We start from the raw sequence: 72089 nt of genomic DNA on the forward strand, positions 1-72089 counted from the left end.
TGAAATTGGTTGGTTTCCATGAGAGCTGTCAAATTTCTATAAAGCCATAAGTTCATCAGTGTGTACAAGACTTCCTATATCGAACTACTAGCTTCAGAAACCGAGGCAGTGTTGAAGCCATAGGCATTCTGGTACATCCCCGGCTTTATTGCTCCTGTAACTAGCTCTTGCCATAGCCCAGGTATAGTAGCTAAGCTATTAAAACTATTACATTTGGTATATTACTGTAAAAACTAGTTGTGCTTATTTTTACTATTAAAAAATATTAGCCTAATGGTATATTAGGTAAGCTCTTAAAAATATTAGCTAAGGTATATTACTATATCAATTACTTTTGCTTATTTTTACTTTTAAAATATATTACCTAAGGTATATTAGGTAAGCTATCTTTTAATAGTAAAAATTACTTTTGGTTATTTTTACTATTAAAAACTATCAATCAAGGTATATTAGCTAAGCTATTAAAAATATTAGCTAAGCTATCTTTTACCATAAAAATTACTTTTGGTTATTTTTACTATTAAAAACTATTAGCCCAGTCGTATATTAGCTAAGCTAAGATATATTACCTAAGCTATTAAAAATATCTTGCTAAGGTATATTACTATAAAAATAGGATTTTGGTTATTTTTACTATTAAAAAATATTAGCCTAATGGTATATTAGCTAAGCTATTAAAAATATTAGCTAAGGTATATTACTATAACAATCAGTTTTGGTTTTTTCTACTATTAAAAAATATTAGCTAAGGTATATTACCTAAGCTAGGGTATATTACATTTCTAAACTCTTAAAAATATTAGCTAAACTAGACAAATTTATTAGCAACAGGTATATTAGCTAGGCAATAGGTATATTACTGCATGAAATTTGTTGATGTTATAGCTAACTTTGGAGTCATCCGTTCAATAGATTAGCTAAAGTTTCGTTTGGACAGGTGGTGTACTAGGTTTCATCGACAGCCAAAATACAAATATGGATAACAGTTGGAATAATTGGGGATCGTCTTCGAATAATGCTGATGATGATGACGACGACTGGCAACTCATCCAATGGGCGACGGTTATTCTATTCAACCCTGTGGCTGAACGTCTAGCAGGATATATATTGCCTCTACCGTGCAGAAATAGCATGCTATCTGGCCGGGCGTATGTGGCCGAAGTGATTAATGGTCATCCTGCAAGAGTACTTGAGAACTGTAGAATAACGGTGGATAGCTTCATGCGCTTATGTGACATTCTTGTGAGTGGAGGATATGTACCGCAAAATCCCCAGAAAAGAGTCCTCATAGAGGAAGCAGTGTGCATGACATTAGTTATGTTAAGCCACAATCATCGAATGCGGTGCCTGGCTGAACGATTCCAACATTCCCCGGAGACCATCTGCCGGAACATTCATGAGGTGTTACGGGGGCTTTGTGAGTTGGGAAAAATTCTCATTCGTCCAAGAGGACATAACGAAGTGCATCCTAAGATTTACACTGATCGGAGATTTGCCCAGTGGTTTACGGTAAAATAGTATAAAGTATTGCTTACCCTTTGGTTCCAACACGCTGTGCATTAATATCCAATTATCGTGTCAAATTTCATTATGCATTTACCAACTAACTAGCTTATCAAATGTTCAAGAATGCTATAGGTGCATTAGATGGTACACATGTTCCAGCACATCCGCCACCTGGACAGCAAACGGCGTACACGAATAGGCATGGACAAGCAACTCAAAATGTACTAGCCATTTGTGATTTTGATATGCGCTTTTCATATATTTATGCTGGTTGGGAAGGAAGCGCCCATGATGCACGTGTCTTGGACGGAGCACTAACAGGACCTACACATTTTCCGATGCCCCCTCCAGGTGCATGACAATATTTTTATAAATTTTTGTCCAATTATGTGCTTGCCACTGTATGTGAGTGAATGACTAAAGAAATCGTAGTGTGTACTTACTTATTTTTTACCTTTATTCCACTTTATTTTGTAGGAAAATACTACCTTGTGGACTCGGCATATAGAAATGTTCCTGGATTTCTTGCACCTTATCGTGGAACACCTCGACAACCTGCACAGGGTCGGCGTGGGTGTTCCTCCCCGAAGCAACTTTTCAATACTCGTCACTCATCACTTAGAAATGTAATTGAGAGATGCTTTGGGGTGCTTAAAAGGAGATTCACCATCCTACGCGGTCCTGTACCTAATTTTTATATGAGTACACAAATAAATGTGGTGATAGCTTGCTGCACTCTACACAATTTCATACGGGACGAATTACCAGATGATGACATATTCAATGATCATGAGCAAGAGATGGATATCGAAGGAGAAGGTGGGGTCCCGCCAATGCCAGAAATTCAACCCCTAAGTGCCTCGCAAGAAGAGGTCAATGAATGGCATGAAATGAGAGATGCAATGGCAAATGGAATGTGGAATGCGTATCGGAGTGCGAGGCGAAGGTGAGGGATTAGAAGCGAATGACTACTGTGTGTTACTACTAGTGTGATGCGAATAAGGTTAATCCAAGTACTACTGCATCATTTTAAATTCCGCAAAATTTGCTTGTTTGTGTCATGTCTGTATGTTTCCTAATTCCTTTATGCTTGCTTCACAAGTGTGAGACCACGTCTCTGTATTGAAAGTACTGTAATCTATATTTAATTTGGTATATCATAATTTTATGAAGAACTATTTCGTCGCCGCAAAATAAAATCACATAATATCAACTTTCATTCAAAGAGGTTGCAATTTGAGGTGAATAATGTGATATAACCAAAAAAGCGGTGTTTAGAAAAAATTTAATACTTGCAGAATAGAATATATATTATCCAAACGCGAATCCTATATTGTATTCTCATTAAATCGACTATCCATACGGGATTGAGTTATTCTTATTCGGTCAGACTATTTGACCGAATAATCACAAATTATTCAATGGAATACTCATAATCCATACACAACCATAGTTAATTTGGGAAAGTATCTAAATACACAAGTGCAATAATTATAATTGTGTGTATTCATATAATAAATTAGGTGTAATTCAAGTGTATTAACGAGTGTTGATGGCTCCTGTTAGCTTAATCCTTTTTTTAAAAAAAATTTGAGAAGTACGTGTCTACCTAAAACAAATGCACCAAAATCTTTGTATTTGGCACACTCTTTAGGTAAGAGGTTTAGTGAAGTTAAAGAAAACAAAAAAAGAGGTTTAATGAAGTTAATTGCAATTCAATTAAGAGCACATAATGTGATTATATCGAGTTTTTGAAACATCCAACTTCTTCCACAAATCTAATACACATTTTGCTTAATGCATCTAGAGTTCTCAAAATAACATTCATTGAAGTCAAAGAAAAATACAGATCCATTTTGTCAATTAAGAAACAAAGAAAGTATACATATGTTTGCTAACTAACAATTTAGGCTCCATTTAGATTTAAAGTGTTTTTGAAAAATTATTTTTGTTTTTCAAATCTATAGAAATGAACTCTAAAAACAACTCCAAAAACACAACATCTCAAATATACTTAAAAATAACCAAAAAAAAAATCCCACCTTTCTTCTTCCACACACTACGCACCACTACCCATTACCCTCCACCACCACCCTCCCTCCTCCACCACTGCCACCACCCTCCCCTTTAGATTTCAGGTCAAAATACTATTGAGATTGCATGACGCATTAGGAAGGAAAGTATATTATATCACACATACATTTTTAATCACTAATATCATTCAGACTTCAGATGGACACAATTGGGATGTGTATGTTGATTTTTACACATTTTCTATGTACAAGCTAATACTTCTTGAAGTCTTTCAATACCAAAAAAATCAGAACAATTGGTTTGATATGATAATACTGCTCATGAAATCCTCTCACTAGCAAATCAACCGATTTTTCTTGTTGTCATAAGGAATTATAATATGTGATAAAAGAGTTAATAGAAACATAAGAGAGAAAAAGGATCCCGACATTATTACTTTAACATTAGTATTCATCTTTCGATTGGGATGAGACGAATATAAAATTGAAATCCACCATAGTTTAATTAACCACAAATATAAATAAATAAATAAATGACAACATACGAAAATGGAAAGAAAGAATCAATAAATGAGATTAAAAGTAATTGGTAAGTATATGAACAAAGGTTCCCAAGAGAACTAAAAACAAAATGATGTCAACATGAAGAAGATATTGTTCCTTGAGTTGACCGAGATGGTAGAATTGGTGTCATGCCTTCCTGCTAGTTCGGGTTCGAATCTCTCTTGGGACATTCGCGCGTTGCATAGTTTAGTGCGTCTTAACTCTCCGTTTGGTTCGTGTGCTATTGCATGGGGTGGATTTATCTAGTGCGCATTCTTGAATAGCAACTGCGGGTTGCTTATCAACAAAAAATAAAAAATAAAAAATGAAGAGTATATCCATGAATACTTCATGATGACATCCGACATCATCTTTTCTTATCACTGGAATTGATAAAGAAATGTGTGTGCGCTAATCCATACAGATTGACACATAAAACAGAATACTTTTGTTTAACTTTTTTTTTGATTGTTTCAAGACCTCAACATTGTAATTTAAGTTGGATTTTTAGTGATACGAAGATAATTCTAATTAAACAAAAGATAAATCCAATTGTTATCAATACACTTTTATGCATATTGGTTACCTACAATTTTCTGTCTTGTACGCGTTTTGAAACTTTTATTGGCCCAACTTCAACTTACATTATTTTCTGAATGCTCCTCCAGATTGCCAAGTATATTTTAGAAGAAAATACTGGCAAAAGTACAATTTGGGCCATAACAAATTTTAGAATATTTTAATGCAAAATAAATAAGCACTTTTTAGTTCTTTGTTTTTTGACTGAGAATAATTAACGAAAATCTTTAGCAAAATTGTCATATTGTCTTTTGGTTGTATCTTCAAATTTCTTTAGGCAACTCAATTGGATACTGTCTAGTCTTTTCCTGAAACAACGACCAATTCGAATAATATTTCTATCGATTTCTTTACACTTCATAATTACGTTCTGCTCTTTATTTCGACTATATTTGATTGTGGGATTAATGCCAAATTTTCACCCCTTACATATTCAACAATTTTCACTTTACACCCTGCCCTCTTATTTTTGAATATTTTATTTTCCGCACTCTTAATTTTGAATACTTTACACCTTAAAATCATTAGAATATGCCATAGTACACTCTAAATTCTGTTATGGGCACATTGCACCCATCATCAAAATATTTTTCCTGTACTTTCATTCATAATATTCAAGATTATAGTAATTTGGGATAAATTAGAGCACTGTGCTGTAATGTGTTGAAAATCACTACAAAAAAAGTATTTTTTATGACAAAGTTTTTGTGATTAGTCCTTTATCCTATTCAGATATAAGAAGCAGTTTGTGGGGGAAGAGGTTAAGTACTGATAAATTTCTTCTACCTCATGGAAGGGTAAATTAGTGATTTAGGATTGGTTGCTTAAATAAATTGGTTTAGCATATTGTAAAACGGTTTAACGCATGGGAAAATGGGGGAAGGGGGAATTGTGTTGGATGGTAAGGTAGGAGGGATTGTTATTAAGAGATTCTGAATTCAAAATTTCTCACTTACAAATTTTTAAAAAAATATAATGCATGGAAAAATGGTAAATTACTTTCTCAGCCTTTTGGTAAGTTTTTATAATTATATTTTATCATTTAACTGACTTTATACTCTTGGACTTTTGTTTGAAGAAGTTGCCTTTACTACAACCTCATCAATAAATCATTTACTGGAAGTGTGACACAATCGATAGGGTGGGAGTTAGTGGAGGAGTTCAATCTCTCAGCCATTACCAGAGTAACCTCCATTGGTGAAATAATTCTCTTCTGCCCTATATGTTGTTGAAATAATTCTCTTGTACCTCTTACAAGTATGTTGTTTGCTTCGCATTGGATAAGAAATTGGGAAGGATCGTAAGTAGGAGATATCAGATTTAAAACTTTTTATTTAAAAAAAATTAAAAGAAAATGTAATGCATAGGAAAATGGTAAATTGATTTCGCAGTCTTTGGGTTACATTTTTATTCTTCAAGTGGACTTTATGCTCTCCGGCTTTTGGGCTCTTTATGCTGTTAGGCTTTTTGGCTTTTGTTTAAATAAGTTGCCTCCACTAGGGGTGGACATGAGTAGGGTACCCGCCCCTAACAAGATATGGCTGATCCGATCCTAAAATATCGGATCAGCTATTTTGTGACCTTAACCCGCTCCTAATATTGAGCGGGTATTCGAAAAAAAAGGGCGGGTCATAGGGTACCCGCCCCTAAATAAAAAAAACTATTTCCAATAAAAATATTTTTCACTTAATATCAACATGTTTTTCAATCAAAAAAAGCATGCTTTCCAATTAACATTGATAGAGATATTATAATCAAAATCCATACATCACCATTCTCACACATTTCATCCAATAATCAAACTGATTTCATAAATTTAGTACATATTATAATTATAATATCTAATAGATAAAACGAAATGTTATGATAATTTTGAGTACATCACCATTCTCACGCATTTCATCCTTCTACAACATAACAAACACAAGGATAATAAGTATATGACAACTTTTCCAAGTATAACAAACACAAGGATAAAACGAAGTTTTATGATAATTTTGAGTACATCACCATTCTCACGCATTTCATTATTTTACAACATAACAAACACAAGGATAATAAGTATATGACAACTTTTCCAACTTCCTTAAGGATATTATGGTACAAGAGTGCATCCAAAATGAGTCAATTGTGGAATCAAGTTCGAAAAAGAATTGAACAGAGCTAATAATTTTTGAAGAAAGTATAACCAAAATAATCTTGAAAAATTTTCCCCAATTGTCTTACATCTTTGGAATAGACCTTGTTGCATTAAAGGTGATGAAAAAGAAAAATAAATTTCTTGCACTAAAATAAAGGAGACAAATTTAAGAGACACAATTGCAATAAAATAAATAAATAAATGAAAGACACAAATGTTTTAATTATCTAGCTAACAGAAAATTGGAGCTCCAAACACAAATTTTTGATTGAATTGATGAAAAATTTGCAGGAAAGATCGATGGAAGTAGAATAAAAATGAAAAATGATGAAAAGGATGAACAATTTTTATGATAGAGTTTCACAAATTTTTCTTTGTTTTATTCATTTGGTTCAGGTTTCACCAAAAATATTCATTTTTTTTTGACAAGATGAGGAGAGACGAATCATATGAGATTAAAATATGAGGTTGTGAACCAATTTACTTACACTTAGGATTAAAAATTATAAAATTATATAATGAACCCTTATTTTTTTAATATTTATATAATATACCCTGCGGGTCGGGTACCCGCGGATTTTTATTTTGTTGATCCGTATCCGTATCCGTTTTTGCGGGTACTCGACCCGCATCTGCCCCGCTAAGAAAAATCGGATCGAATATCCTATTTTCCGATCGGATCGAATTGGTTAGTCGGGTTTCGGATCGGATCGGATTTTTTGCCCACCCCTAGCCTCCACTACAAACACATGAATGAACCATTTAACGGAATTAAGTCACAATTGATAGGGTGGGAGTAACTGGAGGAGTTCAATTTCTCAGCCAGAGTAAGCTCCATTGGAGAAATAATTTCTCTTCTGCCCCCTTACAGGTATGTTGTTGCTTCCCATTGTTGTAATTTCTTTTTTTTTAATCGTTTACTGATTTACAGATGATCAAGCAAGTGTACCCTTGTGCCTCAGTTTTTTTTTAAGAAATTGAGATTTAAAAGGCTTCTGGGTATCTGTGTAATTTAGACTTTGTCATTAAATTCTAATGGCAAGCCCTCTATTTATGATTGAGTTTATTGTGGGTTATTGAGAAAAGAAGAATCATGAATCTATATAGTGTATATATATATATGTATATAAGAGTAGATATTTTAATCTTTGTCACTTCTATGTACATGTCTAATTAAAAACAATTAACAGATTATACATCACTTGAGTTTTATCCATATTAAATTCTATTTGGATTATATTATATGTTTAAAAATTATATCTAATTTTAAAATAACTTTAAAAAATAACAAATCTTATCTTAATGATATTTTTTAAAAAAAAACTAATCTTATCTTAATGATTCTGCTTTCTATTAAATTATTACATATAGAACTATAGTAAAACCTTTTTCAAGTTACAATTATTAAAATCTTACATATTCCAAATTACTTCTTTAATCACAATTATTGAAATGTTACGTATCCGAAATTACTTTCTTTCACCACCATATTGTTGATTAGTATTGAAATTGTTCATCATTTCTTCCCTGAATTGAATTAACATAGTGTAAAAAAGAGAATTAACTGTTACACTGATAGATTTATTACCAATATTGTTGAAAACTGAATATTTATTGCTGAAAAAAATGAATTGCTAGATTTTTTTTCTACTTAATTAAATATGAATATATAGTTCTAGATATATGGTCATTACAAAAACTTAAATTATCTGAAAAAATATTTGTAAAAAATAAATATCTACCAAATTTTTGATATGGGGTACATGATTTGATATATACAATTATATTATAATGAAAGTATATAAACAAATTTTTAAAAATTAGTAAATAATTAAACGTTTAAAATACATTAATTTTTTAAAGTTAATATAGATGAATATGTATGATTGTTGTTAATTTTTGTATTTAAATTATTTATATTTGTATAAATTCACAATAAATAAATAAAAAGACGTGCTAAAGTACGGACAAAAATCTAGTTAGTAGGAAAACATAGCATTAGTGGAAACATGGCTTCACAGCGTGCATCCTGTAAGCCAGTTTGTCAATTCGATGCTAATTGGAATTCGTTCATCGCTCACGCTATTGCAGAATTCTTGTTTCGAAGGTTTGTGGTAACAACGACTTTTGTTTGAGTGTAATTCTCAAGATTGTAGTTTCCATATTACTATTCCAGTGCAAAGTCAAGATTTTACGTAATTCATTGATAAGACAATTTTCATTTGAAATCCTTGCTCTACCCCTCCGGGAGTCAGCATTTTGACGGTGGCGGGAGTCAAAAATAGCCATGGGGAAGAGAACGGAGCCGCCTACCTTTTGTCTGACATGTACTACAAGTCAACTTCCATTCGGTTCAAACACCTCAACAATGACAACATTCAATGGTCGTTGGAAACAAAAGCATAATTTTAAGGTTAAAGTTGCGCTTGATAAAACTGAAGTTGAAATTTAAATTTATTAATTTATTAAATTATTAAATATTAAATTTAATATATTTAAATAAATATTACATTCGATGATAAGTGAATAAGTTATCACTTAATTTTGGAAACAAGTTTTGTCTAAAATATTTAGTGCTATTTAATTAATTCGGATGTTCAATTTTTTGTTATCAAACGGTTTGAATATGTTAAGACCTGAACCCATTAACTTTAAATGCTGAATTGGATTATCAAACATGGCCTAAATTGCAATTTTTCTCCATAAACCACAAACAGTTACACTTTGCCTCCCCTAATTAATTTTTTAGGCAGTTTACCCGCTCTTTCGTGTTTTGAAACAAATCCCTTATTTTAGCTATATTTTAATTTCCTTCCTCATTTCCCTCCTCTCTAACACTGGTTATGAGATTCTGTATGATTATGAAGCATGTAATCCATCCAAACCAAAAGCAACGGCATTTTTTCCTAATTAAAAGCCCCACCTCATATTTTGCTCATCTCCTTGATAGGGACTGCATTGATTGATTTACTGTAGTGACAAGGTGAACAGCAAGTTTGATTGTTAACTTTTAACTTTTAAGACTAGCTTAGTGAATTCCCTCACTTCGGCAAAGAAGAAGAAGAAGGATTCTCAATTGAACTGCCAAAAACATTTGAATAGATAATTTTTTCAAAAAAAATTTTCGCTCATATCATAAACGCATTTCCCAATTCATCTTTTTATATTCTCAACCATTTTTTTATCTCACATATATCACATCATAAAAGTGCTACAGTAATTATTCCAAATAATTATTTGAAATAATACTCTATCCAAACAAAGCCAATTAGGGGAGGCAAAGTGTAATTGTTTTTGCAGTTTATGGAGAAAATTTTCAGTTTAACCTATAAAATTATTCTTTTGTTTCCAGCTGCGATTGACTTTTGTCATTGTCGAGGTATTTGAACCAAACCGAACTTGACTAGTAGCACATGTTAGACAAAGGTAGGTTGCTCCATTCTCATCACGATGACTAATTTGCTTACCGCCACTGGCAAATACTGACTCCCGGACAGGCAGAGTAAAGATTTCAAATGAAAATTGTCCTATCAGTGAATTAGTTAAAATCTTGACCTTAATCTGGAATAGTAGTATGGATACTATAATCTTGAGAATTACAGTCATCCAAAAGTCGTTGATACAATCTTCTTTAATAGTTGCAGTTACAATTGCAAAAGCTTTTCACCAATATTTGCTCATTTTTTATTCTGATTCCTGAAACCTCGGTAGTGCTTTCTCCATTCTTCACCTTCGATTTCAACAATGGATACAAACTCAACTGAGATACTCCATGACTTCTCTCCCATGATCCGAGTATACAGGGATGGCCGAGTTGAAAGATTAGTAGGCAAAGATATTGTAGCTGCATCAGTGGATCCAGAAACCAGAGTTGAATCTAAAGATGTCCAAATATCACCAGAACTAGACATATCTGCTAGGCTTTACCTGCCCAAAAACGCCCAACAGGATATAAAACTTCCTCTTCTGCTCTACTTCCACGGTGGAGGTTTTTTGGTCGAATCTGCCTTCTCTCTTGCATATCACACGCACCTTAACACAGTTGTTGCAGAAGCTGGTGTTGTAGCAGTTTCAATTAACTATCGGCTCGCACCCTCTACCTACAGCTTATGAAGATTGTTGGATTGCAGTCAAATGGGTTGCCTCTCATTCGAATGGCAAGGGTCCTGAGATATGCCTCAGGGATTATGCTGACTTTGATAGGGTGTTTTTTGGCGGGGACAGTGCTGGGACTTAGCACATAACATGGCGTTAAGGGTTGGACTGGAGAAACTGGACGGCTTTAATCTGGATGGGATTTTTCTCAATTGTCCTTATTTTTGGGGGAAAGAGCCAATCGGTATTGAGCTAACGAAATTACAGGCAAAGGCCTATGTTGAGGGCATCTGGCATTATGTTCACCCAAAATCTGCAGGGGTTGATGATCCATTGCTGAATCCTGGGATGGAACCAAACCTTCCGAGGCTAGGCTGCAAAAGGGTGCTGATTTATGTTGCTGGAAAGGATATTCTGAAAGATAGGGGGTGGCTTTATAAAGAGGCTTTGGAGAAGAGTGAGTGGGGTGGAGATGTGGAGGTTGTGGAGGTTGCAGGGGAAGATCATGTCTTCAATTTGTTTTTTCCCAAGGGGGAGAATGCTTTGTTGTTGTTGTTGAAAAAGTTGGCTAATTTCATCAACAAGAATGGTGTGTAGATGCATATTTAAGTGGATAATCACTTTGATTACTGTCATTCTCTGCATCGTTTGTGTACTTGTTTGAAATTCATTTAGTCTTGTTAATGAAAAGCTCATATACAAGTGTTTGTTTCAAAATATATGAATAGCATCCATAATTTCCTTCTCCATTTCTGACCATACGTTAGATATTTTGTCGAATAATCATTTGTAATGGTGAGAAATAAATGATGTGATATACAAAAATGATTCCACAGAGGAAATGTATTCACGCATGCAAATCATTATCAGTCCATGTTTTTATTGATAAGTAGCTTCTAAACTATTGAGACTTCAACTTCTCATTGCTTTTCTTTAGACATTAGTGGCTTACCTGTTGCAGGTACGAATGTTTCTGCATTGCTACTGGCTTACGAATATGAATGAGGTAAGGAGGGGACTAATGAGGAAGATGGACTGAATAAATTCTGCTCAATCAGCAGCGACCACTCTGGCCTGTGTGTTAACCAACAAAAAAAAAATGCAAAAAAGCATTTCAGCCGAAAACCTACAGACCCTTACTAGCTAAGGACAATATAATGTAAATATGTAAACAGGCGTACTCTAAAACAGTTTTATTTTATAGCAGCGATTTGTATAATCTAGTGGATATGATGCTCCTTAATAAGGTGTGTCTTCTAGTGAAAATATGTCCAAGATGGTTAGATGGGTAGGAAACTTAAGTAGAATTGTTCAAACTTTTCTGGAACTGTTCAGATTGGGTGTTTTTCTGGCTGGTCTCCCCTTTGTTTTGTCTGATGATAGTGATGCTAGGGACATTTCAGTATAATCTTGTAGACAGGTTAAAAACTGCATAATTGTTAGAAACATCATTACAAAGTGCTTCCATTATAATATTGACTTGAATTTTTTTTATTCTGAGATAAATCATCATTCGCGGATAACTGAATTGAGTATCCTACATGACACAACCTTAGAGGTTGTGTCACCCCCACAGTTACTAATGGTTGATAGCTATATGCTATGGTCATTACTATTCCTTAGAAAATAAATCTGAGTATAAACAGTGTATAGGGAACCTGACAAATCTTCCATTGCTTCAGTTACTACTCCCTAGAGGTTATTTCTTTACAGGGTTCAATTGAAGTAATGGATTTTGAATATAATGGTAAGAGTTTGAACAATTGCTTATGAGGTAAGAAGCATTTACTTAATGTAATTTTGACTTCAGTATTCCCGGAGATTAATTATGATATAGTCTACTTGTCATTCTTTTTATTTGAGCTTTCCAAGTTTATGTTGTTTATATTTCTTCTTGGGGGTTTATGTTTTTTAAGGATTTGAATCCTTTGATATCAATCAAGTCAGAACTTAACTAGGAGTATAGTGTAATCGTGAGGCTGGTAATAGTATGTGTGCTTTCTATTTGCTCGGTTTCCTTATAAAATGCAATTAAACATTATCTTTTTTCTAGGTTGTAAATTTTTATTTTGAGTACCTAGTATCTTATGTAAGTTGAAATTAAATCATTTTGCTCTAGATTGTGTAATGCTTTTGGGTAGTGGTTGCTGGAGGAAATTGATGATGATACGAGCTTGCATGTCAGCTATCTATATCTTTTGGGATTTCTTGAATATCTGGTAGGTTTACTCCAAATCCAAATTGTATACAACTGATTTTATAGGAAAAAGGTGTGAGGCAAAATACTGGGATCATCATATACATGTGAGTGTGAGCTTGTAAGAGAAAATATTGGGATCATCATATACATGCAAGTTTGACTAAAATGTGCACCTATATTTTTGCCTCTCCTTCGTCCTAGAAATTTTCAGATATTTTGCTACTAGGTAAATATGCATATGGGTGAAATAATTGTTTTGGCTGTTGAAATTATCATCTTCAGTTCTTCATGTACTTCTTTCCAAACTTACATTTTTCTTTGCTTTTACATGTGTGTTGGCAGAAAGCTATTTCTTCGCAAGGTGTTATGATCAATAAAAACACGTAAGTGTGAGCTAGTATGTGTTTATGGACTATCACAGTTTCATTTGAATGGGAGTATGGTTAGTTGTGATTTGTGAGTTAAGTTTTTTCCTATCAGATTTGTAGGTTAGATTTATTTTTCTTTTGATTTGACTGCTGTGAATGGTTTGGCTGTTACAATGTTGCACTACATGAATGTAAGCTGAAACTAGGAAGTTTTCATTTACCATTGAGTCTAGAAACTTTATTGTTCACAAATGCTAAGGTGGTGCACGAAATAGCACAATCCTGAATGAATCTGTACCATGCGTGCTTTAAAGTCACTCAGCCAAAAACTAGGTACTTATTTTCTATGTTGAATGGTTTCAAATTTCAATAGTTAAGCTATGTGTACATATGTTAGTTTTAAAGTTTGAGTTCTTTTGGTATTGGTTACTTGGCATTCTTACCTTATTCATTCTTTCTAATGCATTGATACCTTTTGTGCACTTACAGGTTATATGCTGATCATGGAGGTTTCAATTATGCAGCAGATCTCGTTGGAAATACATTTGAGCATATTGTACAAGAATTTCAAATGAAATTGTACTGAAACCTATGTCTTTGACGATTTTTACATGTTAATAATGATGTGGACAATTTTATTAGAATCATGTTTCTTTTAGCTTTTTAGCAGCCATCTTGAAGGAGGATGATTATTTCTTAGAAGGAATTGGGAGTGACTGCAATGAAATGAAACAAGCATGAATGAAAGCACTTATGCTTTGTATCAACTTCTTGTCACCCGTGACAATGGCTTCACCTCAAAAACTCCGTTACTGTGATTTTTTTTTTTATTAGTGTAAATGAAAAGTTTTGAATTCAAAATCTCTCACTTACATTTCTTTATTTGAAACCACTTAATCCATCCTTTCCCTCCGTTGTGACTCTTGTTGAAAAGCAATTTTTGGGATGCATTGTTGTTACTAGTTTTGTTCTTCTGTGATGATTGGGCCTGTTGTCACAAATACTTTGGTGACGACGTTTGGGTTTTCACCACAAAAAGGGTTTAGCTATAGGCTATTTGGGAAAAGACTTTGGTGATGAAGTTATCATCACAAAAATATTTTATGACGAAAATCAGAATTTTTCTGATGAACTTTGCTCTATGTGTATTGTGGATTTAGTAACTTTAGGTATACTCCAATCTCAACTTCTTAGAAAATATTAATCATGAGCACATTAATAGAAGTAGTACAAATTCTTGCTTACTTTAATCTCTTATTGATAGGTTACTAATTTGTTGACATTTTTTTTGCTCAAGATAGTCCATCATTTCTCCGGTAGCTTTTTGGGTGTAGGGGTACTTTTGTCTCCACAAGCAAAAGATTAACACCATTTAGTAACTATTAAGTCAAAGGAGGTGATTGTTATTTTTCAAACCTAAGTGGGTCTACTTGTAGTTTAGTCAAACCACAAGGGAGGAAGATGTAATTAATTCTTATTTTTATAATAATTTGTAGGTGCAAAAAGTCCACCTTGAGTTAATTCTCATCTCATTTTTTAGATATAGTATACCCCTTTTTGTTGTATCAAAGGATTTTTTTGGATAAATACACTCTTTAATGATTAAAAAAAACTCTAATTGGAGTGTTACTTATTTAGATATTGGAATTTGCAAGATTTATACTGAAATACCTTATGGTCCGTTAAAATGCAATATTGTCTCGTATAACCTAGAAGAGTAGTTACTTGTTTATGTCTATATAAATTAGAAAAAGGGATTTTAGCATGGTCAAGTCATAAAACATTTGACTCCCCATTCTTTATATATATATATATATATATATATATAGAATGTTAAATTTTTTTAAATTGTTAAATATACTTTCATGCTTTTTGAATTTAAAAAGTAAGATATGGCTCCATTAATATAAGAATTTGTTTTGAAATTTATTCATGGGAGAATAAATAAAGAGGTAACATTACCAATGTTACTAACAATAAGAATAACAATAACAATAGTTTACCTTTTAACTCAATAATCCTAACAAAAAGGGAAAATTATATTAAAAAAACAAAAGAGAAATAATATTCATTGGTCATGGATTTAAAAAAAAATAAAAAATGGTAGCATTCGTTAAACCTAAATTATGAAATCAAATTAAAAACAATGTCCTACTAGCCGTTCAATGTGGGAATTTTTATTTAAAATCTTTATTTTGATAAAAAATATTAAAAACAACACTAGTCCTACTAAAAATAAAATATAGTTTTAGGGAAAGATGTAGAACATTTCACTCTAAACTTACATTACTTAATTTGTATATATTTGATCTAAATTTGACCTAATTAAATTTGAATAAGAGTAAAAAACTGAACCAATAACAATGACTTCGGGTATTATTGATTATTTTGTGTATTGTTATTGTTTTCTTCATATGTAAATATGTAACACTTCTATGTTATTTTTATATTCCATTTTTTTGTGATTATTAGGGTTATTATAAGATATTATTAGTTTTTCATTTGCATTTCTAAATGCGAATACTTGCAACCATTGTAATCAATTTTTGGTTTTCATGTTAAATGAGGTAAAGTTAAATACATTCTAAAAATATTAAACCAAATTGCAGTTTTTTTTTTCCTTCAAATTTTGTCTTTTCAATTTGGAGGATGAATATGGATTCAACAATAAACTTTTTCCTAAGAAAAGTTGACGGCATTCAATCCAAATTTATATTAAAATTAACTAAACATGATATCTTTTGTTAGCTATTGATAAATAGGTTTGTGATTTCTCTACAATATAAAACATTATAAATTAAATTATTTTATCCAAATTGTAATTAGATATTGACCTATAACTACAATTAGATATTGACATATAATACACTATAATATCACAGTTTTATATTTTTGTATTGAATTATGCAAGCATTACCTTTCAAAAAAAATTTATGCAACCATATTTTAGTTCAATTTTGATTGTGCCTTACTATATCTGGGCAAAAATTGCAATAGTGTAACATTGACAATATGTTATGTTTTGAATAAATAATGGAGAAATTAGGACTCTTTGACCAATAGAGATGGGAAATACTGGCCACAATTTCTACTATTTAAAAAAGAAAATCCCAACACACATATGGCAAATTATATACATATGTATATACGCAATTCTCATAAGCATATAAGAGAAAACTATAGATTTTTTATAACATAATATAGCTCAAAAAACTGTGATATTACTTTTATTCTAGTTGACTGGATAGAAGAAAAGGGGAGGAGTAGAGGAAAGGGAAATGGAGGAGGTTGGGCATAGAGAAGAGAGGTTGGGCAGCTATCCAAGGGTTTGGGAGAATAGTGAGGGGGAGACTTTAACATTTGAGACGAAAAAACAGTCTGTTGGTCTACATATATTTTTGGTTATATATTATCCTAATCTAAATTACTATTGTGAATTCTTTTTTCTTTATCTCCAAGATCTATTTTGGTTTCTATATCTATCATTTGTGTTATAACCTAGACAAATGCCTGGATTTTACATTTTATTATCTCTATCTCTATACATTTATAAATTCTTTATCCAGTTTTCTCCTTAATACTCCCTTTTCTCTAGAAATATGCAATCTAGTATATATATGCACACATCAATTTACAATCTAAAGGCCTAACAACTATGTGAAATAATAAAAATTAAAAATGAAACAACATTTTATATCATTATGATTGAAAACAACTTATCCAATTGTTAGGTTAAAAATTTCAAATAAATTTAGTAAATGAAACAACAAGTGTACAATTTTTTTATTTTGCTATGGTAAGTAAATATGCAATTCCCATCCAAAATGAAAATATAAAAATACAGTCAATCAATGGTCTAAATTTGGTTGCACAGAAAAAAGATTGAATCTTTTATTACTTTTATCAATTCATTTTTTTAGATTTTCTATTTATTTTAATTCCTAAAATATAATGGGCTGATTTCAAAAACTTGATTGTATACTCCCTCCGTCTCACTTTGATAGTCCTGATTTTTTTTTCACACAGTTTAAGAAAAAGTAGTTAACTTTGTTGGAACAATCAATTTAGGTAGCTATTTTCCTAAAATATCCTCACATTAATTAGAGTACAAATTTATAGGAACTTGAATTGATGGGAAAAAAAGAACCAACTCTCATTAAATAAGGTAGGTTTATAGTAACAACAACTTACATTGAATAAGGGTATTTTAGGAAAATTAAAATACAACTACATTCTTCAATTGGAAAGTAGACTACAATTTGGGACAGACGAAAAAGGAAAACAGGATTATCAAAGTGGGACGGAGGGAGTACTATATTTTCATCATTTCAGAATTTAAATTATTCAAATCTTAACACCATGATGATACACACGACTGCTTAAGTACTATGCATGCTTCTATTTGTCATTTTACTCTATATCATGCTTAAGAAGTTTACTCACCTTTATTCACCAATATTCTACTACTTAAGTTGCATATATTTAAAGCATTACATCCTGGTTTACAAATATGATGTTAGGTTGAAATTTGTAAAATCATGTAATACTTAATATTTTTAGGCCAAATAAACAAACAAAGACTTTTAAATTTAAAAATTAAAATTATATAAAATAGAGCCTTGATAATTATTTTTTATTCTTCTTGAAAGAATCTGATATTGTGTGGATTTTATGCCAAAAATAATGGATATGATGATTGAGAAATGAATTTAACATTTGGCAAGTACTTTTTGAATTTTTAAATGTTGGGCATGATGGTTGCAAAATGAATAGGCATTTAGCAAATATAATTAGGTTTTAGATCTATTACAATTTAACATGACATGTTTTATGTGTTATACTACATTTTTTTGTAATGCACGTTTGTTCTAGGTAGACGGTAGCTAAAAATTATTTTTTTTCCTTACATGATTAATTTATGGCTTCATAAGTCAAGTATACTAATTCATCCATGAAACTAAAATTTTATTAAATTAAATATTTTCATTAAAACTTCAAAAAAATGCAAACTGAATTTGTTCACATTCAAATTTAGAAAAGTAAATAATAAACAATATCCTAGAATTATGTAAAATTAATAGTTCAAAATTGTAAAAGCTCTATCACATATTGCGAGATATAAAATTTTACCAAATCTGTCTTTCCAGTTTTTAGACATAATATGGCAAAAATAGCAGCAGAACTTATTTGCAAAGCCCATGAATTTCACACAAATTTTTGAAAGGAGTGCTCACAATTCTTGAGTGGATATGAGTTTCTAAACTCCCAATGCTTTTCATCTACTCTTATTTACTCCATTCCTTATACAAGGATATACACCTTGAATATTCGACCATGTTCACCTATATATTTCTACGGACCCGTGGCCCAAATTGCCCTCAAAACTTGCTAACCAAAATCAATTACCTAGGCGTCAACCGATGCAAATTACATCCTGGCTACCTAGGATATATGGATACATGTATTTTACATTGTCATGCAAATTGACTAAGGATCAGTTAGAAAAAGCTACATAGATGAGAATTTGTTTTCTCAACACCTACCAACTCTTTCATAATAGCCACCTCCACTCCAATTTGACTAAAAGTTTTGTAACTACTTCAGAAACAAATTCAAATTTATCCCTTCATTAGTTAATACTAATAACTTGCAATAAATCAATACTTATCACTTCACTAATTATTTTAGCTTTTAATTTACATAAGAGATGTCTCGATACGTGGAACATTTCCTTTCCTTTTAATTTTCTTAGTAATCAATTCCTACTCTTAGTACTCAATATATCCTTATTATTGCATAATCAATTGCTTCTAACTCAAACAATTTCATTAATAAATAAATCATTATCATTAGCATACTTTAAATATATTCTTACTGGTCATTGAATAATACCAATCTAAATCTTACATTTTTTTCATATAGCTTATCAAAAACAAAGTCTTATAACCACTACATAATAAATTCAAGCTTATCTCCATCTCAAGAGATGTCTGGATACCTTTTGATTTTCTTAGTAATCAATTCCTACTCTTAGTCTTCAATATCTCCTTATTATTGTTATTATCAAAAAAAAAAAAAATCTCCTTATTATTGCACAATCAATTGCTTCTAACTCAATGAATTTCATTTATAAATAAATCATGACCATTAGCATAATTCAAATGTATTCTTCCTTGTCATTAAATCATACCAATCTAAATCTTACCTTTTTTTTTTTCACATAACCACCACATAATAAATTCAGACTTATCTCTTCTTAATAATTGCATAGTCATCACTTTAGTTAATTCATAGTTATCATTTCTTATATTTATTTCTTACTAATAGATTTAACTAATAATATTCTTTAAAGTTCCTAACGATTCACAGTTTTATAGAAATAGCTCATAGATTTGCAATTTAAAATTTTTCTCCCAAATAAAATTTATCTCTAAAATATGGTAAATTTGAACTAATGCGTCTTATTAGTTCAAAAAATTGCGGGGTGTCACAGTTATCCTCACACCACAATTGTTTCCCATTAAGAATAAGAAAATTTTGGGCAGAGGAACCAGCGACAAATGAGTCCAAGAAGAGTTCATTGACAATAATAACACTTCAGAAAAACCAAAATACACATAAAAAACTATCAATCCAGCCACAAATTAGTTCAAGTAATTGAACCTGCCACAATTGTTTCCAAGGATCATTAAGCTTTAGAAAATTCGAATAGAGTTTCGCCAACAAGCAACTAGCCACAATGAGTCCCAGCAGAGTTCATTGACAATAATAACACTTAAAAAAAATTAGTCCAACTAATTGAACTTGGAATATTCCACCCATTACCAATGTTTACAAAAATACCAAAAGAATAAGTGTCTATGCAGCAGAATGTATACCATCTAACTATGATATAGTTAGGCAAAACACTAATTTCAATGATTACCAACAGAATACCAGATAAGAGTAGTTACTTTGTTTGGATAATATAAGATTATCATACTTATATAAGATTAGATGTGGATAAACTAAGATTCCCGTGTAGATTTTAACATAATTACAACTGGTAATTTGATAAGGATAACTCAGTTGATCCAGTCACTCCTTCGAAATCACACTTGATATTACGTCTGATATTTCGTCTTTTTTCTCTAACGGTTGATTGTGATTTACGTATCCCACCACTCACGACTATATATAAACTCACAAGGCTGCTACATCCTTTTCACCAATACTTCTTCAATGGCAAAACTTAGCTTCATTTCCATTCTAGCTTTAGCATTATGTTGTCTGTCCTCTGCAAAAGCTAGGGAAATTCATACAACAGAATCACCCATTGATGATTCTCCATTCAATCTTACCACTAGCTACAGCTATGTTTGTCATCCATCAAGGTTTTCTGAGCTTGGTTTGGACATCAAGAAATATGCTTATTGTGATTCGTCACTTCCATACCATATTAGGGTCAAGGATTTGATTGATAGGATGACCTTGGAAGAAAAAGTGCAACAAATTGGTGACACTGCCAAGGGAGTCCCTAGAATTGGTCTGCCCAGATACGAGTGGTGGTCGGAGGCATTGCATGGTGTGTCCAACGTCGGCCAACAAGGAAGTAAAGCATCATTTTTTGATGATGTTGTTCCTGGTGCTACTAGTTTCCCCATGGTCATCCTCACCGCTGCATCTTTCAATGAGACACTATGGAAAACAATTGGTCAGGTAAATCACTTGTTCACAGAAATGCAACACACATTTTTAACTCATGAAAATCTTCACCATCAATTCGTTGTTTCTGTCCCGAAAATCTTATTGAAGACCCTAGCTATTCGTTTTAATCGTGACATTGTATTCTTGTATCGTACTATCATGTGAGTTAGCCAGGACATATGGCCAGTAGAGCAACTTTTTTGTTATTGGTAGTTGCTTGTAAAATAGCTCTTTTATTTACACGACAGAAAAAAAGGGTGAATACCCTAAGTTGAAATCTCTATTACATAAAGAAAAAATTGCATTAAAGTTATTTATTTACTTCGAGTTTTTTATTTTTATAATATTTAAAGTTATTTCTTATTTCAACTTTTGTCGACTTTTGTTTTTTAATAGTTCCAAAACCACTGTAATACATCTAAATAAAATTGGCTGTTCGGAAGCAATGTGAGGGAAAACGGAGATTTTGTCAAACTATGATTCGTATATTGTTACACTTGCATGTAGCGTCAGATATAGCAAACATGGACATGGTACAGAATTTAAAACGTTTAAAACTATAGCCCACCACAATCAGGATTTCCACTCCAGAATTTGTCATGCAAAATGTTATGGAACTAAAACACTAATGATTGAGGTTCATATATATTTGCAGGTTGTCTCTACTGAAGCAAGAGCGATGCACAACGTAGGCCATGCAGGACTATCGTTTTGGAGTCCAAATATCAATGTTGTGAGGGACCCTCGTTGGGGGAGGGCTTTGGAGACGCCTGGGGAAGATCCATTTGTCGTAGGGAGATATGCTGCTAATTATGTGAGAGGGTTGCAGGATGTTGAGGGAACTGAAAACGTCACAGACTTGAACAGTAGACCCCTAAAAGTTGCTGCCTGTTGCAAGCATTATGCAGCATATGATGTCGATAATTGGCTTGGAGTTGTCCGCGAATCCTTTGATGCTAGAGTAAGATATTTCAAGTTGACCAAGCACTAGAAATTTATAATCATTTATTCACCAAGGATTGTTCTCCCATAATGTTTGTTTTTCCAAAATGAATATGCTTGAGTCCTAATTAGATACATTTAGTTTTTTTTTGGGTTATTTTTATTCTTTTTGCTAAATATTTTATTTGTCCATTTTTCTGTGTGGTGTTGTATATTGGAATTTCCAATGTTTCTAACTCTTTATGTTCATGTAATTTTTGTAAAAGGTGAGAGAGCAAGATATGATAGAGACTTTTGTGAAACCGTTTGAGATGTGTGTTAAGGAGGGTGATGTGACAAGTGTGATGTGCTCTTACAATCGTATCAATGGCATTCCGGCCTGTGCAGACCGAAGACTTCTAAAAGACACCATTCGAGGAGAGTGGGATCTCCATGGGTAAAAAAAATAAACTCTAATTTTTTCCTAAATTATGGTTATTCGTTAATCTTGATTTGAGAATCCAAATTCAATCCCTTTTCTTTCTTATTTCAGGTACATTGTTTCTGATTGTGATTCTATTGAAGTTATGCGTGACCGTCATAAATGGCTTAATGATGATGCAGAAGATGCAGTTTCTCAAGCATTAAAAGCTGGTTAGTGTCTAATCCATAGCGCTTAATTAAAATTTTATGGATAGAGTACAAGTTAGCATAATAGTTAGTCAAGAAATATTCTGCTGAATTATATACCTATTATGCTTATGCTGACCTATTTTCTACCCTACAATTGATTCACATCTAATGGAAATTTTGTCAACTTTTAATTGACACTTTTATACTCTTTCTGTCTTCTTTTCGTTTCGGTATTATTTTCCGTCCAATTATTGATAGCATGTGCACGGATAATTTAATTGCTGTTTTACTTTTTTTCCAATTGTAATTAATGGAGAACTTAATTATGGATAACTAACAAATTTGGTTGCTCATTTAATCTAAAGGCTAGTCTTAGCTTTCTTTTTTTTTCTTTTTTTTTTTTAATCTTACATCTCATCGGTCTTCCCTTACTTTTTTCTTTCCTTTCTTTATGTATCAGGTTTGGATCTAGACTGTGGAAGCTTTTACTCAGACTATGGTGCAAACGCTGTAACCCAAGGGAAAGTGAGGGAGGCAGACATTGACGAGGCCTTAAGAAACCTCTATTTTGTTCTCATGAGACTTGGGTTCTTTGATGGTAGCCCAAAGTTTGACAATCTTAGCAAGGATCATATCTGTTCCCAAGACCATATCAATTTAGCTATTCAAGCTGCAAGAGAAGGCATTGTTCTTCTAAAGAATGATAACCAAACTTTGCCACTGGACTCGCAAAAAATTAAAACTATTGCCGTGGTTGGGCCACATGCGAATGCTACTGATGCCATGATTGGCAACTATGCAGGTACATCGACCAAAAAATTATCAAAATTATCAAGAAAGATGCAATGTGTTTAGTTTGAATGTTGAAATATTAATACCATTACTAAATGTTGTGCATATCTACATATTTTTTTAGGTGTTCCATGTAGATTCACTGCACCAATTGATGGATTCCAGCAATATGGGAAAGTCACATATGCAACAGGGTGTCAAGGTGTTGTTTGCAAAAATGATACCATGATCTACCCAGCCGTGCGTGCAGCACTAAATGCAGATGCCTCCGTAATCGTGGCAGGGTTAGATTTATCTATCGAGGCTGAGAGTCTGGATAGGGAAGATCTCCTCTTACCTGGTTACCAAACTGAACTAATAAATCAAGTTGCTACCCGCTCCAAGGGTCCAGTCATTCTTGTAATCATGTCTGCTGGTGGTGTCGACATCACATTTGCCAAGAACCACCCAAATATTAGTGCAATTCTTTGGGCTGGATATCCTGGTGAGGAAGGTGGCCATGGCATTGCAGATGTTGTTTTTGGGGCATATAACCCTGGTAAAAATATTTTTGTACACATATGTTTAGGTTTAGCCCTTTTAGTTACTGTTTTCTAATTTACACAAAATGTTTCGGTACACTTGTACTAACTAAATTCACTTCTTTGCTACAGGAGGAAGATTACCTCTTACATGGCATAAGAATGAGTATGTTGACATGTTACCCATGACATCTATGCCATTAAGGCCAATTGACAGCTTAGGCTATCCAGGCAGAACGTATAAATTTTTCAACGGTTCTACTGTATATCCATTTGGATATGGTTTAAGTTATACTACATTCAACTACTCATTGGCTGCCACAAAGAGATCACTTGATATCAAGCTGAACAAGTATCAACACTGCCGTCAAATCAATTACACTGATGCTGCTTTCCAGCCTTCTTGTGCGGGTGTGTTAATTGATGATCTTGAGTCATGTGACAATCAAAATGTTGAATTCAGTGTTGAGGTGAAAAACACTGGGGAAAGAGATGGAAGTGAGACAATTTTGATTTATTGGAGTCCTCCATCAGAGATTAGAGATGCCCAAATTAAAGAGTTAGTTGCATTCAACAAAGTTTTTGTTCAAGCTGGACAGAGTGCCAAAGTTAAATTCAACTTGAATGCTTGCAAGAGTTTGCGGTATGTTGACTACAAAGGTTACAGCCTTTTGGCATCTGGTCGACACACTATTGCTGTTGGAGACAACATTTTATCGTTTCCTCTTAGTATAAATTATGAAGTTTCTGAGTAATTATCCTGTCCTATCTAATTTAGGTTGGTAAGTATTTAGTTGATCTTGAAAACTAGCATAGATGGTCCAAGTCATTTCAGCAAGGTAATTTTGATTATGGGGCCATGGCGATTCTATTCTTGAAATGTTAGTGTTACTATATGAAAATAAATTATTTTAAGCTTCATTTCTGAAATTATTTTCTTGTTGATCAATTGCTCTTGGAACCTATATATTTGACCCCCCCTTTTTTTTTTTTTGGCTAACCCCATATGTGGAGAGGGATGCCACCCCCTTATATTATTAATAACCACAAAGCAAAATTATACAGGCATTATTTGCGAACAACTCTAATGCGTATGACGGGAGTTTGTGACCTATCTAAACCCAAGCCTACCCTCGCCAATCTTGGTAATTCCGACTGTGAGGTATAAATGGCAATATCCTCAGACTGTGCCCCAACCTTGGCCAAAGCATCTGCCATGTGATTCGCCTCACGAAAACAATGCCCCACTAAAGAAATATTTGCTACAATTGCTAGTTGTCATCATTAACCATTGTTTCATTTTGTTTCGAAAATTGATACCTCACCTCAAAAGTAGTCACTCATTAATAACAAGCCTAAAATATATCTAGTTTTGATATAAATATATATAAATTTCCATTATTTAGTTGTTTATTCATTTTTAACCTAAAATGAAGAATATGGTGTAAAGTCATGTCAATGACTGTTGCTGTTATTTAATGATCATAACAGGTAAAACACCAAAAGATTAAACTTATGTTAAATGCAGTTTTTTCTCCAGTGGGGGGAAAATTTGTCATTAACCCTAGATGCCAAAAAACGTTCACAAGGCTGCAGTAGGGATGGCAGAGGGGCATGGTCCCTGCTCCATGTTTCTAAACTTCTCGCCAACCCGCCCTGCTCTCCCACGGGGCACCAGTGGGCCGTGAATTTTAATGAACAAAGTTCCATGAAACCATTATAAAGGCTTAAAGTTTGATGCGAAGAATTGCATAGCCAACTTTGGGATATATGTGTGCCTGTATGTGTGCTGTACTTTTAGTCGTTAACACGAAATTCCATATGCTCATATTACTGCTCCCTCTATTCTGCACGTTGATTTCATTGACTAGGACACAATACTTTCCTATGTTTGACACACACATGTTAGAATATTTATGCGGCCTATATGATGTTAAAATACAATTTGAATGCGTAAATTGTACTTGGGCTGAAACACCATTTACAAGCGATTATATACCGCTGATAAATGTGCTCTTATTGCAATAACCTCAATGTTTACACTTGAATTATGATGATTGATTGTATACTACTTCCATGGTCTCAGTAGTTTATGCCATGGTGAACCATTTTTGAATCCTTCAGCTAAAACTAGAAGCCCAAATTATTTAGTGCATATATAGTATTACTTGTCTTCATGCTATTTGTCAATGACAATTGATATGTGCAGAATTTTCGGATGAAATTTTTGTACTGATATTAAGAATTACATTTATTTCATGATAAGGCTCAAATTTTGAGAGAGCATATATAAATGCGTACTTGGGTAATTTGAAATAAAAGTATTCTTAATAATTTTTCATGGGATAACCAAGTTAGTATATATTAAACCAATATAAATTTTATTAAATAGTTATCTATATTCATGTCAAATCATGATTATAGAACTATAATTTGCCGAAAGGTATTATATTTCTATATTCATGAAGTAGTTATTATATTATATATAACTTCTTTATTACATATATACAAAGAAATAATTGTCACTCATTTGTAATATGGCCCAACTGAATATAATATTTTTGTTTTGGTTTTATAAGTGAATAATTGTTTCTCGCTTATGAAGTAAACACTAGCATGTCATTATTAATCCAAAGGTAGGATATGGTGATGCAATAGATTGCTCGCCTAATGATTTAATTATTTAGTAAATCTATTGAGCAAGTTAGTTTGCTAGATATTAAATTAGCAAATTTTTCCATGCCCAAAGATAAGGACTATTTCTTTAACTTATTGTTTTAGCTTATGAGTTTAGATTTACTATTTAATATTATAGTAAGACAAAATCGCATCCTTATGCCTTATACAAGTATTCTCATTTTTAACTTGTGTTATATTCCAATAATTTGTAATTATTACTTTATATTGCCCATATTATTCTGTTCTCTTGATTTTGGGTGTAAAATTAAATTAGCACATATGAGTATGAATCACTTTAATGTGTATGTGCTAATATAATGGTTGGATACAAATAGTTAAAGGAATTAATAATATTAATATGCTCATCAAATATTGTATTCACATAAAATATAGGGTTATCACCCTTAAAGTGATTAAAGTCAAAAATTCCATAAAGGTGGTGTGGAATTATAATATAATTTTGACTAAGCACCCTCAAAACACTTTTTGTTTTGACTCTCGAATGGTCTGAATTAATTATTGAATTTAACGTGCAAGCTACTGATTTATGTATGGTAAATCCCATGCTTGAATTTTTTGATAATTTCTTGTTCTCTTTTGAAGTTTTGAACTATTCAAAAATCTTCCACAATACACATTAAAGGCTATGGTCAATGCTGACACTTAACCATGTGTATGTGAATGAATAAGAGTACAGTAAAACTTCTATGAATTAATAACTTTGGGACCACACAAATTCTATTAATTTAAGAGGTATTAATTAATCAATAAATTAATAATTTATTCATTTATCGTGTACTTACAATTGAAAAAATATTTTTTTTTACGTAACGACACATCTAGACCAGCCTAGCCTACTCCTACTCCTAAGGGGAGGGGGAGCCTACTCTATGGGATGGCTCAACTGAGTCAGGAGAACATGACGGGGACTGAACCACCATCAGATCAGATGGGTGCACCACACACCCGTATGAATTTAGAACAAATCTCGTATTGAGGCACATTGATGGGAGGCATATTGAACTCTTGATCTCCCACCTCACAATTAATGTGGTGGCCAACTCCTCTAAAGGGAGTTGGTTCAATTGAAAAAATACTTATTTAATCAACTATTGTTTTATTAATAAAAGGAGTCTAAAAATATAGGAAATATAAACAAATTCGTATCTACTTGATTTACATGTATAATTTAATTCTATTAATATCTTCAATGTACGTGTGTAACTAATATCATTTTTCTATTATTAAGAGGTCAAAAGGATTAAGAATACTATTATTGATAGATGCCCACTTCCATTTTATTAAATGCATACAATGAATCATATTAATAATATGTGTGTGTGTGTATGACAAGGAAGTCTTTTTATAATAAATAAACATAAAGTTTTCTCATGTATCTCACTGTTAAACATTAAACTATGGCTCCCTATGTAAAAGGTTTTCACAAATTAATAGTAGACTCAAATTTTAGGAAAATACGATATGTAATTTTTGTGAATCATCAATTTACAATATGAATGGGACCAAATGGTTATTGAAAGTTTTCAAAAAAATATTATCTTTTTTTTAGATCAATGGATATATTATTTATTCATGGGAAAGAAAGACAAAAACATTCCTCTTACATATGCCTAATTTTCCGAATTATTATCTTATTATTTTATCAAAGTTAATAATTTAGCTCGTTAGTCCAAGTCAGGACCAAGAAATGTTATTATTCAATAGAGGTTATTAATTTATTGAGTATTAATTTATATAGGTTTTATTGTAGTTTAACTATGAGAGATGAGACATTATAAGTTAATATTGTGTCTCATTAATGTAGAAATGCAAATAGAAGCAATGATGCTTTCCTGAATGGAGAAATATAAATTAAAATAAATATTTGTCGTCCTTATCTAACCAGAAAATATTGAGGTTGATACATACATAAATGATATTACATTAAATAGTATATTTTTCAAAGTTGAATAAAATGAGAGATCTTTCACAAAAGTTGGTCAAAACAAAAAAAAATCTCTGGTGTATATGCTTTTAAAGTTGGCATTGATTGTTCTTGTTACTATTTGCTATGCGCCAAAAAGCATATTCAACTATGAACATTGTGAAAGCACAACTAAATTGAAGATTTTTAGATGAATGATTGTATTGTCCCTGTAAACCAACCTAGAGGAGTGGATTGATGTTTGAGGGGTCTTGGAATTAACAAAAACTAGCCAAAGATTAATTATAAATAGATATGAATACAAATAAAACACCCCAAATCAGAATAATAACAATAAGATCAAACAAACTGGAGTGGAAATAATTAAATTTAAAGTGTAAAAACATAAACAGAAATAGGGGCAAGAATTTATAGTGATTTCGACTGGTTTATAATCGAAAAAATAGTTTACATTTTCAAAATGTCGTAACATTGTGCTAATAGATGTACTAGTTGCAAATTTACTTTTTTTTTTTTTGGAATTACTTAAAGGCCATGGGAAGAATCAAAATAAAAAGGATTTGAAGTTTTTTTTTTGGCAAACCCCAAGATGGGGTGGGGAACGAAGTTGTATATTTTTTTTTACACTTTTTAGGTTGTAATACGTGAAAATTCATTTTCATTACATTATTTATTTTTGCTACAAAAGAAGTAGTAGGAACTATGGATGTTTTTTAAGGATCTTAGTCCTATCTTTTGGGAAAATTATTCAAAACGTCCCTCACATTTTGTAAAATCACTTTTTTCGTCTCTCATTTTTAAAAGTATACTTTTACGTCCCTTACAAATTCACATGTATCAAATTTGGTCCCTATTTAGATTTTCGATTAGTTTTTTGTCGGAATCCACCATGTGCTTTGCACATGATCATTTTTTAAGGGTAAAATTGTCAAATCAAAATTTACATAATTCAATCCATAGTCCCTCACATTTCATAAAATAACCTTTTTTGTCCCTCACATTTCACAAAATGAATTATTTCATCCCTCGCATTTCACAAAATGAATTTTTTCATCCTTCATCTTTTACAAAATAAATTTTTTCATCCCTCATTGATCATGTGTACAAATAACTTTTTTTAAACTCATATATATATATATATATTTTATTTCACCTGAATAATACAAATAGCATGTAATATATCTCTATTTGATTTTGTCTGAATGTACTGTTTAGGTGAAATTAAATAGATATATATAGGAGTTTAAAAAAATTATTAGTTTTTCACTGATATTCATTTCCTTTTACTCGAAAATTGAAAATAAAGAAGACATTTAATCCTAAACATTATCAAGTGTTTATATCGAATTAAATTTGGACAGAAAAATAAACAAAAGAAAAGTATGACAAATAGAAGTAAGTGATTGACACTTTCAAATTTTAAGACAATTACAAGGTAAGAAATTCAACTGTTTTAGCGAGTAAAAATTTCAGATTTAAACTGTAATTTGTTAAGATGACTATAGAATTCGAAATAAGACCAATTAATTAGATGACCTTATTACACAACTCAATAAATGAATTATTACCAAAAGAGAAATATTACAAATATTGAAGAGATTCACATGGTAAAATCAAATATATATATATGGGTTTAAAACACAATTGTTAGATTTAAACCCATGTATATATCTATTGAATCGCATGTATATAATTACAATTAGTCTGTTTAGGTGAAATCAAATAGAGATATATTATATGCTATTCGTATTGTTCAGGTAAAACCCATATTATACCTCGTGCGACGTTGGCATCGGTGAGGAATGCAGGGCATGCAAAGTAGCTAAGTGGAAGTGATGTATTATTGATAGGGTAAGAGTTTTGCAGGCGACACTTTCTGTGGGGTTTTTTCCAAAATAGTAGGGAGGGCTACGGCGCTAGGGTTTTGTCCATGGGTGCGGCTAGTGCAAGGGGGTGGTGCGGCCAGCCATGGCAGCCCTCCATCCACCTGATGGGGGGCATCTTGTGTCCCCTACTTTCCAACGCAAGTCCTTTTCTGAGCTATTCGCACAGAACTCATCGCAGCCTTCGCTTTCCATTGTGGCAGAGAAGGCTACGCACAAAGGGGAGCCAGCGGTTATATTTTCACAGGCAGCAGTGGAAGCTTTAGCTAGTCTGTTTCGCTATGCATTGGTTGGTAAATTCTCCAGAGGCAGACCGAAGATGGAAGAGGTGCGAAAGTTTTTTGCGTCACTGGATCTGCGAGAGAACCCCACGGTGGGCTTGTTGGACGCGCGAAATGTTCTGATTCAGTTGCGCAATGAAGCGGATTTCCATTGCATATGGTTTAGGAGGATCTGGTATGTGTCTTTCGCTTCTATGAGAGTTTTCAAATGGACCTCGACTTTCCATGTTGACAAGGAGTCTTCGGTGGTTTCTCTGTGGCTCCAACTACCAAAACTTCCACTGCACTTTTTCAACAAAGAGGTGTTTTTCCAGATTGCTTCCATTGTAGGAAATCCCTTGTTGGTTGATGCGGCCACCCTGGCTGTGTCAAGGCCAAGTGTGGTGCTGATGTGCGTGGAGGTGGATCTGTTGAGACCAATGCCTTCGCGGGTTTGGATTGGGAATGGTAACCATGCGGGTTTCTGGCAGGAGCTGGTGGTTGAAAATCCTCCTAGGTATTGCTCACACTGCTTCTGCCAAGGCTATGACAAGGAGACCTGCCATGTTCTAAAACATGAGTTGCGGAGTTCTACAGGCCAGCAGGCCAAGACAACTAGGACAGGAGAGCTTCGGCTGAAGGCGTCTGCTGTCACAGGCGACCAAGGTCAGGTGCCAACGGAGGACATTGGGGAAAGGTCTTCCTTGATGCTGCAGGAGATGGCGACTGATCCTGAGGCAATAGTGGCACCCTCGGGGCTTGCTTCACGCGGCATGCTGGACTCTGGGGAGGCGCAAGACAACGAACTGAGGGATAAGGGAGTTCAAGGTGAACAGGGGTGGCAACCCACCATAGCTACGCTTCCAATCGTGGAGCAGGAGAGGAGAACAACGGCTGACGGTAAGGTATTTGCTGCGGTCGACAAGGCAAGCGCTTGGGTGGAGTTGACAATTTCTGGGGGAGGCGGGGAAAGCATCAAGTTAAGGGAAAGGGGTTGCCCGAGAGGGTTGTTGTGGTGCAGGCTGCTGAGCGGCCAGCAAAGTCTTTAGAGGATGAAACGATGGCTGATGACATACAGGAAGCTCAGCGACAGGTGAGTATTTATCTCCCAGGGGCGGGTGTCCCAGGGATCGTGTCAGAGGGGAGGTGTCACCACTAGAGATGTTGCATATAGATACGATGGCGATCTCTGGCAATCATGTGCAGGAGGCCGTGGGTCGTAAGGAGAGAATTGCTGCAAAGTCGCGAGGTCTTCGTGCTGGCTTCCTGTTTGACAGAACTCTAAGATCTATGGTTAGTTGCTCTACAAATACTTTCTCTGTGCTCTCTGATGATTAAGTTACTGTTTTGGAATATAAGAGGAGTGGCTCGAGCACCTAACTTAAAACGGATGAGGAAACTTATTAAACTGTATGCACTACAATTGGTGGTTATTGTTGAACCTAAGTTGAGGTTGGAGGCTATAACTGATATTAGATTAAAGTTGGGAATGGATTGTTGTATGACCAATCAATGGGGTTCCGTTTGGGTGTTTTACCGGTTTTTGTTTACTTGTCAGAATGTTGGGGAATCGCCCCAGCACTTAACTATTCAAGTGCAATCTCACCTTTTTCAAGAGTCCATTATTTTGTCATGCATACATGCTAAGTGTACGAACCAGGGAAGGGAGGAGTTGTGGAGTGCCTTGTTGAGGGATAAGCCTACCTTGAACCCGTGATTTTTGGTGGGGGATTTCAAAGTGGTCACAAATGAGGGGGAGAAAAGGGGCAGTTTGCCATTTAGACTGTCGGAAGGGTTAGATTTTTTGAATTTCATGTCAATGGCTGGAGTCAGTGATGCGGGATTCTCTGGATCAAGGTATACCTGGTGCAATAATCGCTCGGGGTGCTGTTCGGATTTGGAAGCTTCTTGACCGATTACAACTAAGTGGGCGTGCTTTGGAGCTGCAGCACCAAGTCATGGTTCAACATTTGGGCCGTGATCTATCGGACCACTCTCCATTGTTACTGTCAGTGGTGACGAGGCTGGACAATAAGCCCAGGCCATTTCATTTTTTTGAATGTCTGGACCACTCATCACAACTTGTTGGGGGTTATTAAAGATTGTTGGTCTCAGTCAGTCAGTGGTTCTCCCTTGCATATACTGGCCACGAAGATGAGGAATGTTAAACACTTTCTTAAACAATGGTCTAGGACGTCGTTTGGTGATATTTTTTAGGGAACCCGTCAAGCAAAGCGCGAGGTAGTTCATGCCGAGCTGAAGTATGACCTGGACCCGACTGAGTAGCTGCGGTGCGAGCTATATTATGCTCGAGCTCGGTTGACGTGCGCGCTGGTCATTGAGGAGGGCTTTTGGAGGCAAAAGGCGCGGGTGAAGTGGCTTTTGGACGGAGACAGGAGCTCCAAGTACTTTCACTCATTGGTAACAGAAAAGAGACGTAGAGCGGTGATTCATCGGGTTAGAAAGACGAATGGAAAGTGGATCGAGGGGGAGCCTCAGATTGGTGATACTGCCGTGAGGTTCTTCCAGGAACTTTTCACGGCAGAGGGGAGCTCAACATCCAATGCCATTCTGGAGACCATTCCGAAACTTGTCACTGACAAGGATAACTCACTGTTAACGGAGATTCCTTCTCTTACAGAAGTCAAGACTATAGTCTTTGCCATGGATGGGAAGAGCGCTGCGGGCCGGATGGGTTCACAGGGAAATTCTTTACCTTCGCATGGGAGGTGGTGGCCTCGGATGTGTACAGGACAGTTGTGAGTTTTTTCTGCGGTGCAGAGCTCCCTAGGGGTATCACGGTGACCTCGATTGTTCTATTACCCAAGGTGGAAAACCCCCAAGACTTCACGCAGTTTCGGCAAATTAGTCTATGCAACTTTGCTAATAAAATCATCTCCAAGCTATTATCGGTGAGGTTGGCTACGCTATTACCCCGGCTCATATCTCTATAGCAGAACGGTTTTGTACAAAGGAGACATATTGCAGATAATTTCTTGCTGGCTCAGGAGTTATTAACTGATATCAAGAAATCAAATCGGGGTGGGAACGTGGTCATCAAGTTAGACATAATGAAAACTTATGATAGAGTCTCGTGGTCTTTTCTCCTACAGGTGCTGTGGCATTTCGGGTTTAGTGAGACTTGGATAGACATGATATGGCGCCTAATCTCGAATGTTTGGTTTTCAGTATTGGTTAATGGAGCTCCACAAGGTTTTTTCAGGTCCTCACGGGGTTTACGACAAGGAGATCCCATTTCAGCGGCCTTATTTGTTATTGGAGTAGAGGTGCTATCTCGAGCCCTAAATTCGTTAGTCACACAGCGGGGCTTCACCCCTTTTAGAGTTCCTCCTCAATGTCCTGTAGTATCGCACTTGGCATTCGCCGATGATGTGATCATCTTTCCCAGTGGTGGGAGGTCTTCTCTAAAATTAGTTAAAAGGGTTCTAGATGATTATAGTGTTGCATCGGGTCAGCGGGTCAATCCCCAGAAAAGCTGTTTTCTGACTCATCCGTGGACTCCATCTCAGAGGGCAGCGGTGGTTGGACAGGTACTTGGGTTTCATAAACGTGCTTTTCCGATATAGTACCTAGGTTGCCCTCTGTACGTTGGAAGACGTAAGAAGGTCTACTATGCTGATACATACAATGCGGTGGCGGCTCGGATCCTTTCATGGAAGAATCAGAGTTTGTCAGCTGGGGGTAGGTTGGTGTTGATTAAGAGAGTGTTATCCTCAATGCCAATTCATTTGCTTGCAGCTGCGTCTCCTCTAAAGGGGATTTTATTGGCACTGGAGAAGTTATTCATTAATTTCTTGTGGGGTCATCGGATTCGGGTGACAAATTCCATTGGATGTGATGGGTGGATTTGTGTCGGTCGTGGGAAGAGGAGGGTGTTGGCCTGCGGGGGTTGCAAGAGGTCTTCGACTCTTTTTCCATTAAACTCTGGTGGAAATTTCAGCAAAAACAGTCACTATGGGCAGAGTTTATGTCGAAGAAATATTGTGCAGGGCAGCACCTTTGTCTAGCTGATGAAGGGCATCGGGAATCCCATACATGGCAGAGGATGGTGGCGGTGCAGTGAGTAGGGGAGGACAACATTAGCTGGGTCGTACGAGAAGGTGTGATGGATTTTTGGCACGACAACTGGTTGGGATCAGGAGTGTTATGCGACAAGGTGGAGATCTTCGACGACCATTTGGTGGCTGATTTTGTCGATCGGGAGGTCTGGAATGTTGCCATGCTTCATCAGTATTTGGATGAGGGTCTGGTCAGGCAAGTTTTGGAGATTGACCCCTCACCCCGTCGGGGCATGGATAGCATGGTATGGGCATTGACAAACTTAGGCACCTTCTCCACATCATCGGCATACTCGCTTGTCCGACAGGGCGAAAACAGCTCCTGGTTTTCTGCCTGTATATGGCAGAAGGGGCTTTCGGTCAAGGTCTCTTTCTTTATGTTGTGACTGCTGCAGGGGAGGCTCCCTCTTATGGACCAATTAAAGAGATTTGGGGTACGTGGCCCCTCTAGATGCTGGTGCTGCCAGGACTCACGGGAGGAGGACCTGCAGCACGTGTTTTGTTCAGGGGAAGGGGCAAGATTAGTTTGGCGTCATTTCGAGATTATTGCGGGAGAATTTAGTGGACTACATATGGTGCGACATATGGTGTGGTCTTGCTGGTTAAGGAGGGGGAGTAATATTTATCTAAACTTTTTAAATAATATTCTCCCTTCGGTGATTTGCTGGGAATTATGGAAGGCAAGGAATGAGGAGGGTTTTTGAAGGATGAAGGATAAGGGTCAGGGAGACGGTGAGTCGAATAGTCCAGCTACTGCATGACTTCTTTCAGGCACGTTTCCCGGGGGTCCAGTGTACGGATCCCTCATGGGAAGGGTTGCTTAGTGAGTTGGGTAATCGTCAAAAAAGGGTGGTTATTCAGCCAGTCTGCTGGATAGCTCCGTAAGGGGGCTATAACTTAAATTCAGATGGATGCTCTTGGAGGAACCCGGGATAGAGTGGTAGGGTTGGTCTAGTGTGGGATAGTCAAGGGAATTTTGTGTTCGGCTATTCGGAGCACTTCGGGATGAGGACCAACCTGCAGGCTGAACTTCGGGCGCTGCTACTGGGCATAAGACACTATGTGGCTCGAGGGTACTTGGAGTTGCACGTAGAGGCTGATTCTCTCACCCTGATTCAGATTGTTCAAGGGATTAGTGCTTGCCCATGGCGATTGCAAAGGGATCTGGATGAGTTGCTTAGGTTCAAACAGTATTTCCACACGGTATCACACTGTTACAGGGAGGCAAACGCACCGACTGATCGTCTTGCAAACTTTGGTGCTGACTCTAGCGCAGGACAGGTGTTCAACAAGTTCTTGGATCTTCCACGATTGGTCAGGGGGGATATTAGAATGGATCGGTTAGGGTTTCCAATGTTTAGTACACGGATTCGTGGCTGGATGTGAATGCATCCATCTAGTGTAACCATGATTTCAGTTTAATGGAAAAAAACTTTTTCTTTAAAACAAAGGTGAAATCAAATAGATATATACATGGATTTAAAAAAAATTATTTATACACATGGTTAATGAGGGATGAAAAAATTAATTTTATCAAATGTGAGGGATTAAAAAATTTATTTTGCAAAATGTGAGGGACGAAACAATTCATGTTGTGAAATGTAAGAGACTATAGATCAAATTATTTAAATTTAAATTTGACAATTTTACCCCTAAAAAATGATCATGTGCAAGGCACGTGATAAATTCAGGCGAAAAACTAGTCGAAAATCTAAGAAAGGATCAAATTTGACCAATATGAATTTGTAAGGGACGTAAAAATACACTTTTAAAAGTGAGGGACGAAAAAAGTCATTTTACAAAATGTGACGGACGTTTTGAACAATTTTCCCTTTACAATTCTTAGATTTTACACCTCAATATTACAAAATTATCCTAATAGGACGACAAAATTTTCTACAATATTAATTGGATTTTATTTGTGTGAAGTCATATGAACCATCATTGAAATTCAAAAGGTTAAATTGAGTCCATAATCATATAAAATGGTGCAAAAATAGTAGATATGGCATGTTAACTATTACAACATTGTAATTTATGTTTATATTTTAAAAATAAAAGAAAGTTTTGATAATATACGTTTCACATTATTCATAGTCAAAAGACAAATAAAATTCAATGTCTAGTATCGAACTTTACAATACTAGTACAAAATCGTGAAAACTATAAATTTGAATTGAGTAAACATTTTTTGTCATTCACATAGCCTTTTTTTATTACAAATGATTAATCTTTGTCCTCTCAATTAAGATTTTATATATTTATTTTAGCTTTGAATGTACACTTTTACTTATTAAATAAACTTTTGTATAATTACCACGCTAGTTACATTGTAGTTTCTTCATACATAGATGATTCTGGTTATCACTTTAGAATTAACCCTATCTTTTGGGTAATTAGCCATATTTTCACTACTTTTTTCTACTACATGATTTTTTTCTCAAAATTTTCATTATTTTCTTCTTTCTCAAATTTTTTTTGCATCTTTCATATCACTTTTTCTTGTTTCCTTGCTTCCTTTTCCTTATTTTCATAACTTTTTTCGACATCTTATCTTTTTTTTTCCTTATAATCTTTTCACTAGTTGTTTTACAATTCATTTTATGGTGACAAGTGAATCATTAAGAAATTCTACTCCTATGCAGCAATCAAATGCGTTTTTTAAGTTAAAACGAAACAAGTGTTAATTATTCCTCCACTAAATTCTAGTTTTGCTAACACGTATTAGTGTTGGAAAAAGAGAATATGTTTTTTACTAGCATAAACTTGTTAATCAATGTGAATCAAGCATATGGCTACAATAATGTAATCAAACTTGCTTCAAATTAAAATATCTAAGTGTGTTGATGCACTGCAGTATTTGGAGTCGAGGGATTTATATATTCTTTGAATCCATCACATAGATAAACTCTTTGACCATAATTGAGGTATCTACAAAGGGTATTTTTTGTAACTCTATTCATTACAGTAGTAATAAGATAACAAGGAGAGAGAAAAATATATTAGTTGATTGTCAAAAGGATTAGTGGGACATTGGTTTAAGGTTGAATCAAGGGAAGCATATTGGGACGGTAATAAGATGGCTAATAAGTTCCAAATAAAGTATTAAAACTTCCATTATCATATCTCTACAAAAATTTATAATGTATTAAAAGTTCCACTCCCATATCTCCATGGGAAAAAGGCTTGTTAGGGTATAGGTCAGTCTCATGAAAAAGGTACTTGTTAGGGTATAGGACAATCCCATGAGACATGACATTTTAATTGTTGGAGGACATTTGAAGTTGGTCTTTAGTCAATGCATAAACATCAAAAAGATAATTGAAAAATTCAAACACCTAAATAAGGTAATAGATTTGAAAAGGCAAAAGAAAAGTTTAAACAGAGGAAAAAGGGTGATGAGGATATCTTAATTGTTGGAGGACATTTTGTGACGATCCCACCTCCCCCTAGGGCGTACCCAAGGGTTTGGCGGACTGCCTGCCCAACTCTCGCCAAGACTCACTCATTAACGTTCTTGAAATAGCCGTTCAAGCCTCAAAATTAACATAAAAGTTCCATTTCCAACCAACAATTCAAAGTTAATTTACAATCCAAGAGCCAAATGTATGATACAACATCAAATGTCAAAATACATTCTATCAACCAAGAGTACAAGTACAAGAGGGTTATACTCTCTAGTTCACACTTAATTGCTCCGGACCTCCATTCCTGTAAGGAAAAAAAAAACTAAAGAAATGAGTTAAAAACCCAGTGAGGTTCTCAAATAAGCAATCAGGTAGAGAAACCATGGAAGTATGGTATTTAACAGTTTGAACACTTTGCACAATAATAAACAGTCATTCAAGAAATAAACATTCATTCATTGGAAGGATACGTGCTAACTTGGAGCAATTCATTTAGTCATTCAGTCGCCAACCATTTCTCTTATTCCTCCGTCATTTGAAAACATTTAATAGTGAAAACTCCTCCAGTATTCATTGTCATTCATTCATTGATTTCATTGCATTGAATTCACTGGCCAGTTCTTCACCAGACTTTGTGGTAATATTCGAGTATACCAAACATTGTCCCAGGATCACCAGCCGCCCGACCGAGTCCGCTTCTAACTCGAGTCGACTGGCAACGAAGGGCAAGGGTCCAGTTCAACCAAAAGGCTTACATTCATGCACAAGTAGCATTTGTAGACACCAAATTTTTAATTTAGATTTATTTGCTATTATTTTTATTTTTTCATTGGTTAAATATTAATTATTATTCATTTCTAGTCTCTCAGTTTTTATTTTAGACATATTTTAGTATTAAATTTCAGAGAAAGAAAATTTCCACAAAAAAAATCTTTTTTAATCATTTTTTGATTTTGTTTGTTCACCTAAATTAATTTTGAAGGAAAAATACAAAAAAAAATAATAAGGAAAATGTGTGAATAGGTGTAAGCTTGCATGTGGGACAAGTGTCCCTTTGTGTCTTTGACAACACAACACCTAGAAGGTGAGGTGTTGGGACACTTGGCTGGTTTAGGAAATTTTGAGAGGACAAAAATCAAAAAAAAGAAAATAAAAGGATTGAGGGCTTTGGGAGGCTAGGTTTTGGAGAGAGGGGAGGAACGACTGAGTGAGAGGGAGCTGGGGAGTTCGATGGGGGTTTGACAAGAGAAAAACTGGAAAGAAAAAGGGAGAGCCGAGGATAGAGAGCATTTGGGGGGGAGGTTCGGCTGGAAAAAAAGCTTAAGGGAGCGAAGGAAAGAAAGAAAAAAAAAGAGAACAACGCCGCCAGAGGAGAAGGAGAACCGAGAGGGAGGCTCGGCTGAAGAAAAAATAGAGGGGAAGCTCGGGGGGATTGGGAAGTTTTCGGGCAGAGGGAAGAGAGCCGAGGAAGACAAGAAAAAAGAAGACCGAGAGGGGTAGAGAGGTATGTGTGACGGCTGAGAATCGAAGAGGAAAAACAGACGGGCAAGAAAAGGCTAGAAAGAAACGAGAGCTGAGGGTTCCATCTGATAGTTTTGGAAAGCTAGAAAAGAGGGGGAGCATATAGTGGTGGCGGAAAGGGAAACAGAGAAAGCTTCAGAGCTGAAGGAAAAAAGCAGAGGGAAGTAGGGAGAATTCGGGAAAGAAAAGAAAGAAAAAAACAAAGGGAAAGTGAAGGAACATTAGAAGAATGAAGCGGGTTCATCAGAAGAACCACCGAAGCCGCCGCCGCTCGCAGGAAGCCGCCACCGTCCCACCGGAATTCATTGCCGCCTGCGAATTTCATCGAGAAAGAAAACGCTGTAAGTTAACCCTTTTCTTTGCACTTCAAGTTTCCTTCAAGCGTAGGTTTTTGGAAATTTTTAGAGTATGTCTGCCATGCATTTGTTTGGTGCAAAGTTCATGCTGAATGTTCATAATTTTAGATTATATGTGTCTTATGTGTTGAATTGGACTGAAATCTCTTGTTTTTGAACAATTTTTGGGGCTGATTAATCTCAATTTGAGCAATAATTCGGTGAGATTTTAATGCCTATTTGTTGCTCGATGAAATGCCCAACTGAGAGTTGAACTTGCGTGATTTTCATTTTTGTTGATTGAGAGTACCAATTGAACCTTCTGATGTTTTGTCTGAGGACGAACAGTAATGGCGGTATTGATGTTCAATCCGCTTGGAGAAGATGATCATTTGACTAAATTTATAATTTCAGTCCCGAAATTTGCCTTTTCTCTGTGATTTGTCCCTCAAAGTTTTAGAACTTCATAATTCGACCCCAAAACCTTCACAATTCATTCAATTAGGTCCCTATTTGTGTTACACTGGAACCCCTTAATCTTCCCCCTTGTTCTGATAATGACCCGAAAAATTGGAAAAGTGAACTTGTTTCTCCCTTTCAGATTTTAATCATCTTTTAATATGCATGAGTAGTCTTTTAGCTAGATTAATTCTTGTTTTTAGATCATAATTGTGGCTTAATAATTTTGTTGATTTTATCCTGTTGGGCTTAGGGAAATTGGATTTTGGGTAAGAGGTTTATTTGGTTGGGTTTGGTAATGGATTTGGTATATTTTCTTCTGGATTTATAATTTGGGTTTGAGGGATAAAGCCCATATGTTTTTAGTTGGGGTTTCGCTTGGACTAAAGATGGGCTAAACCGTCTGTTTTGCTTGGGTTTCGGTTGGGCTAGGAGGGTTTCGGCGCAAACAAATAAAGAAAACGGCCCAGTGGCCTACTAAGTCAAGAAGTCTGGTGACGAAATTTCATTCCAGTTCCCTGACTTTCGGATATTTTCACTATGGCCCTACAAAACTTTTAACTTCTTTCATTTGGGTCCCTAATTTAATTGCAAATAGGTCCCTAAACTTTTTTTTTCTTTAATTGTGACCCCGAATCTTTGTGATAATTATAATTGGACCCCAAACCTTTGTTGGTTCTTGCAATTAAGTTCTCTCTTGTTTTTATTTCTTGAATATAGGTTGCTTACGTGATTTAACGGATTCAATTTCATGATTATTTGTTAATTAAAGTGATGCCTTGACTCCTTTCTTTGTTTTTGGAGGGTAAATAAGTAAATTCGTGTCATCAAGGCTCCAACTCAAGGGAGGTACACTCTATCCCTTATTTCTTACTTTATTTGACTCTACGTGCCCTATGTGACTTTACGTGTGTAATTGCATGCCTCTTGAATGTTTTTTTTTTATTTCATTTATTTATTTATTTGTTTTATTGGCTTTAATTTTGTATATTTATTTTAGTTCAATTTTGATCATTTGAAAGGTACTTGAATGCCAAGTTTGTAATAGTTAGGTATTTATTTTAATTATTTCATTTCATATTCCCCTTTTAGATTGTAGTAGGCCCCCCCTCAAATGTAATAGTTAGGGCTTGTTTGCTTTGTGTGTTTTGCATGCTTATGTGCTATGTGTTACCGCTTTCCCTAGGTTTCTGCATCTAGATAAGCATGCTTATGTGCTACGTGCTATGTAAAAATATGTGCCTCGCATGTCTATTTACTTTTATCATTATATCTGATTATGTGGATGGAATGTACGTTACCGTGGCTAGTCCAATGCTAGTCATGGTCTTCCCCTCGAGCTCTCACAAGTCCAATGCTTGTGAGAGAGCGTTAGTAAAGGGCTAGTCCAATGCTAGACCCAATAGGGTCGCCTCTCGCTAGTACATACTTGCATGCCTTCACTACATTTCATGCATTTTTCCTTTTTTAGCATTTTTACGTTTTTGCATGATTCTTTACCCTTTTCCCACATTCAAAGTATGATCTTTAGGATTTTGCATTTCACTCTAGTCATTAGGGTCATTTGCCTGATTAGGTTAGGGAGTTATTCTTTTGGTAAGGGGGACGGACGAGTTTGGCTACACATAGCCTTAGCACGCTTATTCTTTTTCTAACCAAAAGGAAAAGCAAAAGTCACGATTTAGGGTCTCCCCGTACCCATCTTGCTTGCATTCCTCTAGGGTTCATGCATTTCATTTACTCACTATCACTTTGCACTCTCACTTCATATACTATTACTTTTTCCACATGTTCACTTCACATGACTCTTATCTTACACATTCTCACTCTACCACTGGCACTTTACATACTACCACTGAGCACACGTGCACTTCACACTATCACTTTACATCCCTCACCTTACACCCCATTTGCACACTCCTACTTACACTATTATTTTTATTATTACTTTTTTCACTTCACATAAGCTCATGTTTTCACATTGCATACATTCATTCCATTCATTTTTCTTGTCATGAGCATTACTCGTGACCTCTTGGAGGGCTTATCCTTGGCTATCACAAGTCATGTGATCTAGTCCGATCGAACCTCTAAGAGATATTTGTCCCTTTCGATCCCTCATTAGGTTTATGATTGCATTCATATTAGTTACATCCAAATGCGATACATCTTTTGGTTAGAAATTAGGAAAATTATGACTAAATCATGCAACTAGTTTAGGCTAGGTTGAGAGGGTGCCTTAGACATTGTCTTTGCCTTCCCTCTCTTCAACTGTGACCCCCAAACCATTTTTTTCTGATTTATCGTAGATTTTGGAGTCAATCTAAAAAGGTTTTACATTTAAATCCACATTTTTTGGGTGACTTGGTACACCCTAACTCAATACCGAGTGGCGACTCCTACATTTTACCAAAACTTTTTTAGATTACTATTTTTTGCCAAAACGTCGCATTTCAAAGTCCCATGGCCTTTCCCTTTCATTTTCACACACATCACCATTTTCAAACCATACTTCACTCACTTATTATACTTTTATTATTAAAAAATGGGGCGCGACAGCTTTCAACCATTGAAAATTCACTTTTGCGTGGGTCGAGTGCAATAAAGTGCACACTCGCCCATCGAAAATCCATTTAGCAATTATTGGAAAGCATTTAACATTTAGACAACATTCATAACATTCCACATAGTCATTTAAAGTATACACATGCAAGGAACACTCATCTTTTAACGTAGATCAAAGCTAAACGTTCGACTCCGGGTCGTGCTCGTTCCCACCGTTAAACCCTAAAAGTAACCAAGACAAGATGTCATGGTCCGATCATTCAAAACTTAGGTTAATAAGGTGCTCACTTTAGCCTTAATCATGAGCCATACACCTATCTAAAATCGGTCCCTCAAAACTCAAAGACAAACTTGAAAGCCAATCGAAGAATGTCCAAGTGCATTCTAGGGTTATGAAGTACACTTGTTTAAGGCCACAAAACCATCCAAAATCACACCAATTAAAGTTAAAGACCTAGAAAAGTTTTCTCAAAGTTTTCCAAGTTCCACTCAATTCATTTGACAAAATTTCCAGCTTTGGCGACATTCTTTGAAAAAGTATAACTTGAGTTCCATAGGTCAAAAAATACAAAACTTATACCATTAGAAAATAGACTCAAAGTACTAATAGACTTTAGAAGACATCTTCATGAAATTCAACTCATAGGCTAGTCAAATTTTCAATTCAAAATCACTGCTATCTCATGTACAAAACAGAACAGTCATGGTTTTTCAAGAATTTTGTAAATTTGCTGGTATTTATAGGAGTTGAACCAACCCCTGATTTTTACACGGTTAAAATAGATATGAGTCTAGTTTCAAATGCAACAAACGGAACTCAATTTGGAATTGTCTACACCAAGATATAATAGATTTCCCAAGACTACTCAAGGTCTCCTGCGGGAAAACTTTTCAGCAGCACTTCCCCTTATTTTCCCTAATTTCCAGCCATTTTTAAGGTTTCATTCTCACCACAAGATAGCTCCAATCAAGTTCACAAGATATAGGATACATAGAGTACTTATTTTAGCCACAAAACTAGCTATAACCAACATATACCTAAGTTGGAAAATTTCTACCAGGGCTGGAATTTTGCAACTAAGGTTGGAAATTCTTATCTGGAACTAAAAAGTCACAATAAAGCTACAAATCTTCATACAAGTCCATAACAAAGCTAGACCATCTCTTATCAAAGCTGGAAATTCATCTCAAATCTAAAAATTGAACATTAAAGCTGGAAATTAACCAAACCCTAGCAAAATCATGAAATTACCATAAACATGCTTCCGTCAAGAAACAAGTAAAAAGAGATGTTTTCTAGAAATTTTACCTCGAAACTCCAAGATAACAAACAACTCAAAAGCTTTCTTCCTTAAGTAACTCCACCAAAAGCTTCCCTCCAAGCTTAACTCAAGATTAATCGCTATGGATTAGGGTTAGTGTTTGGATTTCTCATGGATTGAGCAAGAAATCAAGGCTGGAGGTTGGTTTCTTTTCTCCCCCTTTCTCTCTCAAAATTTCGGCCAGCCCAACCAAGAATGAGGAGAAATAATGGTGAAATGGAAGCTTAATGGTGAAAGAAAGTTGTCTTGGTCTTGGTCAAAGTTCCATGGATGGTTGACACTTGGAAAGGCAAGAATTAATATCTAGTTAATGACTTAAATATCTCTTTTTGCTCTCGTCAAAAATTTCGGCCAAAAAGGAAGGAAAATTGTGGCTAGAGGAAAGATAAGAAGGAAGAAAGTTTCTTAGTTAAAGGTTGCATGGATGGCCCACTTGGCAAGCCACCAATTTTCCTCTTGTTTTTGTTTATTTTCCTCTTGTTTTTGGTCAAGAATTTCGGCTAGCTTAAGGTTAATTTCGGGGAAGATTAAATGAAATAAAAACAAGGAGATTAGGGTAAGAAAGTATTAATCAAGTGGTGTCCTCCACCGGTAACAAACGGCGTACGTCGGTTCAAGCCTATGTTCTTAACTCTCTTATACTTTTATCTTAACTTATGATTCACTAACTTACTCTTAGCACTTTTTAACCACATACTTCCTCTTACTTAATACCCGCTCTTATCCACCAAATTTAGTGCACACACCTCACCAATCGATCACACTACCAAAATGCACCAAAACCCTAACTTACTCTAACTTTAAAAGTAAAAGTAAAACTCTTGACTCAACTAATGAAATCACCATGAAATTTATGGCTAGTAAATAGTTAAATAGTTAAGTAAAGAAATATAAAGAAAATATAAATTAATTTTTCAAAAATGGGAGGAAATTCTAAAGGAATTTTCGAGTCCTCACACATTTGAAGTTAGTTTTTTGTCAATACATAAAGATCAAAAAGACAATTGGAGAGTTCAAACACTAAATAAGGTTATTGGTTTGAAAAGACAATAGAAAAATTCAAGCAAAGGATAAAAGGTGATGAGTGTAAGTTCCAAGATATGTTCATTTCATTTTGCAATCGGGTCAATAAAGGTAATAGATTTCAATGACCAATTCAAATAAATACAAAATCGTGATCCTTTTGATATTGTTGATCGGTTTCAAGATCTGTCTTTCTCCTAATCCATTTGAATATTCACTCTTGTGTTTTCCATCACAAGCATACAATGACTAAGAGTTTATGATGATGTTTCAACTCAAAAGTAGCAAATGCATGGATGAGAAGTTCCAGTCGAGGTGTTGCAACAAGTGTAGGTAGAGTTGTTACCCGGCACCAATTGTTGAACTGACATAGTTTTGATGACGAAGTGATTGCTGGGCTGACACAATTTCAAGACGAAGTGATTGAGGAAACTTCCAAAATATTTGTCTACACTGTATCTTCAAAGATATGAAAATATATTACTTAGGCCCTGTTTGATAAGCCAATTCTGTGAGGACTCATATTTTTATTCTCAAAATAATTATTTTTATAATTATTTGCCTTAGTAGTGATTAATTATATTATCATTACATGAATCGTTTTTAAATTATGCCTTATCGCGCGCGAATCGGAGGTTCGCGTATTTCGCGTCGAATCGACTAAGTGGAGATTTAAGAAACTTATACTAGACTACGAAGAGTGAATAATTATAGTGTTAAAGGAATTATATTTGAGGATTAGTGCACTAGTGCAACAAACAAGAGAGAAAAGTGGTAGTGCACTTCACTATTCGCGCACTATTCCTAGTTGACTTTTGTACAACTTTTGGCCACAAATCCAACAAGCTTCCAAGGGAAGCTTCACACTCAACAAACACTCTCTCTCTCTTCCTCTCTTGGCCGGCCGAACCCGCAAGAAAAAGAAAGGAAAGAAAGCTCCACTCCATCTTGTTCATTCTTGCTCCAATTCACTTCTAACTTTGCATCCAACCTCAAAACCACTTGGAGATTAGCTTTAACTTGGTGAAAGGCTTCATCTTGTGGTGATTCTTGGAGGTTCATTGGTGAAAATTTCTGGTTTCATCAAAGATTCAAGAGGTACACTTCAACTCTTGTAATCTCTTCATTTTTCTTTAAGAATCAAGCTTGGGTTGCATGGATTTGAAACCCTAAGCAAGGATTAGGCTAGCGGACTTGAGGTGCTCTATTTCTTGCTTTAAACTCTAAGATAGTGGACTTGGTGTGACCTTTAGGTAGCTGCCTTGAGGATTAAATGCTTGATTAATGTTGTTTATATGTTAAGTGAGTTGATTATGGTTAGAAAGTGAAAGGAAAATCAAAGGAAATGGAGACTTGAGCTAGCCAAAAATTTCTGGTCATGTTACTCTGTGATATTTCAAAATTATTGATGATTGTTGGCAGTGAAATTGATTCTTATATGTTTTATATGGTGTGTACAAAGTGCTGTCCAAAAATCATTTGATTTGGTTTAACAAAACTTGGAATTTCGAAATTGAAAGAAACCTGGAAATGGTGTTTAGGGAGCCCGAACAGTGCTTCTTTGATTGAACATATCTCTTTGTACAAAAGTCGAAATCAAATGCCGTTTGTGGCATTTCAAACTATACATCCGTAGCTTTCTAACGGTATAAATGTCACTTGCTAGTTCGATCTGAGTGAATTGCAGTGAATTGATAAATTCGGCTGTTCTGTTCTGTTCTGTCTGCCTGTTCCATTCGAATAGACATGAGAAGCTGCAACTTGTGGCTTGAATTCGAACTACTTGTGAACTGATTTTGGAAATATTTTCTTCTGATGAAATGAAGTATTTTGAACCTAGTTTCCAAATCCACCAACCATCATAATTTGAACTTGTATTGAGTGAGATATGGCCTGATTTTGAAAGTACGATAAAACTGGAAAACTGGAAAGCTTTTCCTTCTTGTTGGCCTACTGGTCTAGTCTGTCGTAGGATGCTTTAATTCGAAAATTTTGATGTCAATCAACCATTAAGTGTTTATTAAAGGTTTCTAGGACCTTGGTTTCAAAAATAGATTGAATTTGGACTGATTTCATTGTACAAAATGTTTGGAAAAGAAATAAAAGCAAGATGACAGATTGTTCTTGAAACATTTTACGAATTTTAGTTGTTTTGTTAACTGTCTTCCCACGTAAGTTTTTACGTGCAATTTGATAGGGAGGTAGTCCATATATATAAGCTTAAATGTGCCAAATTTGGTGTTATTTCAATAACCTTTCGATATCCAAATGATGCTACAAAGTTGGCTCTTCAAATCTGGAAAAAAATTCTGAACAGTGTTCAAATTCCAGCCAACTTTAAGTTGCTATATATCGATGCCTAAAATTCCAAATTTAGTTCCATTTGCCATGTTTGAAACTTTGTTTGGAACTCTTATTGTGCTACGAATTTTAAAGGCTAGTTCGATTTCTGTGAATTATGCCGAATTTCCAAAGATGACTGCAAAACCAAGACTGGTTAAAACCTATCCTATTATAACTGAATCTTTGAGTTGAAAAATGAGTGCTTTCCGTTTAGAATCTTGGAAATGTGTCTTCTAGGAACTTTTAGTACTCCGAACCAAGATTCCAAGGTATAAATTTTTCCAATTTTGGACCTATTGAGTGCAAGTTCTGATTTTTCTAAATTTGATGCGTAAAACAGAAATTTTCCGACTTGTTGGGAAATGAATTGTTGGAGAATTTTCCCTATTCTTTGATATTGATTGATCGTTCTAAACTCGATTTTATGGAGGAAATCAGTTTCTCTTGTATTAATAAATTCTCACTTTTGAACCTCTATTTTGAGTGATTAAGGTTCCCTTTTGAGGCATCGACTAGTCTAAATAAGTGTGTCTTTTTTTCTGGTTAATACGTGATTATGGGTGAAAGTACTTTTATTTGTTCAGGCACTCAAGGAGATTTTCAAGAGAATTTCGAAGCGGACGCCTAAAGACTTAATTGCTCGCTCACTCACTTTTCTTTTGACTTGGCGAGTGTCAAGTGTATGAAATGTTATTACGTGCTTAATTGTTCTCATTGATTGAGTATTTTGAAAAATGTTGAGTCGAGTGTGTACTTTATCACACTCGTTTTCGTTTAAGTGAAGTGTATTTGAATTGTTTGAAGTGAATTGTTAAGTGAATTAAGTGTAGTGTTGCAACAGTGAATTATGCTATGGTTGCATATGTCGATTGGAGTGAATCTCCTCGACTTGAATTGATAATAGTGGGGGATACCCAAAACTCATCGGCCGACCTTGCGAATCGAGCCGGCATAGGTTTGGTCGTGAAGCTTGGTGAGTCATGAGAAAATTCTATAAGCTTGATCTATTGGAGAGATCTTGCTCGGCATACTCGAGTAGTATCGTCTTATATAAAAGAAGTGCGGGCCCAGAGCAGGGGTGTAACGGTGAACGGGGAAGTATAAGTGAAGTTCTATGGATTTATAACCTACCTGATTGACGGAGTGTCAACTCGTGGAGGTACTAGATCGAGCAAGTGGAACATAGCTCCTGAGAGCTCCCGTATCCTTATCAAGTGTGATTTATTGTTAATTGTGAACTACTTGAATGTTATAGCTTTCATTCTTGTTTAAGTGCTATTGTTATTTGAACTACGTGTTTTGCATGTTTTCTTGGCCTCACGAGCATTCGCTTACCCCATTAGATTTATTTTCCTTAACAGGAGTTGAAATGGAAGGAATTATGGAGAAGGCTATTTGATGGCTCTTTTGATTAGAATTTTGGATGTACTGATTAGAAGACTTTTGAAAGTTGTACATTTTGGAAAATTAATGTATTTTGAAAATTTGTGATGTAAGATTGAACACTTGTGTATGAAAGCGACTTTGTTATTCAGTTCGACTTTTATTATTCAGTTATTTACCTTAAGTTTGGATTGGAATGGTATCGAGTCCTGACGAGAGTTGGGCAGACGTCTCGCCGATACCCTTGGGTTCGCCCTTGAGAGAAGTGGGGGCGTCACAGTTGGTATCAAAACACTAGGTTAGAGATCTATTTGGGAGATATATTAGAGACTTTACTCTCGAGAATAGGAATGAGATAACTAGGTTAAACTTTAAGTAATGTTTGAGCGAGTTAGTGACTTTAAGTTTCTAATCTGAAAATTGTGGTTGTTTTGCAGGGATGGAGGCGTGTGGATGTAGGACGCGCTGCAAATGGTAATGGTCATGCTAATGGGCACGTGGAGCCTCTTTGGCCTATTTACTATTGAGCGCTTGGTGGAGGAGCCCGTGTGTGTTACTTGCCTGCTGTTAGGTTTCCCCGATGTCCCTGTAGGATGACTTATGCATATCCTAATGACTTAGTATTGTCCCTTGACGACGAGCGTCGTCAGTTGGTGAACACCAATCGATATTTACTGCAGGAGGTTGAGGAGCTGAGCATTATGGTGAATGCTCAGAGTGCTAGGATCGCCGAGTTAGAGGGGACTGTGATGGACGAGATGGCTAGAGTTGAGGCTACTCGTGATGAGGTTCGGAGGGTTAGAGCTCGATTGACTAGGATAGGCAAGGAGTCCGTGATAGGGCTTCTGGGATCTTGGCAGATGCCACTATGTTGATTGATGAGGTCATGGAGGTTGTTCAGAGTCCGGTTCAGGAGGGCATTGAGGAGGAGCCTTTGGAGGAGGATTCAGAGGAGGACCCTGAGGAGGAGGTTTCGCCCGATAGTCCTACTGAGGACTAGATTTAGAGTGATAGATCTTTTGACTTTTATAACTAGGATTAGTTGGGATGGTGCTAGTTCTGAGGCCATTGTATTTTGCTTGACTGTGTGGCCTACTTTTGAGGCATTTGAACTTACTTTTGTCGTACCTGACTAATTGCACTTTTGTAACACCTGTGTATTATATTTTGTAAATGCTCCATGACTTGCTAATTGTATGAATCTTGAAGAGTTAATATATGCTAATTATCGTTACTTCCAATGTTTGCATGTTGGCTCTTATTTTAAGTATTTTCTCGCGTAATTATTTTATTTCTTGCATTAGGCATAACTAAGATTATGGACGGACGAAGGAGTAGTAGAGGTCGTGGGCATGGGGTTAGGCAAACCCAACATCAAGGGGATGATCAGGGATCAGCAGCTGGACCGACCCAGAGACAAGAAAATTTAGAGGGTAACCAAGTGGCTACCGCCATTAATCGGATGACCGATATCTTAGAACGTTTAGCAGACCGACAGGGTCCAGGGCTACCTAACCAACCCGGGACCTAGGATAGAGGTGACGATAGAGCCTTAGAGAGGTTTTTGAAGTTCGCTTCGCCTAAGTTTATTGGAGGACCTAATTCGGAGTTAGCGGAGAACTGGCTGGAGAGGATGGCCAATATCTTCGCCGCCTAAGATTATACAGAAGAGAGGCGTGTGAATTTTGCTGCTTTTCAGTTTGAGGGCGTGGCACGTGCCTGGTGGGACGTGATAAGGGAAAAGTGGGAGAGAGCGCAGACCCCTTGGATAGTTTAATGAGACGTTTCTTCCACCGCCGATCCAAGAGAAGCGGGAAGACGAATTTATTAAGTTGAGACAGGGAACTCTTAGCGTGGCTGAGTATGAAGGAAAATTTACAAATTTTTCTAAGTATGCTTCAGAGTTTGTGGTTAATGAGCGAAAAAGAATTAGACGTTTTGTGCAAGGGTTTAATGTGGAGATTCATGAGGGGTTGGCAGCAGCCTAAATCTCTACGTTCACTGAACCCTTGGAGAAAGCGTAAAGGGTTGAAAGTGCAAGGTTGCAAGTTAGGGATTTCCATACTAAGAAAAGGAACTTTCCTAGTTACTCATCTGGACAAGCTTGTAAAAGTGCTCCACCTTACAAGATGGGAAGAGGAACGGGAGGAGTAAGGACCGCTAGAACTCCAAGAGGGGCTTTATCAAGAGGAGGTCGTAGTGGGCAAGGTCAATCGAGAGGAATACCTTCTAGTGGTCCTGTGACGCCCCCACTTCTCCCTAAGGTGAACCAAAGGGTATCCACGGGACGCCTGCCCAACTCTCGGCAGGACTCGGTACAACTCTCGTTCAAGCTTATTACAATACTAGCTATCACGACAAGACAAAGTAAGAAAGATAAGTCGCTTCCATAAATAACATTAAAACTTACACCACTAGTTCCAAAAATACATCAATCATCCAATTCTTACATTGGTTCCCAAAAGATACGTAAATTCCCAAAATATACAACAGCCACAATGTCTAGTCAATTACATTTGGAACCTTAACATAAAAGTACAACAGGAAGGTTTCTTCGAGTCTCACTCCACGTCCATTCCTATTAAGGAAAACAAATGTATGGGGTGAGCAATCGCTCGTGAGGCCAAGAAACACACATGCAAACACGTTGTCCAAATAACAATCCCAATTCACAAGAAAGACGATAATAATCGAGTAACTAACAATTCAAGTGAAATATAAACAGAAACAATTCAAGGATATGGCAACTCTCAGGAGCTAAGTTCCACTTGCTTAGCCAGATCTCAATCGTATACCTTCCCGTGGTGACTCTCCGTCAGCCGGGTCGGTATTTTCAATCTGTAAACTCCACTTTACTTCACATGTCCTTCCACCTTACAACCCTCCACTGCATGAGTAGGCCAAGCAAGATCTCTCCAATAGATCAAACTTATCATGTTATTCTCATGGCTCATCGAGGTTCCTGACCAAACCCATGTCGGATCGAGTCCCAAGGTTGGCTTATGAGTTTGGGCATCCCCTATGTAACATTTGTGAGTTGAGGAGATTCACTCCACGACGTATGCAGCCATAACATACTATTTCATGTCATTCAAGCATTTAATACATTCAATCATTCATTTCATTTCAAGCAAGTCATTCATAAGTTATTTATTTCAAATGAGAACGAGTGCGGTAAAGTACACACTCGACTCCATTTTCAAAATTTTCAATCATCAATAACAATTGAACATGTATCACGTTCCCATAATTTCAACTATTCATACACTTGATACTTACCAAATAACTCAAGAAGTAAAGTACACTTGAGTGTTCAGGCGTCCACCGTGGGATCCTCTCGAAGGTCTTCTTGAGTGCCTGAACAATTAATAATAAACTATTACACATTATCGCTTAAGACCCCTAATTATCGAAGAAGATTGTACTAGTGTACAATCTAAGAAGATATCACGAAAATGAGCCTTAATTACTCGTAAATCGAGACTCAAAAGTGGGATTTTAAAACACAAGAGAAATCTGATTTTTATCTTTGAAATTGAGTGTAAAACGGTCAAGTGGTATCGAAGGAAAAATGGAGAGTTCTAAAAACTCAATTTCCTTTAAGTTTGAAAATTTCAGATTCGACATGCAATCTTTGAAAAATCGTAACTCACACTCGGTAGGTCCAAAATTGAAAAACTTTATATCGTTGGAAACTACTTCCAAAGTAATAAAAATTCCTAGAAGGCATTTTTTCATGATTCCAAATGGAAGACATTCAAATTTTGGGTCCAAGATGCTGTTTTGGAATACCAAGACAGATTTGGGTTGATTTTCGGCAAAGTTTAGAAATTCGGTAAAATTCACACAATGCGAACTAACCTCTGAAATTTGGAACTCAATTTGAGTTACAATCAAAGTTTAAAACACAACAAGCGGAATAAGAATCAGAGTTTCGAGCACCAAGATATAGTGGCTCAAAGTTACTAAAATTTCCTCACCAAACAAGGGTTTTCCAGATTTAAAATGGGAACTTTAAGACTTTGGTTGAGCATCGAAATGGACCTGGAAGGGCATCAAATTTGGTAGTATTACCCTACCATATGAGGCTATTCCTCTGTCAATTTTCATGTAAAAATTCGCACAGAAAGTTGGGTAACAAAGTCACTAAAATTTCACGATTTCCTAAGGCAAATCTGCCTTGCACTTTCGTTTTTCTTTTCTCAATCATTTGGCCAATGAAATCTTTTCAAACATGGTCCATTTATGAAGAAAATGTCTAAGAGACATCAAAAAAATGTGTTTGATAGGTGATTAACACCAAGCGTTTCGGAATAACAACTCCCAATCAAGATTAGCCATTGACCAGCCCAAATTTAGGGTTTTCAAGCAACGAGGCAGGTTTGAAATTTGGCCATAACTCACTCAATTCAATTTGGAATTGAGCATGGTTGGTGGCGTTGAAAAATAAATTCATAAGGTTACAATGTCACAAAAAAAATCATTTTAAAATTCTGTCCACAACTAGCTCATATTCGAGCATCAATTTGCAGCTCATAACATGCACTCCAGTAAATCCGTGAAATAGGACAGGAATCTTCAAACGATTGGTACGGTTCACTCAGGTGGAATTAGGGGATACATTTTATACCTATGGAAAACTGGAAATATCTAGTTTCTAATGCCATATACGGCACTCGATTTCAACATCGGAGGAAAAAGTTATGGTCGATACGAAATCACTGCCAGAGAGACTCTGGTCACGTTTTCCAGTTTTGGTGAAATTTCGAAATCTCAATTTTTACCCAACCAAATCAAGTAATTTTTTGAGAAAACTTTCTACAAAGCCTATATTACACATTTACATCAAAATCAAGTCAATTAGGACACAAAAATTGTGCTAAAGGGGCACGGCAAAATAGGGGCAGAACCGTCCCTTTTTCTTATTTCACTCCCTTTGAGTTTTCTTCTACAATACAACTTATATCCACTAGATTAAGCACTAATCCAACATAAATAACACCCAATATCATCAAAACAGCTCATCAAGTCCATTATGGGATTTCATAGAGCCCACTCACAAGATTTCCAACAATATAGAGTTACCCACTTGCATCTATAAACTTACAAGTGCAATATAACTTATATAAGCCAAGATTCAAGAGGTTGATCATTTGTTACCACCTTAGATGACTAAAGCAGAAATTTTCGGTCCTTTGAAGCTCAAGAAAACTGTACAAATGAAGCTCCTTTTCTAGCTTGAGTTGATCTCCAAGTGGTTTGCAAGGTGTAGTAAAATTTTGGAGTGATTTGGACAAGAAATGAAGCAAGAAAATGAAGAGCTTTTGGTCTTGTTTCTTCCTTGGGGTGGCCGGCCAGCAAGAACAAAGAGAGAGAGTGTATTTGGCTGATGATGAAGCTTCCTTGAGAAGCTTAAGTGTGTGGCCAAAAAGTGCTCCAAAAGTCAACTAGAAATAGTGCGCGTTCGCGCGCGTTTCGTGCTCGTTTCCTCTCAGGTTTGTTTCACTTGTGCACTAAACCTCTGATGCACTTACATCCCTACTATTATTATTCACTCTAAATAGTCTAAAAATAAAGGTCTAAAGTCCCTGGATTAATCGGGCGCGCGAAAACGCGTACTTCCGATTTGTGCGCGATAGAGCGAAATTTTTAAGGAATTCTTGTAACGATAGTATTACTAACTAATACTTGAGTATTTAAACATAAAGATAACTATTTTGAGACTAATGTATGAGTCTTCACTCTCCAAACTCACTGTATCCTCAAATCGTTTATTGTCTCCAAACGCGTATTCACTATTCTCACTTAACGGGATTTCAAAAATTAAATTTTGAAACGAGTCATTTTAAAAATATAAGTAAGTCATAGTTCCATGTAATTGGGTCTGAAAAGGTTGAAATAAAATATTCGGAGTAAACGGACAATTAAATATTTAAATAAGCTAGTAATAGGAATTTAAAATAAGTAAATTTTCGAGTCCTCACACCCTCTCTCTCTTAAGAAAATTTCGTCCTCGAAATTTACCTTGATCTGCGAACAGGTCTGGATATTTTCCTCGAATTGTTTCTTTGACTTCCCAGGTTGCTTCCTCTATTCCATGATTCCTCCAAAGAACTTTCACCAATGGAATCCGCTTGTTTCTCAATTCTTTCACCTTACGATCCAAAAGCTTTACTGGTTTTTTCTCGTAGGTCAGTGTGTAAGGATCGAAGACAACCAATCGAAAAGCCAATCGATAAGCAATTAAAAGATCGCAATATAATAATAAGTAAATAAAAAGAAAAGAATTGCAAACCAATTAACTACCCAGCTCCTCTTGAGTTTGTAGATTAATTCAAATAAGCTTCTTCAAATTGATGAATTACAATCACTCTTGCGTACAAAGGAAGGTTCACCTCCTCCTTGCCCCGAACACCACTCGGTCAAGCCAGGACGTTTTACTATCCCTCAGGACAACCCTCACAGAGCTACACTCATGAAAGATTCACTCACAAATGAAAAGCTTACAATGAACCTCACACCACTAAGACTACAAATCTTCTTTGATGAGTATTTTCTCACTAAAATCACTCTAGATCTTTTGTATCTTCAGTGTGCAAAAGTTGTTTGAAGTATCTGACCAACCACTATTTATATAAGATCAAGAAAGTGCCTCATTAGTGCTTCCAACGGATAGAAAGTAGCTGAAGAGTCAACTAGCCGTTGGAGTGTCGGACGTACGATAGCCCTGTTTTATGCGTCCGACAGCAGGCAGTGAGTTTAAGAGATTTTCTTCAATTCTTTCGGACGTCCGATGCAAGCTTTTTGTGCGTCCGACAGCAAACAAAGAGATTTGAGAAATTATCTTGTTTCTATCGGACGTCCGGTAGAGACATATTCAGCGTCCGATAGATTCGTCGACTTCGAAGGATCCTATTGGAGGTCCGAAGGATTCGTCTGAAGTTGTGCAATGATTATCGGACGTCCGGTACTGTATTCTTGAGCGTCCGACAGGTTTAGCATACTCTGTCTTTTTCAAATGTGCTTAATCATTGAATCTGATTTGTTTCATTTCTGAAAAAGCCTTTGAGGAGATGTTAGCAACATCCATTTGTTTTGTAATCATCAAAAGTTAGGAACCAAGGTCAACATTCTCCCCCTTTTTGATGATGACAAAACAATGGATGGAAGAAAGAAAAAAAAATTGAGCATATAAGCATAAGCTCCCCCTCACACAATGCATCGAAACTTATGAATTCAGAATAACTCCCCCTTACACATAGCATCCATATCTCCCCCTTTTTGTCATCATAAGATGAGAGTAAGAATCAGCAATAAATATCCAACAACAATAATAGAGAGTCCAGTATTCCAGAGAAATGATATTAGAGTTCAACAATCACCAATATACCAACATTTCACAGAGAGTTGCTATCAAAATAAGCATCAAACAGAAAAAATAAAAGAAGTATCAAACAGAGAAACAACTATCAAAATAATTATCAAAGAAAATCATCATTAGATCAGCATCATTCATTTCTCCTTTTGGTCATTGTAAAAATTCAGTAATATCCAAAAACATCAAGAAAAACTCAGTTCAAAGCATCAGAAATATCAAAAGAAAATTACAAACGAACATTATGAACAAGAATCTCATCAATCTTACCAATATCTCCTACTTGTTAGAGTTAGCATCATGTCTAACTATCCACATGCATTTCATACCATTTCTCATATTTTTTTTAACATAACAGTTGCTATTCATGTGACCGAATTGACAACAAAAGCTGCACATAGTTGATGGATCATTCAAATGAACAGATTTAACAAAATTGACTTGACATCTCCTATGGATGGTAAAATCATTTTCATGATAATTTAACTTGTTCTGATGAGTGCCAAAGTGAGACTTTTTATCATTCCTTTGAAGGTAATTCTGTTTCTGATGTTGAAGCCACTGGCCAAGATCATTCATTCTTCTTTTCAAACAATTTTGTTCATTTTTTAGTATGTCACAAAACCTTGTTTTTCTATCAAGTTTATTTTGTAAATCAATCTCATTCTTTTTCAAGAAATCATTTTCAGTTTTCAGCTTCTTGTTTTCTTGAAAAATGCGTGCATTGTCCTGAAGAAGAAAACTAATTTTGTGTTTCAATTCCTTATTTTTAACACAAGATTCTTTCAAACTATCATGCAATTTTATAATAAAAGATTCAAGATCATCATCAGTTTCATCATCACTTTCAAATTGAGAGTTAGAAGATGTTACCTCATCATCTCCAATGGCCATGAAAGCCAATTGAGCAGATTCTTCTTCCTCTTCAATTTCACTATCGGAGTTGCATTCATTCCATGTGAACTAGAAGTTATTGAACCTGGGTTTTCTTTCACCTTTCCTGTTCTTCATTGGGCACTCACTTGCGTAGTGTCCAGGTTGGCCGCATTCAAAGCACTTATCAGTTTCCTTTTTGTTGAACTCTAGCTTTCCTTTGTTTCTCAAGTTGTTGGACTGATTCGGGAAGGAGTTGCTAGGTCCACCTTTTCTGAATCTCCTCTTGTTGAGTATTCTTTTGAAGCCTCGTGTGATAAGTGCAATATCACTATCATCACCTTCCATGTCATCTTCACTCACGGAGGCTGTATCATCTTGATCTTGTGAAGCTTTTAGAGCAATACTCTTTCTCACCTTTGTACCTTCTTCCTCCTGCACCTTGAACTTGTGTTTCAACTCATAAGGAGTTAGAGAGTTAATAAGAGATTAAATGGGCAAGGTATTTAGATTTTTAGCTTCCTCAATAGCAGTCGCTTTACTCTCCCAATCCTTCGATAAGGCATTCAGAATTTTTCTGTTTTTCTCACCTAGAGAGTATTTCTTTTCCAGCACCTCCAAATCCTTAATGAGGTCATTAAATCTACAATACATCTCATCAATATTTTCATGAGGTTGCATCTTGAAGGATTCATACTTTGTAACCAGAATAGACTTCTTTTGTTCTCTAACATTCTCACTACCTTCATGAAATTCTCTCAATTTATCCCAAATTTCCTTGGCTGACTTGCAGCCTTTGACTCTAGCAGATTCATTTGAATCTAAGGCACAATATAACACATTCATGGCTTTTGCATTTAAGGTGAGATGAGCTCTATCCACAGCAGTCAGTTCACTTCTTGTTTTTGGTCTAGATGTATGTGTATTTTCATCTATAAAAGAGGCATCATATGGACCTTCACTAATAATAAGCCACAATTCAATATCAATTGATTGCAAAAAGATAATCATTCTTTCTTTTCAACTCACATAATTTGACCCATTAAACATAGGTGGTCTAATGACAGAATGTCCTTCAAAAAACATGGCATAATTGGTTGTCATTTTTACTCCAAAGCCGATTGAACTTAATCTCTAGGAGACCAAGCTCTGATACCAATTGTAAGGATCGAAGACAACCAATCGAAAAGCCAATCGATAAGCAATTAAAAGATCGCAATATAATAATAAGTAAATAAAAGGGAAAGAATTGCAAACCAATTAACTACCCAGCTTCTCTTGAGCTTGTAGATTAATTCAAATAAGTTTCTTCAAATTGATGAATTACAATCACTCTTGCGTACAAAGGAAGGTTCACCTCCTCCTTGCCCCGAACACCACTCGGTCAAGCCAGGACGTTTTACTATCCCTCAGGACAACCCTCACAGAGCTACACTCATGAAAGATTCACTCACAAATGAAAAGCTTACAATGAACCTCACACCACTAAGACTACAAATCTTCTTTGATGAGTATTTTCTCACTAAAATCACTCTAGATCTTTTGTATCTTCAGTGTGCAAAAGTTGTTTGAAGTATCTGACCAACCACTATTTATATAGGATCAAGAAAGTGCCTCATTAGTGCTTCCAACGGATAGAAAGTAGCTGAAGAGTCAACTAGCCGTTGGAGTGTCGGACGTCCGATAGCCCTGTTTTATGCGTCCGACAGCAGGCAGTGAGTTTAAGAGATTTTCTTCAATTCTTTCGGACGTCCGATGCAAGCTTTTTGTGCGTCCGACAGCAAACAAAGAGATTTGAGAAATTATCTTGTTTCTATCGGACGTCCGGTAGAGACATATTCAGCGTCCGATAGATTCGTCGACTTCGAAGGATCCTATTGGAGGTCCGAAGCATTCGTCTGAAGTTGTGCAATGATTATCGGACGTCTGGTACTGTATTCTTGAGCGTCCGACAGGTTCAGCATACTCTGTCTTTTTCAAATGTGCTTAATCATTGAATCTGATTTGTTTCATTTCTGAAAAAGCCTTTGAGGAGATGTTAGCAACATCCATTTGTTTTGTAATCATCAAAAGTTAGGAACCAAGGTCAACATTCTCCCCCTTTTTGATGATGACAAAACAATGGATGGAACAAAGAAAAAAAAATTGAGCATATAAGCATAAGCTCCCCCTCACACAATGCATCGAAACTTATGAATTCAGAATAACTCCCCCTTACACATAGCATCCATATCTCCCCCTTTTTGTCATCATAAGATGAGAGTAAGAATCAGCAATAAATATCCAACAACAATAATAGAGAGTCCAGTATTCCAGAGAAATGATATTAGAGTTCAACAATCACCAATATACCAACATTTCACAGAGAGTTGCTATCAAAATAAGCATCAAACAGAAAAAATAAAAGAAGTATCAAACAGAGAAACAACTATCAAAATAATTATCAAAGAAAATCATCATTAGATCAGCATCATTCATTTCTCCTTTTGGTCATTGTAAAAATTCAGTAATATCCAAAAACATCAAGAAAAACTCAGTTCAAAGCATCAGAAATATCAAAAGAAAATTACAAACGAACATTATGAACAAGAATCTCATCAATCTTACCAATATCTCCTACTTGTTAGAGTTAGCATCATGTCTAACTATCCACATGCATTTCATACCATTTCTCATATTTTTTTTAACATAACAGTTGCTATTCATGTGACCGAATTGACAACAAAAGCTGCACATAGTTGATGGATCATTCAAATGAACAGATTTAACAAAATTGACTTGACATCTCCTATGGATGGTAAAATCATTTTCATGATAATTTAACTTGTTCTGATGAGTGCCAAAGTGAGACTTTTTATCATTCCTTTGAAGGTAATTCTGTTTCTGATGTTGAAGCCACTGGCCAAGATCATTCATTCTTCTTTTCAAACAATTTTGTTCATTTTTTAGTATGTCACAAAACCTTGTTTTTCTATCAAGTTTATTTTGTAAATCAATCTCATTCTTTTTCAAGAAATCATTTTCAGTTTTCAGCTTCTTGTTTTCTTGAAAAATGCGTGCATTGTCCTGAAGAAGAAAACTAATTTTGTGTTTCAATTCCTTATTTTTAACACAAGATTCTTTCAAACTATCATGCAATTTTATAATAAAAGATTCAAGATCATCATCAGTTTCATCATCACTTTCAAATTGAGAGTTAGAAGATGTTACCTCATCATCTCCAATGGCCATGAAAGCCAATTGAGCAGATTCTTCTTCCTCTTCAATTTCACTATCGGAGTTGCATTCATTCCATGTGAACTAGAAGTTATTGAACCTGGGTTTTCTTTCACCTTTCCTGTTCTTCATTGGGCACTCACTTGCGTAGTGTCCAGGTTGGCCGCATTCAAAGCACTTATCAGTTTCCTTTTTGTTGAACTCTAGCTTTCCTTTGTTTCTCAAGTTGTTGGACTGATTCGGGAAGGAGTTGCTAGGTCCACCTTTTCTGAATCTCCTCTTGTTGAGTATTCTTTTGAAGCCTCGTGTGATAAGTGCAATATCACTATCATCACCTTCCATGTCATCTTCACTCACGGAGGCTGTATCATCTTGATCTTGTGAAGCTTTTAGAGCAATACTCTTTCTCACCTTTGTACCTTCTTCCTCCTGCACCTTGAACTTGTGTTTCAACTCATAAGGAGTTAGAGAGTTAATAAGAGATTAAATGGGCAAGGTATTTAGATTTTTAGCTTCCTCAATAGCAGTCGCTTTACTCTCCCAATCCTTCGATAAGGCATTCAGAATTTTTCTGTTTTTCTCACCTAGAGAGTATTTCTTTTCCAGCACCTCCAAATCCTTAATGAGGTCATTAAATCTACAATACATCTCATCAATATTTTCATGAGGTTGCATCTTGAAGGATTCATACTTTGTAACCAGAATAGACTTCTTTTGTTCTCTAACATTCTCACTACCTTCATGAAATTCTCTCAATTTATCCCAAATTTCCTTGGCTGACTTGCAGCCTTTGACTCTAGCAGATTCATTTGAATCTAAGGCACAATATAACACATTCATGGCTTTTGCATTTAAGGTGAGATGAGCTCTATCCACAGCAGTCAGTTCACTTCTTGTTTTTGGTCTAGATGTATGTGTATTTTCATCTATAAAAGAGGCATCATATGGACCTTCACTAATAATAAGCCACAATTCAATATCAATTGATTGCAAAAAGATAATCATTCTTTCTTTTCAACTCACATAATTTGACCCATTAAACATAGGTGGTCTAATGACAGAATGTCCTTCAAAAAACATGGCATAATTGGTTGTCATTTTTACTCCAAAGCCGATTGAACTTAATCTCTAGGAGACCAAGCTCTGATACCAATTGTAAGGATCGAAGACAACCAATCGAAAAGCCAATCGATAAGCAATTAAAAGATCGCAATATAATAATAAGTAAATAAAAGGGAAAGAATTGCAAACCAATTAACTACCCAGCTCCTCTTGAGCTTGTAGATTAATTCAAATAAGTTTCTTCAAATTGATGAATTACAATCACTCTTGCGTACAAAGGAAGGTTCACCTCCTCCTTGCCCCGAACACCACTCGGTCAAGCCAGGACGTTTTACTATCCCTCAGGACAACCCTCACAGAGCTACACTCATGAAAGATTCACTCACAAATGAAAAGCTTACAATGAACCTCACACCACTAAGACTACAAATCTTCTTTGATGAGTATTTTCTCACTAAAATCACTCTAGATCTTTTGTATCTTCAGTGTGCAAAAAAAGTTGTTTGAAGTATCTGACCAACCACTATTTATATAAGATCAAGAAAGTGCCTCATTAGTGCTTCCAACGGATAGAAAGTAGCTGAAGAGTCAACTAGCCGTTGGAGTGTCGACGTCCGATAGCCCTGTTTTATGCGTCCGACAGCAGGCAGTGAGTTTAAGAGATTTTCTTCAATTCTTTCGGACGTCCGATGCAAGCTTTTTGTGCGTCCGACAGCAAACAAAGAGATTTGAGAAATTATCTTGTTTCTATCGGACGTCCGGTAGAGACATATTCAGCGTCCGATAGATTCGTCGACTTCGAAGGATCCTATTGGAGGTCCGAAGCATTCGTCCGAAGTTGTGCAATGATTATCGGACGTCCGGTACTGTCTTCTTGAGCGTCCGACAGGTTCAGCATACTCTGTCTTTTTCAAATTTGCTTAATCTTTGAATCTGATTTGTTTCATTTCTGAAAAAGCCTTTGAGGAGATGTTAGCAACATCCATTTGTTTTGTAATCATCAAAAGTTAGGAACCAAGGTCAACACAGTGTCTCATCAATTACAATACTTTCCGACTGCAAAATATGAGAAGGGTTTGGGTGATATTTCTTAAGCATGGGCACGTGGAAAACGTTGTGAATCCAAAACAAACTTGGTGGCAATTCCAACTTATAGGCCACATTTCCTACACGTTGGATAGTCTTGTACGGCCCTACGAATCTCGGTTGTAACTTTTTTCCTTTTCTAGACATTAAACTTGCTTTCAGAGGTGTAATCTTAAGAAATACTTGATCTCCAACCGCAAATTCTAAATCCTTCCTTCGGTTATCTGCATAACTCTTCTGACGACCTTGTGCGGTCTGAATTATTTGCCGTACCAACTTCACCTTTTCATTAGCCTCCTCAATCCAAGGCATGGTAGTCGGGTCTAAGATTTTGTGTTCACCTACTTCATCCCAACAAATCAGAGATCTACACTTTCGACCATAAAGTGCTTCATACGGGGCCATTTGAATAGAAGAGTGGAAGCTATTATTATAGGCAAATTCCACCAATGTCAAAAGTTTACTCCAACTCTCTCCAAAATCCAAAACGCAAGTCCTTAACATGTCTTCAAGGGTTTGAATCGTTCTTTCAGACTGTCCATCGGTTTGGGGATGGTATGTAGTACTAAAGTTCAATCTAGTCCCCAATACTTCTTGCATCTTTTGCCAAAATCTTGAAACAAATCTTGGATCTCTATCGGACACAATACTTACAGGTTTTCCATGTAACCTGATAATCTCATTCAAATACAACTTAGCCAATTTCTCCACTGGGTACTTCATATTAATCGGCAGAAAATGAGCCAATTTGGTCAATCTATCTACTATTACCCAAATAGCATCATGATTTCTTTGTGTTCTCGGTAACCCTGATACAAAATCCATGGTGATATTTTTCCATTTCCACTCGGGTATCTCCAAAGGTTGTAGAAGTCCTGATGGTTTCTGATGTTCAACTTTAACCTGTTGACAAACTAAACAGGTCTGGACAAATCGGGCAATCTCCTTCTTCATGCTCTCCCACCAATACAAACTCTTCAAGTCTTGGTACATTTTATGCCCTCCTGGGTGTACCGTGAACTTCGATCGGTGTGTCTCCTCTAAAATTTCCTTCTTAAGCCCTTCATCCTTTGGCACTACTATCTGATTCCGAAATCTCAATATACTATTCGTCCCCAAGTTAAAATCTGACTTTTCTCTCTTTTTCACTTTCTCCACCCATCTTTGCACTTCAGGGTCCTTTTCCCGAGTCTCTTTAATATGTCCCAACAAAGTGAAATTCACTACAATATTCCCAAGAATTGCTTTCCTCGATTCAAGTCTAGGATTCCAATAACTAATTTCTTCTAACAAGTGTAATTTCTTAATCATCAATCCGGCCACTTGCACTTGATGACTTAAAGTATCAGCCACTACATTGGCTTTCCCTAGATGGTATTTTATCGTGCAATCATAATCTTCCAAAATTTCCATCCACATACGTTGCCTCAAATTCAGCTCCTTTTGAGAAAACAAGTACTTAAGGTTTTTATGATCAGTAAAAAACCTCAAATGTTACTCCGTACAGGTAATGCCTCCATTTCTTTAAAGCGAACACCACAGCTGCTAACTCCAAATTATGAGTTGGGTAGTTTCTTTCATGCGGTTTCAACTTCCTAAAGGCATATGCTATCATTTTATCATTTTGCATTATTACACATCCCAAGCCTTCCTTGGAAGCATCTGTGTAGACCACAAAACTATCTTTTCCATTCGGTAGAGCTAACACAGGCACTCTTGTTAAATGTTTTTTTAACTATTGGAAACTCTCTTCACACTTAGGACTCCATATAAACTTTTCACTTTTCTTGGTCAACTCAGTCATGGGTCCAGCAATTCTAGAAAAATCCTTAATGAATCTCCGCTAATACCCTGCTAACCCTATAAAACTTCGAACCTCTGTAGGGTTTTCCAGTCGTTTCCACTTTGAAACAGTTTCAACTTTGGCTGGATCCACTTTTATCCCATCCTTAGACATTATATGGCCCAAGAATGTCACTTCTTTCAAGCAAAACTCACACTTGCTAAACTTAGCATACAATTGGTGTTCTCTCAGGGTTTGCAAAATAATTCTCAGGTACTTCTCATGATCTTTCACATTCTTGAAGTATACCAAAATATCATCAATAAAGACCACCACAAATTGGTCCAGATAAGGCTTAAGGACTTTGTGCATCAAATCCATAAATGCCGCAGGTGCATTGGTCAGTCCAAATGGCATTACTGCAAACTTAAAGTGTCCATACCTCGAATTAAAAGTAGTCTTGGGTATATCTTTCTCCAAAATCCTCAATTGATAATAACCCTGTCTCAAATCCAACTTCGAGAATACCACTGCCCCTTGCAAATAAGACCGGGGGAACGGGTACTTATTCTTAACGGTGACATCATTCAAGCCTCGGTAATCTATGCACAACCTTAAACTCCCGTCTTTCTTCTTAACAAATAAGACCGGGGCTTCCTACGGTGAGTCACTCTCTTTTATAAAATTCCGTTCCAACAAGTCCTGCAATTGTAATTTCAATTCTTTCAACTCAGTTGGAGCCATCCGATATGGCGTCTTAGATATAGGTGCTACTCCCGGAGTCACATCAATCTTAAAAGCTATTTCCCTTTCAGGGGGTAAAGACTCTAACTCTTCAGGAAAGACATCTGGGTACTCTTTCACTATAGGCATGTCCTCCAATCTCACTTTATCACTAGGAGTGTTGATTAGAAAAGCCAAATATCCCTGAGCTCCCTTACTTAACATTTTCCTAACTCGGATTCCTGAGATAAGTGCAGACGAATCTAATCTACCTCTTACATCCAATTTCAGGGTTGCCTCTCTCGGAACCCACAATTCCACTATTTTTGTCTTACAGTTCAATTGGGCATTGTAACGGGCTAACCAGTCCATTCCTAGGATCACATCATACCCCTTAATGGATAAGCCTATCAGATCGACCATTAATTTTTGTTCTTCAATCCAGATCTCACAATTCCTATATACCAAGTTAGCGATTAGACTTTGATCCCCAGTAGGTGTCCTAACCTCCAAGTCATAAGGTAATTTAATTGGTTTCAAGTCTATTCTACCCATGAAATTAGGGTTTACAAAGGAATGTGTCGCACCCGGATCAATTAAAACTCTAACTAAGCGGTGAAAAATAGGAATCGTACCTTCAACCACCTTAGTCGCATCGGGTATCTGTTGATGGTCCAGTGCATAAATCTTAGCAGGTACCTTTGGTCGGTTTCGTCCAGCACTGATCTGTTTAGAGGTTGACTTTTTGGGTCTTTGGGTGCTACCTCCTACCTTCAGCTTATTTGGACAAGTCGCGAGTTGGTGCTCGGTACTACCACAAACCAAACACTTACCAGACTTTCTCCAACAATCGCTCTCAGAGTGGTTGGGTTTACCACAATACCCACAAGTAACTTAAGGGGTCACTGCCGAACCACGAGAAGACACTCCCCTCGCTCGAACCGGTCTACTATGACCTCCTCTGGATAAAGCTCCCCTTGAAACTCTAGCAGTCCTTATTTCTCCCATTCCTCTTCCCATTTTGGAAGGCTGTGCATTCTTACTAGTCTGTCCAAAAGTACAACTAGAAAAGTTTCTCTTCCTATTGTGAAAATCCCTTACTTGCGTTCTCGCACTCTCAACTCTTTGTGCTTTCTCAAGAGATTCAGTAAATGTAGAGATTTGGACTGCGGCCAAACCCTCCTAGATTTTCACATTAAACCCCTGTACATACCGTCTTATCCTTCTTAGTTCGTTGATCACCAATTCCTAGTTGACTTATTCAGTAAATAAGTCGGGCCTTAGTTCGTTGATCACCAATTCAGTAAATTTTCGAGTCCTCACAGGTCCGGCCGTAATTCCTCAGGTTAGTTGTGGCTATTGTGGCAAGCTAAATTACTCGAAGATTGATTGTTGGAGGAAATCAAAAAAGTGTCTGTACTGCGGAAGTGCTGAGCACCAACTCGCAAGTTGTCCGAATGCCCCAAAAGTAGGAGGTAGTACTCAACGGCCAGAGAAATCGGCATCTAAGCAGACTAGTGCTGGAGGAAGTCGACCTAGAGTACCGGCTAAGGTTTATGCACTGGATCATCAACAAGTTCCTAATTCTACTGAGGTGGTCGAAGGTACGATCCCTATTTTTTCACCGTTTAGCTAAGATTTTAATTGATCCGGGTGCGACACACTTTTTTATGAACCCTAATTTTATGAGTGGAATAGATATGAAGCCAATTAAATTGCCTTATGATTTGGAGGTTAGAAAACCTACTGGAGAACGAAACTTAATAGCTAACTTGGTGTATAGAGATTGTCAGATATGGGTTGGAGAACGGAAACTACTGGCCGATTTGATGAGTTTAGAGATTAAAGGGTATGATGTTATCTTAGAAATGGATTGGTTAGCCCACTACAATGCACAATTGAATTGTAAGACATAAATGGTAGAGTTGTGCATTCCAGGAGAGGCAACCTTAAAATTGGATGTAAGGGGTAGATTAGTCTCATCTGCTCTTATTTCAGGAATTCGAGTTAGAAAGATGTTGAGTAAAGGAGTTCAAGGATATTTGACTTTTCTTATAAATACGCCTAGTGATAAAATGAGATTGGAAGATATGCTAGTAGTAAAAGAGTATCCAGATGTGTTTCCTGAGTAACTAGAATCTTTACCTCCAGAAAGGGAGATAGCTTTTAACATTGATGTGACTCCGGGAGTAGCGCCTATCTCCAAGACGCCGTATAGAATGGCTCCAGCTGAATTGAATGAGTTGAAATTACAATTGCAAGATTTGCTAGAGCGAGATTTTATTAAGAAGAGTGATTCACCGTAGGGAGTCCAGGTCTTGTTTGTTAAAAAGAAAGATGGGAATTTAAGCCTGTGTATAGATTATCGAGACTTAAATGATGTAACCATTAAGAATAAGAATCCTTTGCCCTATATTGATGAATTATTTGACCAATTGCAAGGGCCGATGGTATTCGCGAAGTTGGATCTCAGGCAGGGTTATTATCAATTGAGGATTTTGAAAAAAAATATACCTAAAACTGCCTTTAACTAGAGGTATGGACACTTTTAGTTTGCAGTGATACCGTTTGGATTGACTAACGCACCTGCGACTTTCATGGATTTGATACATAGAATTTTTAACCCCCATCTAGATCAGTTTGTGGTGGTGTTTATCGATGATATACTGGTATACTCTAAGACCTTGGAGGACCATGAGAAACATTTGAGAATTATTTTACAAACGTTAAGGGAACATCAATTGTACGCTAAGTTTAGTAAATGTGAGTTTTGGTTGAAAGAAGTGTCATTCCTAGGTCACATCATTTCCAAGGATGGAATTAAGGTGGATCCAGCTAAATTTGGAGCGGTTTCTAAGTGGAAGCGACCGGAAAACCCTACTAAATCTCGAAGTTTTATAGGGTTAGCAGGGTATTACTGGAGATTCGTCAAGGATTTTTCTAAGATTGCTGGACCCATGACTGAGTTGATTAAGAAAAGTAAAAAATTTATATGGAGCCCGAAGTGTGAAGAAAGTTTTCAAGAATTAAAGAGACATTTGACAAGGGCACCTGTATTAGTTTTGCCTAATGGAAAGGATAACTTTGTAGTATATACAGATGTTTCCAAAGAAGGATTGGGGTGTGTATTAATGCAAAATGATAAGGTAATTGTATATGCCTCTAGGAAATTAAAGCCGTACGAGAGAAATTATCCGACTCATGACTTGGAGTTAGCGGTTGTAGTATTTGCATTGAAGAAGTGGAGACATTACCTGTATGGAGTGATATTTGAGGTTTTCACGGACCACAAGAGTCTTAAGTATTTGTTTTTCCAAAAGGAGCTAAATTTGAGACAATGTAGATGGATGAAATTTTTGAAAGATTATGATTGCACGATAAAGTATCATCCAGAAAAAGCCAATGTAGTCGCTGATGTTTTAAGTCATCAAGTACAGGTGGCAGGATTGATGATTAAAGAATTGCACTTGTTGGAAGAGGTTAGTTGTTGGAATCCCCGACTCAAACAGAGGAAAGTGATTCTGGGGAACATTGTTGTGAAATCCACTTTGTTGGAACATATTAAGGAAGCTCAGGAAAAGGACGTTGAAGTGCAAAAGTGGTTGGAGAAAGTGAATAAGGGAGAGAAGTCGGATTTTGATCTAGGCATAAATGGCGAGTTAAGATTTCGGAATCGTATAGTGGTACCAAGGGACGAAGATATTAAAAAGGAGATTTTGGAAGAAACACACCATTCTAAGTATACGGTACATCCTGGAGAAAATAGAATGTATCAAGACTTGAAGAGTTTGTATTGATGGGAGAGTATGAAAAATGAAGTTGCTTAGTTTGTTCAATCTTGTTTGATCTGCCAGCAAGTTAAAGCCGAGTATCAGAAACCATCTGACCTATTACAACCTTTAGAGATAACCGAGTGGATGTGAAAAAATATTACCATGGATTTTGTATCTGGATTACCAAGAATTCAAAAAGGTCATGATACAGTTTGGGTGATAGTAGATAGATTGACCAAATCGGCTCACTTTCTGCCGATTAGTATGAAGTACTCATTGGAAAAATTAGCGAAACTGTATTTGGATGAAATTATAAGGCTACATGGAATTTCAGTAAATATTATGTCCGATCGAGACCCTAGATTTGTCTCGCGGTTCTGGCAAAAGATGCAAGAAGTGTTGGGGACTAAATTGAATTTTAGCACTACTTACCATCCGTAGACCGATGGACAGTCTGAGAGGACAATTCAAACTCTTGAGGATATGTTGAGAACCTATATTTTGAATTTTGGAGAGAGTTGGAGTAAATATCTAACATTAGTGGAGTTCGCTTATAATAATAGCTTCCATGCATCCATTCAAATGGTTCCGTATGAAGCGTTTTATAGTCGAAAGTGTAGATCTCCAATTTGTTGGGATGAAATAGGTGAACGAAAGATTTTAGACCCAACTGCAGTACCATGGATTGAGGAGACACTAGAAAAAGTGAAGTTGATACGTCAGAGGATTCAAACTGCATAGAGTCGTCCGAAGAGCTATGCCGACAATCGAAGGAAGGATTTAGAGTTTGCGGTTGGAGTTCAAGTATTTCTTAAGATTACACCTCTGAAAAGGAGTTTGATGGCAGGAAAGGGAAAGAAGTCACAATCGAGATTTGTAGGACTATATAAGATTCTTCAACGTGTAGGAAATGTGGCCTATAAGTTGGAATTGCCACCAAATTTATCTCGGATCCACAATATTTTTCACATATCGATACTCAAGAAATATCATCCAGATCCGTCTCATGTTCTACAACCGAAAAATATTGAGATTAATGAGGCATTGACCTATGGGGAGAGACCGATAAACCTTATAGATCGTAATGTGAAAGAATTGAGGAATAAGCGAATCCCGTTGGTGAAAGTCCTATGGAAGAACCATGGACTAGAGGAAGCAACTTGAGAAGTAGAAGAAAAAATTCGAGGAAAATATCCAGATCTATTTTTAGATCAAGATAAGAAATTTCGAGGAAGAAATTTTCTTAAGGGGGAGAGGACGTGAGAACTCATATTTTTATTCTCAAAATAATTATTTTTATAATTATTTGTCATAGTAGTGGTTAATTATATTATCGTTACATTAATCATTTTTAAATTTCGCCTTATCACGCGCAAATCAGAGGTTCTCGTATTTCGTGTCAAATCGACTAGGTGGAGATTTGAGAAACTTATACTAGACTACTAAGAGTAAATAATTATAGTATTAAAGAAATTACATTTGAGGATTTGTGCACTAGTGCAACAAAAAGAGAGAAAAGTGGTAGTGAACTTCACTATTCACTCACTATTCCTAGTTGGTTTTTGTACAACTTTTGGCCACAAATCCAACAAGCTTCCAAGGGAAGCTTCACACTCAACAAACACTCTCTCTCTTCCTCTCTTGGCCGGCCAAACCCTCAAGAAAAAGAAAGGAAAGAAATCTCCACTCCATCTTGCTCATTCTTGCTCCAATTCACTTCTAACTTTGCATCCAACCTCAAAATCACTTGGAGATTAGCTTTAGCTTGGTGAAAGGCTTCATCTTGTGGTGATTCTTGGAGGTTTATTGGTGAAAATTTCTGGTTTTTTCAAAGATTCAAGAGGTACACTTCAACTCTTGTAATCTCTTCATTTTTCTTTAAGAATCAAGCTTGGGTTGCATGGATTTGAAACCCTAAGCAAGGATTAGGCTAGCGGACTTGAGGTGCTCTATTTCTTGCTTTAAACTCTAAGATAGTGGACTTGGTGTGACCTTTAGGTAGCTGCCTTGAGGATTAAATTCTTGATTAATGTTGTTTATTTGTTAAGTGAGTTGATTGTGGTTAGAAAGTGAAAGGAAAATCAAAGGAAGTGGAGACTTGAGCAGGTTGAAAATTTCTGGTCATGTTGCTCTGTGATATTTAGAAATTTTTGATGATTGTTGGCTGTGAAATTGATGATTATATGTTGTATATGGTGTGTACAAAGTGTTGTCCAAAAATCATTTGATTTGGTTGAACAAAACTTGGAATTTCGAAATTGAAAGAAACCTGGAAATGGTGTTTAGGGAGCCCGAACAGTGCTTCTTTGATTGAACATATCTCTTTGTGCAAAAGTCGAAATTGAATGCCGTTTTTGGCATTTGAAACTATACATCCGTAGCTTTCTAACGGTATAAATGTCACTTGCTAGTTCGATCTGAGTGAACTGCAGTGAATTGATAAATTCGGCTGTTCTGTTCTGTTCTGTCTGCCTGTTCCATTCGATTGGACATGAGAAGCTGCAACTTGTGTCTTGAATTAGAACTACTTGTGAACTGATTTTGGAAATATTTTCTTCTAATGAAATGAATTATTTTGAACCTAGTTTCCAATGCCACCAACCATTCATAATTTGAACTTGTATTGAGTGAGATATGGCCTGATTTTGAAAGTGCGATAAAACTGAAAAACTGGAAAGCTTTTCCTTCTTGCTGGCCAACTAGTCTAGTTTGTTGTGGGATGCTTTAACTCAAAAATTTTGATGTCAATCAACCATTAAGTGTTTATTAAAGGTTTCTAGGACATTGGTTTCAAAAATGGATTGAATTTGGACTGATTTCATTGTGCAAAATGTTTGGAAAAAAAATAGAAGCAAGAAGACAGATTGTTCTTGAAACATTTTACGAATTTTAGTCGTTTTGTTAACTGTCTTCCCATATAAGTTTTTGCGTAAAATTTGATAGAGAGGTAGTCCATATATAGAAGCTTAAATGTACC

The 72089-nt window shown here is 35.9% G+C and overlaps 3 protein-coding genes and 1 pseudogene across 3 annotated transcripts; all 4 read left to right on the forward strand.

The window, feature by feature from the left end:
• Window positions 1-975: 975 nt before the first annotated feature.
• On the forward strand, window positions 976-2456 carry LOC113782472. Its single transcript, XM_027328364.1, has 3 exons — window positions 976-1509; window positions 1629-1857; window positions 1984-2456. The coding sequence occupies exons 1-3, from the start codon at window positions 976-978 to the stop codon at window positions 2454-2456; spliced, it is 1236 nt and encodes a 411-aa protein (XP_027184165.1).
• Window positions 2457-10545: 8089 nt separating this feature from the next.
• Window positions 10546-11493, forward strand: LOC113782473 (annotated as a pseudogene).
• A 9192-nt stretch (window positions 11494-20685) lies between these two features.
• On the forward strand, window positions 20686-24772 carry LOC113782474 (probable beta-D-xylosidase 5). Its single transcript, XM_027328365.1, has 7 exons — window positions 20686-21162; window positions 21806-22111; window positions 22359-22528; window positions 22625-22725; window positions 23165-23506; window positions 23621-24034; window positions 24150-24772. Exons 1-7 carry the CDS (start codon window positions 20686-20688, stop codon window positions 24770-24772), a joined length of 2433 nt encoding a protein of 810 aa, XP_027184166.1.
• Window positions 24773-31844: 7072 nt separating this feature from the next.
• On the forward strand, window positions 31845-34812 carry LOC113782475. Its single transcript, XM_027328366.1, has 5 exons — window positions 31845-31877; window positions 31991-32077; window positions 33071-33543; window positions 33759-34335; window positions 34411-34812. Exons 1-5 carry the CDS (start codon window positions 31845-31847, stop codon window positions 34810-34812), a joined length of 1572 nt encoding a protein of 523 aa, XP_027184167.1.
• The last annotated feature ends 37277 nt before the right edge of the window (window positions 34813-72089 follow it).

This window comes from Coffea eugenioides, chromosome 9, assembly GCF_003713205.1.
Source record: "Coffea eugenioides isolate CCC68of chromosome 9, Ceug_1.0, whole genome shotgun sequence".
Lineage (NCBI taxonomy): Eukaryota > Viridiplantae > Streptophyta > Magnoliopsida > Gentianales > Rubiaceae > Coffea > Coffea eugenioides.

Coding starts and splice junctions, on each gene's coding strand:
- LOC113782474 (XM_027328365.1), top strand. CDS start 20,686: ATGGCAAAACTTAGCTTCATTTCCATTCTAGCTTTAGCATTATGTTGT. Junction 22,726..23,164: donor TTCTCAAGCATTAAAAGCTG/GTTAGTGTCTAA, acceptor TTTATGTATCAG/GTTTGGATCTAGACTGTGGA. Junction 23,507..23,620: donor CATGATTGGCAACTATGCAG/GTACATCGACCA, acceptor ATATTTTTTTAG/GTGTTCCATGTAGATTCACT.
- LOC113782472 (XM_027328364.1), top strand. CDS start 976: ATGGATAACAGTTGGAATAATTGGGGATCGTCTTCGAATAATGCTGAT. Junction 1,510..1,628: donor GATTTGCCCAGTGGTTTACG/GTAAAATAGTAT, acceptor CAAATGTTCAAG/AATGCTATAGGTGCATTAGA. Junction 1,858..1,983: donor TTTTCCGATGCCCCCTCCAG/GTGCATGACAAT, acceptor TTTATTTTGTAG/GAAAATACTACCTTGTGGAC.
- LOC113782475 (XM_027328366.1), top strand. CDS start 31,845: ATGGCTGATGACATACAGGAAGCTCAGCGACAG. Junction 32,078..33,070: donor ACAGAACTCTAAGATCTATG/GTTAGTTGCTCT, acceptor CCGACTGAGTAG/CTGCGGTGCGAGCTATATTA. Junction 33,544..33,758: donor CGGATGTGTACAGGACAGTT/GTGAGTTTTTTC, acceptor TTTTGTACAAAG/GAGACATATTGCAGATAATT.